We start from the raw sequence: 72,089 nt of genomic DNA, 5'->3' as shown, positions 1-72,089 counted from the left end.
GCTTTACAGATGGGGAAACGTAGGCAGGGGACAAGGGACTTGGTCAGTCATCCATTGACGACCAGTGGTAGATGCAGGAATTAACCCAGGACCCTGGCTGAGTTTTAAAACCCATCCAGGCTGCACAGCCTGGAGACTTCCCCTATGGAACAATTATCTTCTTTTTATTTCAGTCGGCTTTTCATCCAAAACTCAAGAAAACAAACAAACAAACAAACCAAAAAACAAAAAAGGAAACTTTGACTTCTGGAAGAAAAGTCATCATCTTCTTTGTACTGAACCCCCAACTCAGTTCTCCAATGAAAATCTCCAACCCACTAAAAGTGCTTAAGTGTTGATTTTAGAAAGTTGATCGCTGCCTTTTGGAAACAATCACTTTTTCGAGAAAGCTATTTATACGGATAACCGCCATCCTTCTCTCGCTCGAAGCAGCAGCTGTTGTGGGAGACAGCTGAAATGGCAAACACGCTCTCGCTCAATCCATCACCCCGACACAAGGAAAGAAGAGCTACTTAAGTTAAAGGACAATGTTTGCATAAGAGGAGCTCGGTCACAAATCAATTCACACTGGAAGTCAGGAGAAGGTTTTAGTCAGTGGCGAGGTCCTGGAATGATCTTCTGATGGGATGAGGGGATAAGAAATATCACCCTTTTCTAAGATGGAGCTGAAACAGGTGAGTAAGTTTATTCTGACTTTGACATGAGCAAAGCAGAAAGATCTGATTTCATATTTCTGTTTCACGCCAGAGGTCTCTGGGCAGCTAGAGCTCTACCTAATGATCCGTGCTGTACAGAGAAAAGCTTAAAGAACATTTGCTATTGAATTTCCACAGTCTTCCCCATCCTATTTGCATTTACAACTAGCTTTCAGATGCTGTGCGTGGGACAAGACACATTTCTGCTCAATACCCGTCCAATTTTCCCTGTTGTGGATGCAGGCTGGCGGCACCGATTGCTATCGATACAGATGGAGCTGCGTGAGGATCCAGAGCTTCCTGGCCCAGAGAAACCTTACAGGGAAATAGCTGCAGCGGTACCGAATGCGCTGGTTGAGCCAACACATGGCAGGGAGCGTATGGTGTTTCTGATTACTGAGAAACAAAATTATGAGACACTGGGGGGTTGAATATTTTCCCTTTCTTAAATGGGGACCAGAAAAAACAATTTCTGGCCCAACCACTAATAGCTATTCCAAAGAGAATTGATCTCAAGTAGTAAGAAGCATTTTGCTTCAGCTATTTCAAAGTATTATATTTAAACCTTTGCAACCTTGTTATTAAAATGCTTCTATTTTTTAGAAGAAATTGATTTGCATTTTAAAACAGCAGAAAAAGTCACTTTGAATTTAAAAGAAACCAAAACATTTGAAAATGTCAGAGTGGCTGAAGAGGGAAAGCCATTGACAGACAATGCTGAGAAGGCTAAAGCCTCTTTTACTTTAGTCTTTACTAAACAGATCAACTGTGAGTTGGTGTCTGACACAATTAACGCTGAGGAGTAAGATATCAGGCTCGGAAGGGACAGAAGAGTTTCGAGCGTACTTAGCTAAAGCAGTTTCCAAATCGCCTGCACTGTGCCAGCTCCATCCCCGGGTGCAACAAGAACCTCCACACGTGATTTTGGAGCCAACGCAGCGATATTTGAGAAGGTGACGATGCAAAAATGTAGAAAAGGAAAAGGAAAAGAGGTGAATGGGTTTCCCTCTACTTTTCAGAAGTACACTGAGAGCAAACAAAGCCCACACAAGCACCGGGAAGAACACAGGAAAACGAATAACAGCCAACGTGAATTTGTAAAGACCAAATTGGGTCAAACCAATCTAATTTCCTCCTGTGACAGGGTGGCAGGGCTGGTGCTGGGGGAAGATGCCATCTATCTTTACTTCAGGAAGGCTTTTCAAGCTGTCTGCTATGACATTCTCATCAGCACACTGGGAAACTGCTCTATATTGCAATTTGGCTGTATCTAGAGAGGGATTATCAATGGTTCCCTGTCAGAAAAGAGGGACAGATCTAACAGGGGTCTCTTTTGATCTGGTACGATTTGATATTTCAATTAACCTCCCGGATGATGGAAGAGGGGAGATGTTTATTAGATCTGCAGAGGGCTCACCCCAGGAAAGGCTACGGGCACTTCGGAGGACACAAAACCAAATTCAGACCAGGCTTGAGACCCAGTGATGGGAAATCAGAGAACGGGCCTGAGATATCCCATAAAGCTGATGAAATTGAGGGAGGACCAGCGAGCGGCTCACAAACACCAGATGGGCTGCAACGGCCTGGGCAGCAGCCCGGTGGAAAAAGATCCAGGGCTGTATTTGATGAGAAGTGGAACAGACTGTGGCAATAAAAGGCAAAGGGTTGACTGTGTCTGAGAAATGGCTCAGAAAGAGCCTTCTCCGGACAGGGGAGTGAAATACAGAAGCCCTCTGGGGCTTTCTGTCCTCGTTTCTGTTCAGTGGTTTGGGTCCAGCAAAAGCAACTTTGGCTGCCCCCGGGTTTGGTTTAAATACACGGGTATTTCCACTAGGAAGTTTCCAATTCTCTCTCTCCCTTTCGCAGACCGTGATTTCCATTCCATGCTCCGTGCTGCCTCTCTGGCTCTTTTGATCTTTCATGTGGAGCCAGGGATTAATATCGTTTCAACACCGTTTTCAGAAAAATCAGCAAATTGCATTTGCGTCTCACTGGAGGATACAGGCTCCAGCTCAGCCTTCTCCTTCGGGGAGATGTGGAGTGATGGGGCTACTCCAACCGTCTGCGACCAGAAACCTGCCAGGAGAAGGAAGATTCACTGTCTCTCAGATCTCAGTGACGGCTCTATCCTTTAGCAACTCTGCTGTAAACATACGCCCAGCTATAACTGCATGCACCAAAAAAAAGCTGTTGCTAATAGATTGTACTGCTTGTTGCTGCTCTGCTAAGAATGTCCTGCTAATTTTTTGTTTTCACCAAATTTTCCACTTGAAATATGAGAGCGGAAATGAAGCCGTGAGCTGCATCAGTAAAAAGAGGCAGAGCTGCTGCTTTGCCTTCGGCTCTGCGGCATCGGTGGGGACGGGAGCTTGGAACCCGCCAGCATTGCCTGCGTGGGTCCTGCAGGACCTAAAATGATCTTACCCCTGGCCAGCTCCACCTAGAGCCTCATCTCTGGCTGTGACAACCACAAAGAAGGAAACATGGGGCTGAAAATTGTCAGACCAGCCTTCTCAGCCTTGTGGAAAGTCTTGTTCCTGCTGGCTTGCAATTATTAGAGAAAAAAGAAAACAAACACCAACCAAACCAACACAGCCCAAGCTTTAGAAATAAGGAATGATGTTGCCAGTCCTGGGAGACAGGGGCTTCTTTGGAGAGAGAAAGAAAGATGATAACCGAGCAAGCGCTGCCATTTCCAGTGGTGCGGTGGCTGAGCTTCAAGGTCAAACTGACAAAGGTGATTTGTTTCGCTCAAAAGCTGAGCTTTTTCCCAAACACACCTTCCTCCAGCTGTATTGCACACCAAGGCTCTGTCCTCATGTGGTCAGCTGCAAAGCCACACGGTGAGGACCCAGCCAGCAGAGCCACATCAAACTGCTGCCGTTCAGCAGCACCCGGCAAGGAGGTTTAAGGGCTATTGTGGAGAAATCCTTTAAATCCAGCCGTGTAGTGGAGGAACAAGAAAGGCAAATGGGTAACTGGGAAGCATTTTAGCGCTGGGAAGGAATACAAATCAGAAGGGCTGCTGGAGCTTTACTGTACAACTCTTGACGTGTTGTTGCCAAAATCCCTGAACCTTGCCATTTTCAATTGACTGAATTTTGTAGGAAGCAGCAGAAGTGTCAAGGGGATGCTCGTGCTCCCTGCTCGTTCGGCCTCTGCACCTGAAGCACCTTTGCTTGGTGGGGCAGAGCACCCCTTATCCCACAGACACCCCGTCCAGCCCCCCAGCACCACGGGGCTGCACTTTGGGTTGCACTGGGGGCCCTGGTGTTGGCCGGTACCTCCAAAAATAACCCAGCAAGGTCGTGCACAGCAAAACGCAACGGTAACGGAGCAAAGGACACAGGGGGACTGACATCCAGAGCTGTCAGGGCTACATCTGGAGGGTGGCAGACTGCTAATAATGCCCTTTTGGGAATTACGAAAAGTTGCCCCAGCCATGAAGCTGGGAAGGCTGGAGGAGTGTGCAAGGGGGCTGGGCGATTGTGCACAGGGGCTGGTGAGTGTGCACAGGGACCAGGTGAGTGTGCATGGTGGAAGCAGAGAGTGTGCACAGGGGCTGAGTGAGCGTGCACGGGGACTGGGTGAGTGTGCACAGGGACTGGGTGAGTATGCATGGTAGAAGCAGTGAGTGTGCACAGGGACCGGGTGAGTGTGCATGGTAGAAGCAGTGAGTGTGCACAGGGACTGGGTAAGTGTGCACGGGGACTGGGTGAGTGTGCACAGGGACCGGGTGAGCGTGCATGGTAGAAGCAGTAAGTGTGTACAGGGACCGAGTGAGCGTGCACGGGGACTGGGTGAGTGTGCACAGGGACCGGGTGAGTGTGCACGGACACCCGAGTAGGCACAAGCGGTTTCGAATGGAGAAGGAGTAAGTGAGAGGCAGAGCTTGGAAGTGTTTAAACATGCAAACACGCAAACCCTCTTAACAATCAGCACGGATGGAAATATTGATGGTTGCATTAAAAGTAAATATATTTTTAATTAAATCATTTTCCCCTTCCCCATTCAAGGGGTGTGGAAGCACTCATAAAATTAAACTGCAGCTTGAATTTCTCTCTCTCTGACACAGCCAAGACTATGATTTCCCCCTCTGCCTCCATTGCCACCACCACAGGCACCAGCTTTGGGCTCTTTAACCCCTTCCTGACATCCCAGAAAACTCCACGGTTGGAGCTGAACAGCTGATTTTCTCCCCTGCTTCTCTCTCCTCCTTTCGCTCAGCCCCAGCTCAGGCACAGCTCTGAAGGGCTCATTAATCAAAAGGCAATTAATTCGCCATCATGGGGGCAAATAACAGATACAGACATTCAATAGCTGCCTTTTTGCACGCTCGAGTGTTTCTCTGATTCCTGCAAACTAAAATAAAAAGAAACCAAAGCAAAAGAAACACTAAATGATTAAACGCTCCATTAACATCCTGCAAAGGGGGGGAGGCCACGGCTTATTTATCTCTGTCACCAAAGAGACGAAGAGTTCAGAAATGTCAAAAGGGTCACCAAAAGCAGGGTGCAAATCAGGGTGTGGGTGGTGAGGTCCTCATGTTTTGGAAGGTGTTATGAGCACAAAACATCTGCAAATTTGGATTGTTTCTCCCCAAAAGGGGGGGAAATAATCCCTTTTTCCTTCTTTCCTCCCTTGGCCCTCAGGCTTTGAGACGCAGCTCCGTATTTCTCCATCTCACTCCAATATCAGATCCCCCGTTCCCAGCACATGGCCCTGGGTTCTGTGAGGACCATTACACATCCCACCAACAACCCACCACCCTTAAAATATAACTAATCAACAAGTTCGCGATGTGGAAAAGAAGCTATTGCTCCTTTTAATTTTGTTGCTGAGGAGCCAAGAAGGGACTAAGAGTTTTGATACATAAAGCTGCAGGTTCACTCAACCCTTGTGTCTGAATCAATTAGCCTGTGATTGCTGCTTATAGAAAAATTAAGAGTAAACTATTATATTATTTATTTAATCACTGAACTTAACAAAAAACAAGGCACACAATTCAAATGCTCAGTTGGTATCATTAATCATAGTTTGTAAGAGAAAATAATTTTATATTATTAAAGCAATTACCATGTAATCATTTACATTAGCAAAAATTCATTAATCTTTATTCATTATTCAATCAGATCGCATTATTTTAGCCTATTCCATCTAACTTGCCATTTCAAAGTGGTGGGAAAAGAAAGATTAAAAAGTGACAAAAGGAACTTCTTATAATACTAAACTATAAGGCTTGGCCAAAATTACTTCTAAATATAATTAATGTAAAGGTATTATGTCTGTGGGAGGGACGGCACAAGCGTCCTCTCCACAGCACATTATTTGCTATTTCTCGATAGCTCGGGCTGTGACTCCCAAGGGCCCAACGTTCACAACTTGGAGCAGGGATTTTTTAATGGTTTTTTCCCTTCCCTTTTATTTAGTCACCTGAATAAATTGCCAGATCGTGTGTTCAGAAGCCAGCAGTTCTCATCGTGAGCCAGATGAGCTGAGAAACGCGGAAGAGCAGAGTGTGGTGTTACCCTCCCACCCCACTGCTCCACCGTGCCAGCGACCGGCCGCTTCGCTTCCGGTTTGCACCCTCAGGGTTTGGGGTTTGACAGCCAGAATTAAGCCTCCCCCCATGAAAATCAAAGCTGTGGGTGAAGCGGAGCTCTGCCAATCTGGGTCAGGCTCTTATCTGCTGGCAAGCAAAAAGAAATTTAATCTTCTGAGTGAAACTGCAGTGCTCATTACTATCATTATTCTACTTTAATAGTCAAAGAGGTTAACATAGATCTTTTGATTTTATATCCATGAATTTATCTTGATAGGTTTTTTCTCCATGGGAAAAAAGGAGGTAAAAACAAAGAGCAAACTTCTCCCAGGAGATGGCGGTTCCAGGCTCCTTAGCATGCCATTTACAAACCGGGTGGCTAAACCCTACTGTGGTTGGTGAACAGGTTTTCCTCTAGTCTTTCTCTCCAGGGAAACACAAATTTGTCTTCAAAACATCACTGCAAAGTAGGACAGTGATGTTAATGCTGTTTTGCTGCTAAGAAAGCACGAGTAGTTTGCCCAAGGTAGCTGGAGAGGCGTGTAATGTATCCAGGAGGAAGACCTGGGTCTCCAGTATACCCCTTTGCTTGGTCTGCTCTGCAGCCAGGTTTCCCCTAAGACCAGGGACAATTTAATGTCCCCTGGGCCCCAGGGGCCACGTTCAATGCCATGGGGGTTTGGGAACTGGCTGTCCCATGTAGCAGCACCAGGCTGGTGCTCATGTTCTCGTCCTCTGCCTCGGAGCTGCTCCTCCTGCCAGGGGGATGCTGTAGAAGACAGAACGACATCTCTATCAAACTCCTCTTCCAAGTCTTTGTGCCATAATTCTGGCTCGGATCCTACCTTTTTATGGTCAGTGTGAGTTATCCTGAATGTCCTGAATTTCAAGTGAACAGAGCGCTTAGCAAGACCAGCCTGGGGACATTTACATCTTATTTGGGTGCCTTTCAGAGGTGCGCAGGGCAAAGGAGCCAGGTCCTTAGGAGTGCAGAGGGAAAGAGAAGGATAAAGAAAAGCACAGTAATGGCAAAGCGAGGTCATTGCCAGGGCTCCCTGGACGATCTCTGGCCGCTATCCCTTTCCAGTGGTGGGATCTCCATCTCTTTTACTCTTTTTCCCCATGGCTGTAGAACTGCAGCTCCTAATTCCTTGCCATGTTACTCCAGGTTTGCAGCACTGTGATATGAAACTGGAGCAAGAGGAGGGTTACCTGGTCCCAGTGCTTCCATTTTCCCCATTGCTGGTCATGCCCAGCAATGCCATGGGAAGTCAGCCAGTCCTCCCCAGCGTATGTTGGCAGAGCACCGCAGGGTCAATAAAAATTACCAGTTCAGCCCACAGAGGAATTAATTTGCATCACCCCCAAAAGTCATGATTCAGATTTATGAGGCAGAAGCAGCAGCTTGGCTGGATGCGAGAGGCAATTCAGTCTCAAAGTAAATAATAAAAAAAAGAGCAATATTGTTTTCCTTTGAAGCATGTAACAGGTTGTCATGCGGAAGGCGTGTGGGCTTTTTTGCAAAGTGAGCATCGCTGATGACCTTTGGATAGCGTTTGCTCAGAGCCAGCTGCTGCATTCAGCACATCCCTGGGCTTTGTGAATCCGCACCCTCGCGTCTGCGGCTGTTTTTGAGTGAAACAATGCTCAGCCCTGTCCTCCCTCTTGCTTCAAACCCTGACTGTCAGATCTGCATCTCCATGCTTCTTCCAGAGCCAGAAGAAACCTCTAACACGCCGTCCTCAAGAGCTGGGGCTAGTGCTTGGCATTGCACAATGTCACCAAGTCCCTGGGAAAATGTCCCCTTTGGACAAGAAGTCTAATAAGCAGCTGGAATTTGCCCCAAATCAAATCTATAGCAGTCTATAACACAGCTCCTAAACCCACAAGCCGGCATTCCAGCACCCGTACCTGTAACCGCGGCGGGATGCAGCACTTTTCTTGATGGATAAAGCAGAGGATCAACAGCTCGTGTTTCTTTTCTAGTTTTGGCAATGATCCACCCCATGATTTCAGGGCTTTAACTGTTTATTCCTTCAGTTTCTGGGAAAACTCCCGGAGATAAAGGCTGGTTCTTGGAGATATGGAGGTGGGACGTATGGTTTAGAGAGAGCAGCCAAGGGCTGGTCTGCTTGGGGGCACAGGGGACAAGTGACATGAATTAGCAGGAGGTGGCAACTGCATGCAGCCAAACCACAATGTCCAGAAATCCCAGAAACTGAAGCCACCTGGGGCAGGGGGACACAAAACTTTAATGTGCAGGGAGAATGCTCTATTCCCAGCAGTTCTCCTGCATGTCTCTCTGTGGACAAGCAGAAAATTCCTGCACATTGCCTTCGAAACGGAGCCATCTCTGACGTGCTCCTGGGTGTCCTCAGGAACGAACAGGGACTCTGGCAGCCGTGACACGTGGATGTCGCTCAGCACAGCACTGGGTCGGGTTTGGAGGCTGAGGCGGCAGATCTGACTGCAATCGCATCTCCCACCCATTTTGCAGGCTTGGTTTAGTGCATCTGTGGTACGCTCGGGAAGCAGCTTAAAGAGATTTTGATAGCATTGCTGGGAGAAAATGAACCTGTTAATGCTGCTATTTGCTGCAAAAAGGATTCACGCCCAGAACACTTTCTCAAAGCAATGATCATTTTTAGCTGTGAGAATGAATTAGCTTTCCACTGAAAAGCTATTTGCATGGGAAAGAGGTCAGCTAGGAGCAGCAAAGTGATTATTTGGGGGTAAGACCCTGTCCCAGCCTTGAGGAGACGTGGGTTTAATTCTGATTTTTAACTCTCAATTTCCAGCCACCCTCTGCACCCTTGAAATCTCTTTGTCCTCAGCTCTAACGATTAGGCCAGTGCCCAGCGCCAAAGGGCGCAGGGGCATCACAAGAGCTTTAAACCGATCTGCAGACAACCTGCTGCTCCCTTTTACTAATAAAAACTCTGGGTTTATTCTGGCAGGGCTGGTTCCTTTAATCACCTTCAGATTGCTGAGTTTGCTTACAGCAATTTAACAACAAATAGTGAGATCAATGTGACTGATCCGGGCACTTGCTCGTTGGCAGCTCCTCGGCTGATCCCAGGGAACCCTGGCCCAGTCCTGCTCTGCGGGTCCACCCGCCCGCGATCAGACGAGACCACGATCTGGCTCCTCTGATAGGAGTTAATTGCAGGCAACATTTCAATAGGAAAGAGGCCAAAAAGATATTTATCCCCTCTGGCCCTGGTTCTGAGCCTATCAACCAGCCCTCGCCTCAGCAGGTCACTGGGAATGGGGCTCGTTTGATCTCCAGGGCTCTGCCTGAAAGAGCTTTGTCACATTTTGGCCCCACTGATGATCACGCAAATGCTGGTGCTTGTTCCGCTCCTCCAAGCCTTCCACCCCTGGGCTGGGCTCCCACGCATGGGACTTTTCATCCAAGACTGGTTCACCCAAGACAAGGAGACGTTTGTAGGGCTGGTGTTGGCATCTGCTCCTGGTGAGACAGACTCCAGGACAGATATTGTCCCCTCCACTGCCCAAATCATGACCAGGTGCTGGGAGCCGCATCCAAAGCTGGCTCCTTGAGGCTGGGCACGATGAAATGCAGGCCTTCATTGCCCCTTCTGCTGGCTCTGGTGGTCCCCGTTGGGTGGCAAGCAAACTTTTCTCAACCGCACCATTTATTTCCTTCTCCAACTTCCTGTGTTACTAATTATCTGAAAGAGATTGATAAACCCGCCAGTTGCCGCTCTGGTTACAGGTCACTTACCACGGTAATAAGAAGTACAGAAATCAATAGCCATAAATAGCGGTTGGGAATCAAATTCCCTGAACAGTACTTTAAGTGAGGAGAAGGTTTAATTACGCCGTTGTCTGGCTTACTTTGCCCTGGAGGAGCAGGATAGAGCTGAGGGGAGACGAGAGGCAACGCGCTCCGAGAATTCAGCCTGTTCTTTATTTTTGGGCCAAAGCTGGAGAAGCCCATAGGCAAGGAGGGATGTTGAGGACTTTGAGAGTCTTCCCAAGGCAGCACAGCTTCACACCACATGTAGCTGCAGGCAGGATTTTAACACTGCCTGTGCAATCCAGAGTGAAAGCTGTGCGTGATTAAAAACCAGGCTGGTGGCAGCCAAATAGGAACAGGTGGCAAGCATGGAAAGAAGTAAACTGACTTGTTTCTTTTAAAGCAAAGAAGGGTTTAGACTGGAGACTGACTCAGCCACGCACTGAGCTCTGAGATGGTCCACCCGAGGGTGGTGCACAGATTTCGGATACAGGCAGGGAGAGGCTGTTTGCCCTCGCAGGGGGCTGGGGTGATGCAGTTGAAGGCACATGCTCCAGCAGCTCCCGTTGCTCAGATGTGCAGCTCCAGCAGGAGCGGGAATGACTGCTGGGAATGCTGAACAGGGGAAATGGCAGTGTTAGTTTTTATTACTGTTATTGATAAACTACTAATTTGCATGTTTAGCAAATCTTGCATGCTTCTGCAAATTTGCAAAGCGCAAGGCTTTGCGATACCCAAATAACTGATGGCCTTTTTAGAAGAGGCACGTTGTACCTGGCCCTGATGCTAAGGTAAGCGCCTGAAATTTTCCACAGGGTGTATATATATATATATATATATATATATATATATACTTGTCTGGGTATAAAAATCTGTGTCCCCCACCACCTCCAAAGTCCTTTCTCTTCCTGGTGGAATGACGTCTAGAGATGGTGGCTGACTCCAGCTTACATGGGACTTCTTAAGGTGGGAGATGAAGGAAAATCTCCCCAGTTCTCTAAGCCAGGTGTCCCTCTCAGCTGCTGAGGAGCTTCCAGAGGAGCCGAGGGCTGCAGGACCAGAGTGTGTCAGGTCTCCCTCACCCTCTCTGCCCTGGGAAGGCTGGTGGCCCCTACAAGCAGGGCCCAGCTGCCAGGTTGGCACGGGAAACCAGCCAGCCTGTCCCCCACCACTGTCTCCCAACCAGCAGGACACAGCTGGAATGAGGAAGAGTTTCACTGCAGGAAAAAATATTGGAGAAAAAGCCAAGGAAGATTGGCAGCCTTCATGTTTCAGAGATCGGCTTTGCCTCCAACATCTGCTCCCACACCTGGACCCAGCCTGGGGCTTGGGCAGCCCTGCCCCGGTGCCGACGGGAACCGGCTGCTCCCGCTCACTGCATGGGGCTGACGCTGCGGCAAAGCGATGCCGTGGCACCAGGGAGCGCAGGAGGTTTCCTCCACACTGTGCCAGCTCACACACAGGACTTAGGATAGATCCACCACAGCGAAATGCACAGAAACACTGTAAGCAAAGTGGGGAAATGTGCCATAACCACCTCCTGCACCCTTTACCCCAGGGCAGCTCCTGAGCCTCTGCCCTGGCTTGGCAGCTCCTTCTCTCAGGCCAGATCCTCTGCTCTGCTCAGTCTTCCCTTGTTGCTGCCTCCCCCCATCCCCAAACCCCTTTGTTCCCCCCCAAACTGCACCGGCACCGCATCCGTCCGTCTGTCTGCCTGCCTCACAGCACCTGCTCTGCTTGTGGCTGCTACAGAACCGCCCCTGTAGAGCTCTGCTGTACTTCTCCGGGTATAAATATGGTATGAGATAAATACTGTCACGGCACATTACCCCGGTCCTTCCTCACCAATACACACTGCAGACAGAGTTATGCATCTATTTATATGTGTATATATATCTAATTATACTATATAAACTGTATATTTGACTCTCTATTGTGTATGTTTAGTATAAATGCCAGCTAATTGCCCTCAGTAAATACATATGGGGATTAACCTTATTGAAATTAAATTTATTGGTAATCCCCTTGAAAATAAACACACAAAATAAAATAAACACATAAATTAAAAGCATAGGCCATTGCAGTTTTTATGTTTGGTTCCTTTTGCCGTATACAAGATTGGGGCTTTGCTAGTTGAGAGCATTGAGGTCTCCAATACCTTTTCCAAAGATGCCCCTGGCAGCCGTTGGCGTTTATTGATGGTGTTTGCAGCTGCAAGAGCCTGCAGTGCTCCCGGCCACCGGTTTGAGCCCTGTGTGCGGCAGGACGAAGGCTCTGGCCACCCGGCTCTGCCCGCGGTGGCTCGCTAACGTGGCCGACAGCTGGTCCAGCAGATTGGCAATGGGCTGTGGTGCCTTCCAGCCCAAGGAATACGGCCCCGGTCGGCAGTGACGGAGAGTCATTACGGCCAAGCAGATGTTTGATAGCGTGTGTGAAATGGGCTGGAAGGGCTCGGGCCAGCTCTGGCGTGCATGTGGCCATGGCACACAGCAGCGTCCATGTGGACAGACGCCGTTAACCCCATTAACCAAGCAGGTAAGGAGCCGCCTGGCACCATCACATCGAGCCCATGTTGGGGACAAGCAATAGGGTGTCTCCTGGCATCAATAAAATCATCTCCGTAGGAAGGACAGTTCAGCACTCACATCTCTTTTTCCACCCCCAAAAGAGGTACTTCTTGACGGCTCTGTTATTTGGTGGCGTGTCTTGTGCTCAGGCTTCAAAGGGATGTGCAGAATTCAGCACAAGGAACCCTGCTCAGGGCAATGCCAGCACAGGCTGCTCTAGGGACCAGCACAGTTTTGAGCCTCCATTACCAGAGGTTTTAAAGAAAAAGGCAGGCGAGCTTCTGCTGGAATTGCTTTAAGCCAAAATGGTCTCATACAGCAGATTATATAGCTGGTGTAGTGTGCAAGAAGAGTTACACCAGGACCAAATCAGGCACTGACAACTGGGCGATATGGAGAGTTGCCCCATCTGATGCCTCACATCTTCCCCTGCTCTTTTTGGCTTCAGCAGAAAACCCCTGACAATGCTAAAATCTGCTGTTTAACGGTTTTGCAACATTATCTGCCTATGCAGCCCTCCCGGCTGCTGTGCTGCTAATTATTTGGTTGAGATAATTTTTGTCCTGCTCCTTCCTGCTGGCAATTGAATGTGCAGCCGTTCGGGGATGAGAGACCCCATGGAGATTTCAGCCTGGATCCGGAAGGGACTGTGAGCCTCTGACCCCTGCCATCAATTCTCAATTCTTGTGTAGTATTTTATTTATTTTTTTTTACCAGCAAGACGATGGTTTCTATCCACCTTCCTCACATCATTAATTTATTTAATCCCACGCCTCACCAGTTTGCAGGCCGCTGGCTTCCTGGGGGGCTCCGGGGGAAGATGTTGCCCCAAGGCCTGTTCAATGTGCTCTGCAGAGCCGCCCCACCGAAGAGGAGAAGCCACCCAGCCTGTGCTCCCCATCTTTCCTATCACCCTTTTTGCCCTTTCCTCTGCTCTAGACACAAATCACAGGCACCTTGCAGACAGTTGTGTTTCCTTTTTTTCCTCCTCTCCTCACCACTTCTCCCTGCCAGGTGTCTCGTTCTCTTCAAAGCCCTCAGGGAAAGGATGTCTTGACTATTTTGAGCCCATATGTTAACTTAATGTTCTTGCTGCTCTCCTGGATTCCGGGTTAATTGGCAGGAGCAGAAGGCAGAGGGAAGAGGCACTTCCCCGAACACACACGCACATGTGGGTGCACACGTGGTCCATGCATGCAGGAGGACAGACGGCTCCTGGGTATCTCCACTTGACTTGGAGATCTGTCTTTGGGAGGGACAGAGAAGCAAGGAGGCAGAAACGATGACTCGGAGGTGTCGCCTGGTCCAGGTGTCTGGAGAGGCTGGGTCTAATGCTCTCTTTGAAAACACCTTGGTCGCCCACTCAGTTCCCACAGTACCATCTCTCCTGGATGCCTGTGCCTGCCCTATGATGGACCTACACTCATTCTCCTTTGGCAACTGAAGCAGTTGATTTGGGGCTATTTTCCCCCATTTGACAACCTCTCTCCAAAGGGCAGGTGTCCCAGAATGCTCCCAGCCCCATGTCTTGTCCATGCACATCTGGTTTCCAGCTGTGGGAATGGACTGGTGCTGCTGTCCTCCTTATCTTTAATGTCCTCCTTATCCTCCATGTCCTTGCATGGCCTCTATGAACCAACCTTCACAAAAACATTCATACCCAGAAGAAAACCATGTGTGGGGGTAACCTGCCTCCTCTCAGCCTCCAAAGTGAGCTGAAGGAAAATGCATCCACCATTCACAGACGCTTCCTCTCCCTTCGGACCAGAGCAACTTGTTTGGCAATGAAAAAAACAAACCAACGCCACCTCTTGGATCTCTTAATTTGACAGGGCTGGGAGCTAGCAGATGAATATCTTAAATAACTAATGGTGACTCAGAGGAGCGTTAAACAAAGATAACATTGTCACTTCTTCTCTGTTACTCTTTTGTTTCTCACTCTTCAGCTTTCTTGCTGGTTTATTATCTCTTCAGTTTTCCTTCTGATGATCTTGTTACTATGACAGGATGTGTATTATCTCTGGCAGCCTCCTCCCAACGTATGACCTGGTGTATCAATGCATGGCAGGAATAAACAAGACAAATGCATTCAGAGGAACAAAAGCACCTTACGAAATGATGTGTCTGCAAGAAGAGGGCTCTGTTTGTCAGCTCGGGGGTTTTAGCGGGTTAGTTTTGTGGGTTCCCAGCACTTGGTGCGTGTGAGATAAGCTCCAGGTGGGAGGGATTCTTTCTCCACATCTCCAGTTTGGGGAGATTTTGAATCTGAATTTTCAGCAGTCCAGCTTCTGGGCTGCCCATTTCATAAATCTGCTGTGCATTGCTAAATGCATCCTACAGCTCTGTCCCACAGTAGCTGCGTTTTACAGGGACTGGGGCGATTTGTGTTCTGTACCGCATGAGATCAGCAGCTAACAGTGGCCTTCAGCAACCCTGGGATGAACCGATAACACCAGCAAGCACCCCTGGCACCCCCAGCAGTGCTCCCATTCAGAACATCACCAGCTCATTTATTACAAGGATGTGCTGATTGCAAAGCTGCCATTTCAACACTGTTATTAGGGTATTCCAGGGCCTGCCAGGCACAGCCAGAGGTCTGCAGTCACCACCATCCAAGTGTTGCACAAAGCCAAAACTCAGCAGCACCACCCAAGCCTCCCCTTGTGATAAAATACAGGCAACAGTGCAGGAATGAACCATCTCCCTCAGATCCAGGCTCACGGGGCCCAAGGACCAGAACTATTCAGTTCTGACCTGTTAGAGAAAGATCTGTGATTGGCAATGCTCGGGATTGCAGAAACTTCTTCAAAGATGAGAAATGTCGGGATAAAAGCCTCTGGTCTGATCTGTCTTTTTGTATACATCAGTAGAAGACCTTAGGGTAGTAGGAAATCTCATTAGGAATTAACTTGGGATCAAATATGACCTCCCAGGTGATTTCGAAAGGCCAGGTCAGTCTAAGGGAAAACTGCTTGATGAACAGAGCCATTTCAGACTTCTTTGAAGAAAAGTACCACATGAAACTTTGATATTACTAAGTATTTAATAGATCTAATTTACAAAGCAGTGTTGCTCCCAATTCCCAGAGTGCGAAAAATCCTGCAACCTATTTCTTTACAAGAATGACTTCAATTCATTCATGGGTTTTAATGCAGCAAGCTGTTTAACAGCTGCAAAAAATGTTTTAGGACAGGAAGCCTGAGCCCTCCAGAAGCACAGCAGGCTCTGCTCCACCTCCAGCAAGCCTGCAGAGTTATGTAGCTCTGATATGACATGAGGTACCAGATTTTTTTCACTCCGCCTGGTAGCAGCGTTACCACAACACGTGAAGCCTTCATAGAGATCTTCACTCACTCGAGAGCTATCAACGGAACAGGCAACCGCTGCTCAGGGGGACTTAAAACCCTGAAAGTCCCTGAAACTATCACAACTTAGGTATGAGCAGGACTACATCCATCCCGTGACCACAATGGTGTCCTCCAACATCTGACAAGTGCTCTCCAAGGGACCTGCAACTCCCATGCCTTAATTAGAAGCCAGTGACACCTCCACTTAGGTGTTGGGAAGTCATACAAAATATATGGTCCACAGACCCTTCGCATTCTGGTTGTGCACAACATCTCACCAGAGATGAAGGCACGTTGCTTTTGCACTGGTGCGGCATAAGGTCAGAGCTTCGTCTCACGTTACCTGGAGACCAGAATTCTGCCTGGTGTGACAACAGAACATCACAATGGCAACACACAACCTCTGCCAGAATCCCCCACAGCCAGAGTGGATGGCAATCCCCTCCTAGAAATGTTTTGAAGACGTTGATCGCCAGGCAAGGTGAAAGAGGAAAGTATCCAGGATTTCGGTGAGTCTTCCAAGAACATTAGGTTTTTTAATAGACATTTGAGCAGCATGCTGGGCCCAGGGAGACCAATGCCAAGCGTGGAGAGGTCTCCATAAAACCATATGGCCTCAGTACTATTGCAAGTCAGCTATTAATATAATCCACCCATCTCAGCTTCCCTACACACAGACTCCATGTCGAGAGCTTCCCAGGTTGCTACTTGCTCAGAACCACTCTCACTGCAGCTTATCTTCCAGTATTTTGGGTTTAAAACATCCTGGGTTTGTGTCCATGCTGGTGAGCCCTGGAAATAACTGAGATGAAGCCCTGCACTCCTCTCCTGCGTAAAACTGCTGTTCAACAGGGCGGCCAGAAGCCTCCCTGCAGCCTTCCACGAGCCTCACGCCCTGTTTTCTACCTGGAAATTTGTTTAAAAGCCGGATGTTTTCTCAGGGAGCTCAACTGGAAATCACTTGCCTTTTACCCTGACTAATCTCTTATCTGCGAAGGCTGCGAGCACCTGCGAAGAGTTTACACAAGTGCCTTGATCAGTCAAAGACATGCAGTTTCAGAAGCTTTATCAAACCAGAGTCTCTAAATGTATTATGTGATAGAGCCAGTTAAAAGAAGGTAATAAGTAGGTTTAACAAAAAATAATACCAAAAAAACCCTCAAACCCCCAAAAAACAAGGACTTTTCCTTTCATACCAAATACTTATGACGAATTTCAAAAATAATGTCTGTGCATGCTGGAACACTAACAAGAAGATAAAAGAGAAAACCCTGTTCTTCCCAGTTGGATTCATTTTGACCAAAGAACAACCTCTTTTCTCACGATTAATTCTCCTTATTCCCTCTGTCACCATAAGCTGAGGAAAAAAAAACTATAGAAGAACAAGGAAGAAAAAAATGACTGCCTGTTTGACTTTGATGGCTGTATTGGGCTTGCATTTCTTTTGGAGGTGGAAGCAAACACCATATGCAGTGTAACAAGGGGATGGGGATGGGGAGAAAACAGTAAGGAAGTCAGGAGACTTTCCCTGTGATTTTCTGCTTCCCTACTTGCAAGGTTGAAGATGCGGAGGCACAACCTGCAGGAATTTCATCTTTCTTACCCCAAAAGGAGGTGCAGGAGCAGGTACGAAGCACCTCTGTCCCTAAAGCTACTGCTATGGGTTCCCACCTGAACTGGACAGGCTGTTGATCATCTTCAGGGTGGTGAAAAAAACTTCTGGGAGCAAGTTCTGATCCTCTATAGGAGGCAAGACCAAAAGCACGCCAAACCAGGCTGGCTGGAATGGTCCCTGCCTCTGTGATGAAAGAGATGCATAAATATTCAATGTTTCTTGGCAGCTGGGAGTGCTTCAGTTGTTCCAAGTATCTCAAGGGGGATGGGAAAGGCAGAATGAGCCTTAGTATTTCTGACACCCCGCAGAGACAATGAACCAGGGAAGGAGAGTGCTCATCTTCTTGCAGAGAAGCGTTTCACGTAGGGTGATTTTAATAATTCAGCCTTTAACTGGTTGGTTTAAATGTTTGATGCCTGTGAGTTGAGCTTTAAGCTCTGGCCTCCTACAAATCCAAGGAGCTGGACTCCAGTTGGGTGCCGTCTGCCTTCCTCGTCGATGGTTTAACATGTTACCACGATATGGCCCAAGCTTAAACAAGAGCACAGATTTCTTCCTTCACTCCAGGAAATTTTGGTGCTCTCACACCACGGGAAAAATATCAACCATCCTATTCTGGTTTGGCTTTGGAAGAGAAAGAGAAGTAGCAATAATGAATAAGGATAAAAATGCCTAATTATATTCTGCTCATATTAGAGATACCAACCAATGCTGTAGCAAAATGGATGGAAACCAGGCAACAATCGTGAGCACAGAAAGGACGACGGGGCCCTTGGGTCAGTCTCCACCAGCTGCAATCAAACCACATTGCACTGAGGGTGCTGGGCTGGGGGGTCAGAAGGCACGTCGGGGTCTGTGAGCGGGTCCCACCAGTGCAATGGTCTCACGGAGTGACTGCTGCCTTGTGCACTGGTCCCGAACCCCCGCTAAGGTAATGTCCCAGCTACTCTTGTAATCTGCTGGGAGATGGTCCAGTCACCTTGGAAGTGTCATCTCTCCGCTAGGACTGGGCATTTGGACGGTGCTTTTTCTGGATTTCTGGACAAGTCCCAGGATATTAGACCTCCTGCTTCCACACAGTGGAGCTGGGATGCTCGCATCTCTCTTGACTGATTTAATTTTGGCCATTCGCAGAGACAGGGGACTGTGCCAAACATATTTATTTTTTGGCCAGGTTGGGAGATACCAGCATTCAAGGAACTGCGCCATTTTCTGCTCTCCCGGCCATTGGCAAGTTGCCACATTCAGAAACTTTCTGTCCCACAGCTAGAGTCTCCCATCCGCTTTGTTCACGAGAGACCCTTCACTTCCATGTGCGATCCTGATCCTGTAAGCCCTTATCCTAAATTATCCATGAAATGTGTGGGCATGAGTTATGCATGAGATGAATTATCCATGAACTGGGTTGGTCGCCTTCCCTCTCTGTCAACTCTGTAGGTTTCTGCCAGGTATCAAAGCACAGAGTAGGCCTCATCGGTTGTGGGGTTTTTTTCCCAAAGAATCTACATTTTACACAGCAATGTACAAAACCTGGGAGAGAGCTTAAATATTCAGTGGATCATGATGGAAGAACACAGAAGGCTGCTTGAGAATGCACACGGTCAGCCTTTCCCCGAAGATGCAGTTTCAGATCCTAAATCCATTCAGTGGTTATTCACTCCTGTAAAGGGGAATAGCTCTAAGAATGATGGAGACAACTTGTCCGTCTCTGACAACACACTCCCACAGCCAGGCTGGTGGTAATTGTCGTCATCCACAAACGAGAGCTTGAGATTCAAGCCTCTTCTCTATGACAAACACAGCAAAGTCTCAATTTCTGGTGGATATCTACTTCTGGTTTTGACATGAAAGTCTATGCTGGAGTTAGGTTACTGTTCTTGAGATAAATTTTGTCAACGCTCATCTATTTGGAGAAGGGAAGGGGGAAGATGATTCAGGAAACTGAGATTTTTCTAGGGTAAAAAAAGGTGGTTTAGAGAATCCCTGACCAGCTCCACCACCGTGTTAATCGTGTGGTTTGTCCCTAGGTGAGGCCAGCAACGATGTCGGGACCAGCTCCCCAGTACACAGCTCGGAGCCTTTCCTCCCCGTCCAAGCGCACGCTCTCCTGCACCTCCAGGACCATCAGATACGTGTTCCTTGACGGCTGCAAGAACATCACCGCGTCTCACATCACGGATGGTGAAGGCAGTGCCCACAAGGTCTACAAAGGATCTGTCTCCTCCCAACCCAAGGCAAAACACCCCCCCAACACAGCTGCAGAGCGCTGCCCACCCCTTCCCAAGCACCTCCCTACCTTTTTCACCTTCCCCATGCACCTGGAGAAGCAAGCCATGGGTTCGGGACACGTCCTTGCAGCCAAGAAAAGGCTGCCAGTGTTTCGGCAGCTGTGTGGGGAGGCCGTGCCCACCACAGCCCCTGGGGACGTGCACCTTCAGAACTCAAGCCAAGAGCTGGAGGAGCTGCCTGATGCCAAAGCACCGAGGGAGGACACGAAAGGCTGGAGGATGGGGCAGAAGGTGGGGTGCTCTCCTTGTAAAAAGGCATGAACTGACTCTGAGATAGCTTCCCAATAAAATGTAAGATTCTTGGTGTCCTTACGCTACCAGGAAGTCAGTGGAGAGATGGTGTGAGCTCAGATTCCCTGACAGCTGAGGCTGGTAAAATGGGAGGAAGGAAAGGTAAGATATTGTCTGCCCGAGATATCCCTTCCTTGCTCTGGGTGCCATGGCAGACTGACAGTCAGACAGGCAGTTTGTACAATGGTCATCCAACTCTGTCCCTTTCATTCAATCCCCCCAGCATGCTAGAAATAAAGCAAAACTTCCTTCTGCACACCCTGAAACCCAGCAACATCTCCTGTGCTGACACCCACCCCCCAGCGAGCATCTTCTCCAGCTGCTGCTCTCTAGAAATATGCATTAAATAAAGCGTTGAGTACAGGCTGTGGCAGAGCAGGTACTAAACTTTATGTGGGAAAACACACACAGGAAAAAAAAAAAAACAACAAAACAAAGAAAACACCCCCACAAAACAGCAACCAAAAAACACACAAAAAACCCAAACCCACGCACAAAACAAACAAACAAACATCAAAACCAAACCAAACAAAAAAAAGCCCAAACAAACAAAAGGGAGAAGAAAGCAAACAAGAAACCTCATGTGAGAGTGTCTAGGAGGGAATCTGGGAGATTTTGACTGTTTAGAGATGGGAAAAGCGGTGACAATTAGAAGAAATGCCTCCCAAAGAAAATGGTAATAACCATCACAGGATTCAGGGGTTCTGGCACATGTGTCACCCTCAGACGTGTTCCTGAAAGAAACTCTTTATATCTGGAAGATCCCAGCCCCAGACCAACCACGTCAGAGGTTGTTCTTGCAGTTCAAGCACACTCGGAGGATGAAGTCCAACTTGGTGGCAAGTGTTGATGCCATGAGAAAGGTTTGAGGATGCTGAGCTATTCATAGGAGAAGAATTATTTCCAGAGAGTAAATTCCCCCCGGTTAGGTTTGGGTGTTGCATTCTGAGATTAACACTGACAAATCTCAGAAGAGCACTGTAAGAAACAGAGGGACCCCAAGAGAGAACAGGAGAATCACACAATCCCCATTCCCACCTCCACAGCGTAGGGAGTGGAATCAGACTAGCAAGGATAGACCAGAGGACATGGGTTAGGCTGGTGAAGATAAAAGTTGTTTGGGGAAGGGCTCTGCCACGAGTTTGTGGGTCGTGCTAGAGACTGAGTTTAGATCTCCCCAGTCAGACTGGGACTGAGTCATCACGGAGGCTTTAATTTTTGAGGCACAGATTGCAGAGCAAATGTTGCTTATTGCAGGCACCACTTATTCCTGAGCACAATAATAAACAGATTTGTCTCCAAATGGTTACTGATCCAGGAAGACACGAGGCTATTTTAGTAGTATTTCAGCGAATGTGAAGATGTTACAGAAGAGGCTGACCTAGAAAATAAACACAGGTCCAGTGATCAGAAGTTGATACTATTTAAATTAAACGGAAGGAGATATTAAAACAGGTCAGTAGCTGAGGCTATTTGCACTGAATTCGCATATGAAATTACCAACATGGCAACAAGGAATTTTACTGCATGTAACAAAATGGGAGCGGAACCATATGCCTGGAGTTTACCAAACACAGCACCCACGCTTAAGGAAATGGGGCAAGAGTAATCGTGACAGCTAACGAGCCTTTATTCTGACCTCAATAGCGTGCTTCGGTTTCTAGCCAATTTTGAAGGTGAGCAGAGAACAGGGTCCAATGTCACAAGCTTTTAAGGATGTACAAACCCAGAACCCAATGGCCACAACCCACACCCAACGTTGCACTCCACAAACAGGATCCCAAGAACAAGCCAAAAATCAGATAGGGCCTGAATCAACAGCCAAAATTGCCCCCACTGAGCAGCCCAGGAGCAAAACTGACCTTCACAGAAGTGCTGCCCTTGGTGGACAGGCACCGGGATGAAAATGAGATTCCTTCAGCAGACCTTGAACTGGCCCATGAGGACATCAGTCCAAATCTAGTGGCTTGGCACTAACTGGCTCCCTTTTTTGAAAAGGAGACCAATTTTTTTAGGCATGAAAAGCCTGGTACATCCAACCCATGTGGGCATCAGCACTGGCTCTGCAGTGCAGGAGCTGGATTCAATGAGTACAAGTGAAGCTCCTCAAACAATGGCCAAGGGACTCATCTCTGTGGCATTTCCATTGATGGATTTGGCACAGAGAGACATATTGGATTTAGAAAGATTGCTGATTCCCCAAAGCTGAAAGGAATCTATTCCTCCTGTGGGAAAAGTTAGGTGACCTTGAGGAACAGCAATTGCACAAAATCTCCTGTAAAAGGAGCTTCTGCTTTAAGCCAGGAGCTCATCCATTGGAAACACGTGTAGGGGAGAAAGGCAGAGACGAACGTGCCAATCCTGGGCTGATGATAAATCTCTAATGTAATGCAGCTCTGAAAAAAGGCAAATATGACAGTAGAGGGTATCAGGGGAGATATTCCCTTTGGAGAAAGGAGACGGCTTCTGTAATTGCACAAAGCCCTGAGGAGTCCTCGTTTGGAGTCCCGTTATAATTCCAATCGTCCATGTTCAACAGAGATTAAAAGCAGAAGGGGATGGAGAACGTGTGGGATGAAGATCCTTCCTTGTGGACCTGAAGGGGTTTGGAAAAAGGCAGATTGCAAAGGGAGGGGATGCAGCTGCCATCTGATCAAACACCTGAGAGAGGAACGTTTTGGGGGACAGGGAGGAGAGTTATTTGAGGTTGGCAACATAAAGATGGAGCTAAAGAGCCCAAAGACACACTTCAGTTGTAATCAGACGATCCTTCACCATGAAAAGAGCAAACCTGTGGGACATCCTCCAGTTCAGAGGAGTACGGGGTGAGCAAGCAGCTAGATCTGTTTAAGAAGGGTGAGCAAGCAGCTAGATCTGTTCAGGAAGGGGAGGTGTAGCTGTTAACTCTCCCTGAGGGGAATTTCACATTGATGACCAGGAGATCTGATCAGCACACAATCTCTCTACCCTGAAAGAGCCAGTTGCAAAATGCCTTGCATACTGGAGGAGCAAAGGCATCTCTTTCTCTCCCAAGATCAAAACCAGAGAGCTGTTACTGTACCAGCCGGCGAGCCTCGCACTGCCTCTCGTGTGAAGTGAATAAATGAAAGACAGAGACCTGCTCACACTTTACAGCTTCATTTAGGGGACAAGAGCTGCCCTCTGGATCTGCCAACGTTTCTCCATCGGGTGTAGAAGGAGCACAGGGGGATGATCCCCCCACCCCGCATTTAGGCAGTGCAGATACCCACCGCACGGCTTTGTGTGGCCTGGTACCAACTGACTGCACTGTCCTTGTGTTTCCAGTTATCATCTGATCCGTGAAAGAGGAGACAAAGAGTGTTTCTGCTCCTGTTCTCTGCTGGGCACGTTGTGTGTGTCTGGGTGTGCAAATTCCCTCCCTGCAAACCTCCCGCCTGCACTGAGTTTGCTCCTCTGCTCTCTATGAAGGAACTGAAATTCCAGGTTTCCTCATCTGCAAAGAAATATCCTTTTTTAATTGTTTGCTGCCCAAATTCTTCAGAACCTTGCCCAGAGAGTTTTGTCCTCCTGGTCACAGGTTTTTAGGCTCTGCTCTTCTCATGCAGGTATTTCTCTTTTCTCCTGCTTTTCCTCCCTTCGCAGTCATCAGCATGCAAAACCCTCTGCCTCCTGCTGTTCCCCAAACACTTCCACTCCCAAGGTCTCCACGAGCGCCTTATTGCATGTGTGTGAAGAGCAATCAGTGCCTCACCTCCAATAATTGGAGTTGAGCCTCCAGAGCTGAGAGATGAATTTGATCTCTGCTGTTCTGCATGAGAGGGATGAGCTGGGGCTGAACTCTGCTGAATGCAACGTGCTTTGGTGTTTTGAAGGCTTTATAGCATGGAAATCAGGACATCCTACCAGGGACCAGAGTAGGACACAGGCACACACCTCTCCCTGCCTTGGTGTCTGCACCTTGTGCTCTTCTCCTGCCCCTCAAGGGGGAATGTCTGTCCAGCTCCACGTAAATGATCCCCTGACTTCTCTAAAGCCATTTTATTCCTCCAGCCTTTCTCACTGACAGGAAAGCCAGCGATGTATCAGTGTGCAGCACAGGGCTGCTCTTTGCAGTGCAGTTTAACCATTTCATCGATGCACCAGTGCAGACACACGATTATGAACAGAGAAGTCCTCTGCACCGTTGTAATAAAGCACAAAGTTTCAAGAATGAACGTGGCAAGGGGGCACTTGTGCAAACCTCTGCCGGCTTTTATAGACACATCAGGCTGTGGTTTTGCCTCTAAATGGCCCTGAAAAGGTGGTCTCACCTGTAAACATGTGAGAGAAGCATCTGGGTGTGAATACCTGAAGGTGTTTTATCAGGAGGCCCAAGCAGCCAGTGCTCCCAGGGGAAGGCAAATCACCTTCTCCCCATCCAAGCGCATCCCCTGTCAGCAGCTGGATCCTGAACACGGCTGGGATCTGCACGGGGAGGGGAGACCCATTCCCCACAGGTGCCATCACATTTAGACAGGCGATGGTGTGTGCAAAAACACCTTCATCTGTGAATACCAGAGCGAATTACTGTCTGGTGATTATTTATATGAAGATCTGTTTGTGGATGAATTACCAACCAGCCTGGAGCAAAGAAACGGAGCAGTGACTCCACCTAACGTGTCATGAGGCAAACCAACAACCCACTTGGGATAGTCATTAACAAATTAACTGATCACCCGGGTCTCTCCCTCCCCATGAGGGCACTGTGTGCCTTGAAACCCAAAGCAGCAGATATGCATTTGCAACAGAGGTTGATGGGGATGACAACATTGGTGCATCGACAATGGGCTGGGGCTGAGTGCCCAGAAGTCAGTGCTGGGCAGGGCCAGGCCAAATCACACTTGCCAAGTACAGTCTGTAGATGAGAACAGACCAGAAGAAAGACCAAGAACCAAAGAAAGGCAGCGAGAAGGCTCCTGGAGAGGCAGAGGGAGGGAGTGTGAGATGAAATGAGGAAGTGGAGAAAAAATTAACAGCTTACTTTATTCCTTTTCATTTATAGACAATATTACGCTTCTGCACAGAAGGACTAATTTAGCCCTCCGCACAGCCCCAGTGACCCTTCCTAATAGAAACCATTTAAATCTTTAAACAATTTACATGAAAATGTAACTTTGCTGCGAATATATTTCTTCCCCCTCCTGCTCCCATCATGAGTGCAATCCTTCAAATTTCTGACAGCTTCCATTATCTCTTAATGAAGTGAGTGCATCTTTCTTAGGAGACGCGCCGGCCCTGAGGTTAATCGCTGAAACGAGGTTCACAAATAAAAATCAGAGGAGGGAAAAGAGAAGGAAAAGCAAACACTTGAAAGAGCTCAAGGGACTGGTTCCACCACGTGGAAACTTAAGATCCAGGAAGGCAGTGATCAAATCCTCGAGAGCCCATGTGGGCTGACAGCTGACTCCATCCCTCCATCCCAGATAACTCCATCCCTCTGTCCCAGCTGACTCCATCCTTCCATCGTTCCTGCTGTTGGCTCTTGGTGGGTGGATCCTTCCTTGTGCCCCATCTCATGTCTGTGCCAAGGCCATGGTGAGGGTGATGACAGGCAGAACCTCACCCAGAGGTCCAACGTGCTGCTGGGAGCTGCAGGAGGCACCATCACTGCGGATGCAGGGGTAGGTGGGCTCTGAGGGTGGCAGGAGCCCTGGGAGGTGTGAAGGCCACCAAGGCCAGGCCAGAGAAAGCAGAGCCCTGAAGCTGCGGGGAGAGGGGCAGGAGAGAGAATTGCCCAGAGAAGCCTGTTTAAACATCATCCCGGGATGTGCAGGGCTGTGTGGGAACAGGGCTGTGTGGGAACAGGGCTGCCAGCACGTTCCCACACAACGAGGAGAGCTCCACGTGCGGCAATGACCCAGTTCTCCCAGCACAGGCACCAGACGACCTCCAGTTCCCCCAGCAACAGCCTTCACCCTCAGACACACCAGGGCTATATCCGAACGGCACACGGAGGGCGGCTTCAGGGTCACCTTCGGAACCAGGCTCCACAGCTACAAGGACAGCAAGCCTAAAAACAGGGGCTCAAGAGTATCTCCCAAAGCACATGAGGCTCTGCACACCCCTGTGACAACTCACCACATGGATCAGCAGAACCATCTGCAGCTCACTGACAGTGACAGCCTGGGACACGGTGACACAGAAACACCCTGCATGCTCTTTAGATTTTGCAGGAGCTACACACATTTCCAGCCCAAGCATCACCTACAAACTTTTACGTATATTTGCTCACTGGAAAGCACACGAGCCCCTGGGGCTTGTGCAGGGCTGCAGGACGACGCGGGATCCTCTTACAGGGACATCTGGAGAAAGCTGGAGAGGCAGAGCAGAGGCTGTTGCTCTGGGCTTTGCCGTCCATCAGATGCTCCCTGCTCTTCTCCAGGCTGGGCGGCTGCTTTGCAGAAGGCTTTATGGTGATGCTGGGGAGGCTTAAGAGAGAGGACGTAATAAAAAATAAATTTAAAGGGCTGGAAATGAGGAGAGAAAGGATGAAAAACTATTGAGCTGAGAGAAGACAGTATGGAAAAGGGGATAAAAAATCAGGAAGGTCTCAGGGGAAAACATTCACAAGAAGGGGGACTACTGAGTTGAACAGAAGAGAGATGAAAGCAGAAAGCAACAGCAGAGGAAAATAAATAGCTATTTCCAGAAAAACAATAAAGTTTGAAATATTCTGGGCCAGAAGGAAGAAAAGGAAAAAAAAACACACCAAGAGTTAACAATTCAGGCTGTTGAAGCTGCTTGAGTAAAGAAAACAAAGAAGGAAAAGGAAAGTACAAAGCAGAAAAATAAGAAGATGAGTGATGCAAAGAGCTTTTCTTTCAGCAAGGGTTTGCTCCCTACAGTGTGCTCCACCGGGCTGGCGTGGCTGCGGTGGCATCAAACCACGGCTCTGTGTCCCTCTGAACCAAGCAGCCTTCCCAGACTCAGTACATGAACTGAAACTGTGTGGCCTCAGCATCCTCCCCATCAGATTGCCTCCAGGCAACAGGACTGATGAGCCCTTGGCTGTAACTACAGAGCATTTAAGTCCTGTCTAAACTTAATACAACTTCACTGCTGCCAAATAAACCCAAATTTGAAAATACTTGCATGGAAGTCTCTGAAGGGAAAGAGCAAAAGGTTCCTCCCACTTTCCCCTGTTTTCTTCCCCTCCATGCTCTGACCTGGCAGGCAGAAAGGCAGGCAGGGATGTGCACTCCTGGCCGGTCAATGTGTCGCATCAGCCAGGATAAAAGCAATCCCTGTTAACCTGGAGAAAGAGCACCAGGAAAAGGTACCACTCACCTGCAGACGGGGCCGGGCCAGGGGCAGGTAGGTGTGAAGGCAGCCCTGGCCGACCCCGCAGCCCCAGCACCACATCGCATCAGCTGGAGCCACGGCTGAGTGTGCCCGTCTTAAATCAAATCCACCAGCTGCGAAACCTGCAGCCCTTGGGCAGGGGGTGACAGATCTCCCTGCTGATAACCACACAAGACAGCTATCAATCAAGCCTAAGTGAAGGCAAATCAGGCCTTATCTGTGCAGGGTAAGCCTTGTTTGCTGTCTGATGTCAAATAAGGTGGGAGTCCTGCTTTGCATCTCTGGGATTATCAGTGCCTGAGAGCTCAGCCTGGTGCTTACGACATCCCCCAGGCTGGAGCTGAGCCTGGGCTTTGGAAGGCACACGCTGAGCCTGAACCACCAGCCCAGGCTTTGCTACTGCATGCAACTGAAGAGAGGGAGACCACAGCTGGGACTGGAGGTTGGAACCACTCGGTGTGTGTCCAGGGCTCAGCCTTGGGGCTGCTCTGACCCTTCCTCTCCCAGTCCCACGCGGGGTGACATCAGCAGTGTCCCTTCCTGAACGGGACAGGTCTGCCCTTCCTCCATCCCACTCTGGGACTCTGAGGGGACAACTCCTCTCCCAGAGGCAGATAATCCAGTGGGAGGGGCTGGCAGGGACCCTGTGCAGGGGGGATGAACTGGTGGGACCCGACCCCACCGTTCAGGGGGAGAGGAGGAGCGGGGAGGGGGAAATCAGCCTCTGCTGCTGCTGCTACCCCGACTTCTCACAAAGCTCTCTTCCTCCCAGCATGGAGAGGCACAAACAGCTCTCATTAGGTGAAGAGGGTTCTGGAGGGCGAGTGGGATGGTGGATAACAGCAGCGTGTCAGGCCTGAGTGCCTACAGCCCAGCAGTCAGCTCAAAACAGGGCTTTTAGCTGGTTCCCTTCCTCCCACCTTCCCCTCTCCCTGCCTTGGCATGGTGAACGGGAGCGAGTTAACCCTGTAACCTTTAATCAAAGGCTTGTGTACACCGAGAAGGATTGATGGAGCTTGTCTCCCTCACGGCCTCACACCACAGCTCCGATTACACCATTAACTCCCCAAGCTGAGTGCCTGGACCGGTATTGGCAGCCAAGAAATAATGGCCCTGGAAAGTGCATTACAGAGCGATCGCTGGGAAGCAGCGGGGCTGCAGAAATGGGCATTTCCACCCTGAGGTGCGCTGGGGAAACCAGGGACCTGCCGATGGGAGGAGGAGATGGAAGGGCCATTGCTCTCCCACACGCAGGGGCAGAGGGCTGGGTACAAGCACCACTTCCCTGCATGACTTTGGGCAAGTCACATCCTGTCCATGTCTCATGAAGAAAATGCATCCTAGGGAGAGTATGGGGTAAATCCCACCATCCATGACCAGGTGAGTCAATAAACCAAACAGGCTGCAGAACCTGTGCCCAGCCATTTGGCCAGGAGCAGGCAGGCGTCCCATGTCAGCATCATTTCCAAGACCTTGGACATTTTCCCCTACATTTTGAGAACTAAGGGGTCTTCAGAAATTTTGTGCACCCAGAAGAGACAGCTCTCATCACTGGACAGCCCGGTGGATGCAGGTGGGGTGTGAGATTCCTGGGGAGACAAGGAAAGCATGAACAAGTGTATCTTATCTTGCTGGCGAAGTTAGACCAACAGGCTCTGGAGACTTTCTGTTCCTTCTGTTTCGGGCCAGAAATGTCATGCCACAGGTGATACAGTGACAGTGCAGGGACAGGTTGAGAGCAGAGCCAGGGCTGGGTGGCCCCTGGAGCTGCAGGAGGAAGAGAGGTGGTAGGAAAAAAAGTCCATGTTCTGGGCCTGCCTGTGAAAAACCAGCCACCTTGGCCAAAGCAGACAGTACTTGACGAGGAGCAGGGTCTGCACAGGGCATCCTGCTACACAGGGTATATTGCTGCAGCTACTCGTAGCTCCACAGGGTGGGAAAACCTGACCAACAACCAGCAATTCCAGTGGGTTAGGGTTAGGGTCCTGGCCTCTCCTGAGTGGGTGTGCGGCAGGACCTGCTCTCCGGAGCGGCTGTTCGGGCAGAGCTCTGCTCTCCATGGAGGAATGTTCGTTCTCCTGCTTCCAGTCCACACGTGGCTGGGAAGTGGGATGCTGCTGACACCCAGTGGCTCTGTGCATCTTGCAGATGGAGACTGACTCTTTCACTGGTGGAGGAGACGTGTCCAGGCTCTCCCCATGGCCTTTTGGGGGGACCTGTGTCTTTGGGGACTCACCTGTGAGGGAGGGGTTGGAGCCCCTGGGTCACCATGCACTCGTGGCACGGTCGGCAGGGAGATCCTGGCAACGTGATTTTGCAGGGTGGCAAATGGGACATGGGGGACATGCAGTTGCACCCTGAGGGGTTGTGGCCCCATGTTTAGTTCAGCAGTACCTGGGGAGATGCTGTGCAGCCTCCTCACCCACATCACGGCCACATCCACCTCTGCAAATGCCTACATCACTCCACTCCAAAAGCTTGTCTATGCTAGATAAATAAATGCCCTAAACTGCCACAGAAATGCTGGAGGGTGGGAGAAGGAGAGAAGTTGGGGTTAGTTTCCCCTGAGTTATTTTGTCTGCTGTTCCCCAGCCCCCCCTGCCAGCTCTGGGTGCTCAGCTCCTACCTCTGCAGACCATAAATACCCCAGGGATGGACACTGGGATTTCAGGATGCCGGCTGTCCAAGTGAGCTGTCCTGTGAGACCTCCCTTCACAAACACTTTGACTCCAGGCAAAGAAGCAGGTTAGAAATGGAAGTGGATTAAGCTAAATGAGGAAACCTTATTTGCATTCCAGAAAAAAGGCTGTCTACACAGGGAGTTGTTTAAAAGCAGCAACACAGCTTTTCAATCCATTCTGCCTGTCATTTCACCCCAAAATCAAGCAAGCGAGCAAACACCACGGAAAAATAACAACAAACTGCCTGCATTTGGCACCCCACAGTGCAGAACCAGAGAACAAACAGCCTCTGACCTGAAGGACAGCAACAGATAAGATGGGCACAGAAGGGAATAAAAAAGGGTTCAGGAGCAACACTTCACAGCTGAGAAAAACACGTTTTCTTACAGCCCTTCACACTGACAAGCTCTTGGTTTAGCTGGGGAGAGCACCCAGCGGTTGTTGAAACAGAAATGCATTTTTAATTATTTGTTATTATCAATTGCTTTGCAGACAGAAGCTGCTGATAATAGAAACCCATTGCACTGAGTGCAGCAGAGAGACAGCGCTTTGGCCAGGCAACGTGTGAGCAAACACCCACTGCAGAAAGGCAGGGACGTACCTAAGGAACATTATCTCAGAGGCTCACAGTGGACCAGCCATTGTCCCTGCGGGATCAGAGGAAGAAGGGCTGCTTCCCCTGCAAGTGTATAAATCAAATTGTGGGTGGAGAAAAAGAAACAGAAGCAGTAAATGAAAATCCTTGTGGCCACAGCACATGGTGCACAGATTTTGTGCACAGCACACAGATTTTGTTTGTATTCCTCCAGAGAGGGATGGTGGCTCTCTACTTACAGGATCAGGAAACGCTGGTTGAAGATAAGGCACCAAATCTGGGCTACAAATAGGGACAGAAGGCAGAGTCTGGAAGTTCATATCTGCATCCCATTTCCAGGCCTTCATTGCCTCTCCCTGTCGTGCAAACCAGGGACACAGGAAGGCTTTGTGTGCCGCGATCTGGGGGACGATTCTGGGGTGTCCAAGGAGTGCAAGGGAATGCACCGACTAAATTAATGCACCATTTCCATCTGTAACTTCTCAGCCCAAATGAGCCTTGCTGGCATACACTCACACGCACGCACGTCCAGCTCTGGAAACAAACAGACTGATTAGCATCGACTCTATTATCATTATTATGGACAGAGACGGCTGATCGATGTTGACTCAATAAGGCAAGCTCAGGTGTCAGTCACTCCAGTGATGTCTCCTTTCCCCTCTGCTGGGACCCACGCGTTGCTCCCAGACCCAATGACGAAGGAAAGAAGTGTGGCTGCACTTTCATCCCCAAAAATGTGATGACTGCTTCTGTGTCAGAAACAAGGACCTGCCCAGAGCAGTCTTCTTCATGCGGGACTTCAGCTGTCCCTTGGCAGAAGGTGAACTTCTTCAGGGCCCAAGAAGGACACGTCTCACCCTCAGCAATGCCTGAGCACCCTGACTGTACCAGTGATGAGAGGAAAACTCTCTACTCCCCAGCTGCCATCACATCCCATGCACGCTTCCCTACCCTCGCTCCATAAACATCTTGCACCTAAGGGATTAAAATATAAAGGTCCTGAACTGACCTTTCAGCTGCAACCTCCAGTTCCGTGCATTAACAAATAGCTCTGCCCCATCTTCCCACTCTTCCCTACCTGACACTTTTTCAATAGCCTTATTTTCTTCAGTTTGTTTTGTTCCCTGCAAGTGTACCAAAGCTCCTTGCTCCTGTTTCTTCTGCACAAATTGGTTTTCTCTTACACATTGCCTGGAGAGCTGTGAAGAAGGAGCAGAAGAATCGCAGCCCCTTTCTCATCTCAAATCATCCACTTTCCCTCTCTCCAAGTGCACATTCAGAGCTGTGAACACAACCAGCAGTGGCTGCTTCATGGCATGGCTGAGGATCATTCTGAGGCTGCTGCGTGGAACGAGTGTCCTGCTTCAGAGGTGAAACGTCCTGTGGAGCCAAGGGAGCAGCAGCAATGAATGTGGTGCTGGAGAGGTGGAGTGCTCAGTCCCTGCTCTCTGCTCCCACTTCTCTGCCTGCTGGCAGTGATGAGTGTCCAGCTGCAAAGCGAGGAGGCTCACGAACAAGCCACGGCAGCGAGGTGGGAGGTGAAGAAGGTTCTGGAGGTACCTGGCTGTGTGCAGTGGCTCCGGGATGGTGCTCTCCCTACGAGACCTATGAACAGAGGTAAAAGGCCTTATGCATCCACACATGGGTCATAGACTCTCATTATGGGAAAACTCCAAGATCAGCTTCAAACCCCAGTGTGGAAACAATCAAAATCTGTGCTGCTCTAAACTGCTATGGAGTCTTTATCTTCTTTTCTCGGCCTGGCTCATGTCCAGCGCAGGGACTGTGCCCTGTCCTGTGCAGATTTCAACAGCTGAAGGGCAGGAGCGGCCGTTGGGCTCAGTGCCAACGCGCAGCGTGGGGCTGCACTGGGGACACCGCATTGCTGCAGTCTGGCCAAGGGTGATGAAGTCATGAGTAACTTCAGCCAGGTCGCTATCTGCCAGGATGAGGTAGAATCTCCTTGCCAGTTAGGGATGACAGAAAACATCATTCATGGCTGTTCCCATGTGAGAGGAATCCAGCAGTACAGAAAAAAACAGGTCACCATTTGTAGATGTGAACTTCTAAACAAGAAGAGGCTTTCTCGGGGGAAGCCGCAAATTCTCCAAAATGCTTTATTTTCGCTGTGTTGTACAGATCCAGCCTCCCTGCTGCCCTGCTCAGCTCCAGCCAGCTGTTATCCGTCCGGGAGGTGTCTCTAGCTATGGGGAGCTGTGCCACCTTCGCATCCTGCTAACCCCACAGGTGGGCACAAAAGGCTGAGGCTGGGGGCTGCAAGGGAGGGCCCCCGCCACCAAGGTGTGATCCTGAACACATGTGTCACCACTGGCCTTGTCCAGCAGGTTGCTCTGGCCTGGTGCCACCGCTCCCAGGTGAGGCACCACCATCCTGCCCAATCCAGAGTGATACACAGGGATGCACACAAGTACCTGTCACCTCCTGACCGTGGGAGAGGATCCGTCGGTGGCACTCGGACCACTGCAGCTCAAGTGCTGGTCTGGATCCAGCTGCTGAGAGCGCTGGGATGTTGGCTCCAGTCAGATGAGCTTGTAGCTAGTCTTCGAATAACATTTGAGATGCCAGTTTTCAGGCATCTGTGCAATTCATTACTGTCCAAATAAACACAATATGCATCACGCCCTGGGGCAATCTGCACACCAGTAAATCCCAATCCCTCACTGCCAGAAAGCTGTAAAAACCAGTAAGGTGCCAGTATCCACTACTGGGCTTGGATTGCCCTGAGCTGATGGCGAGCACTGTGCTGGCAGCACAGCCGGGGATGTGGGACCTGTCTGTGCTGGGAGAGGTGATGCAGGAGGGATGTGGTGGCTGGTGGGACCACTGAGCATCATGTATCTCAGGCTAGGACAGGTGTGCTCAGAAACCCAGTGCTGAAAGTGCATGGAAACCTGGTGTTTTCTGGTGATCAGAGATGGGCTGTGCTGGTGCACGGTGCCTGCCCTGCACCCCCAAACAGGGTGCAGGGGGACGCGGCCAGTTCCGAGCCCGGGCAGCTGGCACCGCTCCTCGCACCAACTCAAGTCACTTTGACAGGGTGAACACTTTGCAGCTCTCTTGTTCAAAAAGCTCTGGGAAAGCTCTTGCTATGTCGGCACAACAAGAAGAGTCTCCCTTGAAGAGGGAATAACCCTCAGGCACGAGCAGTCAGCAAACAACATGGTCTCTCTCTGAGCCTGAAAACAGGAAGGGAAAAGGTAGAAGCTGCTACAGACATCACAGGAGCCAAAAATCTGAGATACCACGTGCAGATGTGTAGCAAAACCTCTGTGTAAACTTATCTTTGATTTAGGCAAAATTCTGCCTTGGGGTTCCTGGGCCAGGAGCATCTCCTGGCTGAGCTTCCCCTGCGCTTCATCCCATGGCAGGGCTGGGTGTCCCCACAGGGCTGACGGGCTCCTCACCACGCTGGCAGCCTCCCCCTGTGAAGCAGCAGCCACCCCTGATCCGGCAACGCCACTTCATCCGACATGGCAAGTGCATTTAATGAATGAATTAATTTTGTTCTCAACTGGGTGTGACGCATTCAAAAGCCAGAAAATAAATGTTTCCCTTTCCTAATATATCGTGTCCCTTTTGATTTGTCATAGGCACAACCACATGTGTACGGTCTCTCTGTATCTCCCCCACCAACTGGGTCCTGGATTTTCCATCACCGCAGAGATAAACAATCCCCACAGCAGAAGCAAATATCGCTGTACTGTGTGCTTCCTTCCACCCATATCCGCTGTCTCTGGCACCGTATGGTACCACATGTTGCTCAGGAGACCAGAACTGATATTGCATCTCTCTTGTGGGTCATCATGGACAAAGACAACCACCTCCTTCCTCTCTCAGTAGAATCTTTTAAAAAGTTCCATCTGAGATGTATTTATGCCCATTCTCCCCCACACCAATTTTCTATTTAAGCATCTGTATCCTTCTCCCTCCATGGTGCTATTCAGTCTGATACACACAGAGGGAGAGATCCTGTTCCCACTCAACTTCTGTTTTGCTAAGCTTAATAAGCCAAGAGTCTCCACTGCAAAACCTGCTTCTCACTCCTCTGGCCAGCCTTTTTTTTTTCTGTTCCAGTTTTTGGATGAATGCCACAAAAATAGCGATCATGTTGGGGAAACCTGTAATAAACTACTCTTTGGTGACTGCATCACAACCAAGCCTTTTCTCTTTATAGGAGTGTACATGAGGCTGTAACTACACCCAAAATTTGGATGTAAATTGGGTACGGTGGTTTCTTCTGGTGTTCTCCTGAGGCTTGGGGAACACTTGAGCCAGATCTGAGATCTCAGCTGCAGTCTTGCTATGTATGTGGATAAAGCCCCAGTGCTGTGTAGCCTGGAAGCCAATTAGCGCCATTAAGAGTGTTGCCACTGTTTCAAAACTCATTTGCAATTACGGATTATTTTCTGTCATGATCTCGTTAGAAAGTAGAGCAGCAGTTAAGTGGTTAAGTGGAAGAAATTGTCTCCTTGCACAGCAGAGCTTCCCAGGATGGGGCACAGAGTTTCAGAGCAAGACTTAGCACTTGCAATCCCTCTGGTAATGAGAGGCCACGGGCACTCTGCCGGAACAATCCCCCACTAAACTGTCCCAAACACAAAGCTGCTCTGAAAAGCAAGAAGCTCTTTAGGAAGAAGTAATTGTTAAGATTTGCAAAATCCATTTTTTTTTTTTCCATTGGCTCTGCAAATCCATTTTAGAATTTGTAAATTTGTTCTAGGATTAGATTAATAGGTTTCATGATTTATAAACCTTTTCTTCTCTTTCACCCTCCCCTTGACTTTAAGAAGCAACCACAGATGTCAGCTCAGTCAAGGTTTTAGAAATAATTTCTCAGCCCCAGTTGTTGAGATGCCATGGTAACTTTAGTACATTAGAGGGAGAGATTTTGCACCCAGAACATCAAGACTTTCCAGCACCAAACCCTCCTTACAAACGAGATGTTTGATGGAGAGATGTATTAGCCCCAGGCTGGTGTATGCTAAGAAGAACCATCCAGACCATGTGTGCCATCTCCAGTGAGCAAAACCCACCAAAAGAAGTCAAGGCTTTGCTTTGAATCACCTGAAAACAGAGCACCACCAGCACTGGGAGAGATGAGCTGTCTCCAAAGTTGGCTGCCTGGGAAAAACAGCAGAAAAGTGTGAACATGTTGAGGTATTACCCAGAATATCTCAGAAATTCCAACAGTCTGCAGCTCGGGGACTTCCTAAGTCAGTGATGGTGAGTTTTAATTCATGAGTCCTTGAGGGATTTGTCCTCTGTGCCCATGGTCCAGCGGCGTCCTCACGCACACAGCTACGCTTAGTGCCGACAGCCCGGCTGTCTGAGCATCCCTCACTGCTGAGCATCCCTCGCCACCCTCAGATATCCCAGCGGCATCACACAAGACAGCAGGACACGAGCCCCACAGCAAATCTTGACTCCGGGACCTGCACCTTGCAGACCTGCGGAAGCAAGTAATTTATCAGACTCCAAAAAAAGGTCCCACTGAGTAGCCTCAAAGACACTGCCTCAGCTCCACTCTGCTCAGTGTCCGCATCATTCCCAGCTTGAGCTGATGTGTTCTTAATTAGCATCTTAATGTGAGGAGCATATGCAATGAAGCATGAAAAGAAAATCCCCATCATTTAAATTCATTAACAGTCATCGAAAGTCTTCAATGCAGAGGTGGAATTATCTCTGAACTCCTTCCGAGAGACCAGCTGTGCTCACTAAACTGTGGTGGATGTCTCTGCACTGGTTTATTTATTTACCTGCCTCCAGGGGGTTTGACCCCCTAGATTATTACAGATTGCACCCACCAGATCTCCTGGGTGTCCATACCAGGGTGCAGGTATCAATGTAACCACAGCTGTCACCCCAAGTCCAGCTACAGAAGCACCATTGAAAGGTTGGTCATGGAAACCCTGCCAGAGCATCCCTGCTGAGGATGTTTACCGGTCGTGTTTACCACGTGGATTACTCTGCCTCCAGTATTTGTTCTTCTCCTTATCCTTGCAACAGGGAATACCTCCAGCAGGTACTGTGCTCAATCTCTCCCCCCACAGCTGTCACGGTTTTAAGGCAATAGATGCAGACGGAGCAGGAATGAAGAGCCCGGTCCGTGTCCTGGCAGAGCTCCGACTTCAGGCTGGCAGGAGAGAGGGAGAGTGCGATGTAGCTGTCCAGATGTGCCTGTGCCCAGATGTGTGTGTGGGAGCAGAGCTGGGTTCACACCTGCTGCGGTGGGATGCGTTTGATACCCCGAGCGAGGGCTGGAACACTCCTGAGGACCCCAGGGGACTGCCTCGCTGGTGGTCAGGACCCTGCCAACCACTCCCAGTACATAAGGCTTCCAACAGAATCACAGAATCACAGACTGGCGGGGGTTGAAGGGACCTCTGGAGATCATCCAGTCCAACCCACCTGCTAAAGCAAGTTCACCTAGAGTAGATCAGACAAGAATGTGTCCAGGTGGGTTTGAATGTCTCCAGAGAAGGAGACTCCACACCTGTTCTGGGCAGCCTGGTCCACGGCTCTGGCACCTCAAAGTAAAGATGTTTCTCCTTATATTCAGATGGAAGCTCCTGTGTTTCAGTCTGTGCCCATTGCCCCTCATCCTGTTGTTAGGCACCACTGAAAAGAGTCTGGTCCATCCTCTTGACATCCACCCTTTTTTCCACCTACCGTAACCAGAAAACACTCATCTTTCAACCCCACTATCTCAGCCTTCTGTCCTTCACCCATTTGCCATCACCCCAACAAGGGCTGGCGGTTGCAGATGCTCAACTGACCAGGCTCCCAGACACCCTGCACCGCTCAGAGAACCGACCCTCAAAACCAGGGACACGGGTCTCATAACTCACCAGAGTAGATACTGGGCTGGGTTCAATCTTTCCACGTATGGTCCCCCTGACTTAGATGAGGAGCTGGTCAGATATAAAATGGGAGTAGAAGAGGAAAAGCTTTGTCAGTGAGACTTGTCCTGCTGAGCATCCCCTGCCTTCCTCCACGGTTTGTCTGTCCTGAGTGTTTTGCTGGAGGCAAATTACCAGAACCAAAGAGGCAAAGAAATCAGAATAAGCTGCTCCAGAGTAATTAGAGTGTAGGTCTCATTTACAGAGAAAACCTGATTTAATGCAAAATGGGCTTATAACCTGGTGTGAATTAGTCTGGTTTAGGGTATTTGAAGCTTCTTGAATTTCTTTTGCTCAATTAGAGATCGGTTTTATAAGCTGAATCAAAAAGGAATAAAACATCCTCACAGAAGTTTGAGCAAGTGCAAATAAACCGGATCCAGATCCTATTTGCATTCAGTCTGCGCCACTTTTCGAGTTCCTGAGGTGGAACTATCTGTGGAAGGAGACAGCAACCAACCCAATAAATCCAGAAAGCCCATGGAAATGTCAAATTGTCCACACGTATATATTCTTGGAGGTCAGTCTTCATATGCGGGTTACAATCATATCATCTTTCTAGTGACAGGGCTGCAGGAGGAATGACAGGAGTGTCTGAGGAATGTGGTGATCTCAGATTCTTTCAGCCACCTTTAATAAATGATAGAAAGGGCTTTTTTTCCCCTCTATGCCAGAAGATTTTTCACATTAGGTTTCAAAAAGATATTGTATTCCCAGAACAGGAAAATAAAAGCATTTCCACTCAAAACACTACTCTAAGATTACATCTGCCTCAACTTAATTTTTAAAATACTTTCAAAAGTGATGAAAATGAGTGTAAAACAAAAGGAACATAAATCTGTTTTATTTTGGATTATATGGACTCCTCCATTTAATCTCAAAGGCATCAGGAAGGTGGAGAGGACTCCTGTGCATGAGCTCCTTTGCAGCAAGAAAAAAGCTGAAAAACTTTCTATTTTGGGCCGCTCCAAAAAAGAAACCTCATTTTGCATTTTTTTCTGGATAGACAGTAAAATGAAAAAAGAGATTATTCATGCAGCTCTCATTAACCATTCATTTACAAGCTGTTTATAAGTGATTCGTCAATCCTAGGCGCCTGTCCTAGACAGGAGCAGCATGTGTTTATTAAAGCCGTCACGGAGGTGTTGAAGGCAGTTATAAGCTGTGACTGAGAAGAATCAGCTCAACCCTTTAGCTATCGATTAGCGATTTAGCCAGCCCGTATCCATTACAATATCTCTTCGTGCTGTACTAATGAGCACTTACGAATAGACCTGTAATCTAAAGCTGAGTTCTTAAATGGCAAACTCAGGTCTAGCTCTGAACTACTGATACCTTTTAGCTTGACCTCGCCTGGATCCCATGCCAGGGGTGCTCCTGGAGATGGGGCCATTTTTCACTAAGTCTCCTTGGAAAAAGCTGTAGAATATTTTTTATCCTGGACCGTATCCAATTGACTTCCCGGGGATGGAGCCATCAGGCTATTTCCCATTGAGGTGGCTTTGGTAAAATTACCCGGCAGCCCTCGGTACTGATTGCACGGCCCTGACCTGAGAGCAGGTGGATGAAAGGACCAGATTCAGATTCTGCTCCATAAAAATGGGAGGATTTACTCCAGCAAACAATTCAGCCCAGTAATTGTATTCTTCTCTCTCACACTCGCTTGCCCTCCTTCTTTCCTAATAAAATAACTAAATGACAAGGACTGAATTCTGCAGCAGGAAATTTTTCAACCTAGGCCTTCTCCCAGGTTAATCCATTATCTTCACAAATTACTGCAGACAGTTCTTTATTGTTTAAAACCTTTTATCCAAATAAATGCATAAACCTTTAAGAAGGGAAAGGGGGTGGAGGAGATGAAGGGAACCAGCACTTTAAATGAAAATCCTTCCCTCATTGACTATTGTATGCTAAAAAAAAAATGAAAATAAGATTTTAAAAAAGAAAATGACTGAAAGGAGAGGAAAGGAATAAGCCTAGGGGAACAGAAATTGGTGATCTGCAATGGATTCCATTAAATTCTTCCCTCATTAAATATTACAAGTGTTTGTTCTCTGCAGCCTGATAAATATCTCACTGTGTTGAGATTGAAAATTGATAAGCCATGCAACATCAATCTCTTTCAGATTCGCAGCCTCCCTGCAAACTCATCACTTTGGGACGGGCACCAGTTTAATTAGCTGTTGGGGTAATGCCATGTTGGGCAGCTACCTAACAGCCTGAAAGCATTTCCAGGGTTCTGCTACATTAGGCCCCTTCGGGCAGATATTTCACATACACCCAAACACAAACAGGAATGCGAGAGGCCAAATGAATGAGCAGCCTCCTCTCTCTTCCCCGCCTGACGCACTTTATTATCCTCGTTTCAGTATTAACTCACTGGTGGCGGGTAGGAGGTGGCTGGGAGACGGCGAGGGCAGAAGGATGCTCAGAGAGGATGTTTAAGAAGAGGAAGGGTGCGGGTTGGGGAATTTGTCTCAATCTGGGGGCAGGCACCTGCACAAGCAGAATCGTGGCACACAGCATTTTTTTTGCAACACCCAACCCTTGTTTCCTCTGTTTGGTTCCTCCAAGGGCACAGCGAGGAGCTTGGCGGCTCCCATCACATCCAACTGTCCCATCCCCCCAGCTCAGACAAGCACATGTGCGTTTATAGGCTCAGTACAGACCCAGCTGCTCCTTTTTGGGGACCCGGCTAAAGGGACCTCTTCAAAGCCACCCATTGGGAACTGAACTCCAGATGCCCCATTAGACACTGTCCTGGCGATGTTCGTTGAAAAGGAACCTGAGGGCTGATGACAAACCACCACCAAGCCCTTGACTTCACTGATGGAGCCTCTTGCATCACCTCTTCCCAGCACACTGAGGACCAACTCTGCCCAATAAGGGCATCCCAGCTATCGCTATGGCAACTCAGGGCTCCCTCAGGCTTGCTGGGCATCTCACCCAATTTCTCCTTTTCTTCTTCTCCTTCCTCTTCCTCCTGCCACAGCAAGCCAGAGGAATGGGGCCATCACTATTTCACCCAGTGTTAGGGAGGGAAACGCGGCTCCTGAGCGGGAGGAAAGGACTCGGAGACGCACACAATGAAGATGCTGCCCCAGAGAGCAACTCCTCTTGTCGGGCCTGGGTGACTCTTTATCAGGGAAGCCTCGTTCACTCTGACAAAGCACAGCTAATGTTCCGTTTATTACCTTCGATGCTGCATTTGGACTGTCAGGAGATGAAGAAATATCCCCAGAATTAACAGCAACATAACAGAGGGAAAAGAGCCAGGGGAGAGGTTAAGGCAAGTGCTGTTATCTAAGAAATAGGCTCATAAACCCTCTTCACTGAAAATGGCTTGTGCTTAGATGGCAGCACCCCTTGCGGTATCCAAGAGGGGAACTGTGGCTTCTCCTCCACTGCAGCACCGAACGCAGAGCTGGATGGGTCAAGGCACTCCCCTGGTCACCTTTGCCTTCACGGATACTAATGCTCAGACCATAAAAATATGTCTGGTCCCATGAAAAGCGTTCCCAGAGAGAGTTACCTTCAAGTCCTTGAAGGCTGGAGTAGTCTCTGTGTACGTACAGTGCCTGATATGCCAAGCTGTGCTCCAGGTTAGTGATTTCAGGTGGCTCAGTCACAGGGAGAAGAGGAAATTCATTAGCATCCAGTGCCGGATTGTAAACTCTCAGTGAGAGAGATTAAAGACGGGGGTGATTTATGGGCTGGACAGGAGGGAGCCCATCAGACCAAAAGCCCCGCAAGGACGGGGGACTGAAGCCCCGCTACTGTGTTAAAAGCAGGCACCTGAATCCTTTAACACTTAGCAGCTCCTGATCCCTCTGCCTAGTTGAATTCACCCAGAATAGGAGAAGGCTTGAAATCTGGAAATTCTAGGAACACAAGGGTTATTGTGTGGGGATGTGACTCATCTATCCTCTACTCTTCACGTTAACTGCTATTGCTTTGCATTGACATCACTGCTGGCGGAGAAGCAGCCACAGAATCTGCTCTGCCGTGTCCCCTGTGGAGAGGAGGACCCAGCATGGAGCCAAGAGCTGGGGCTGACCCACCAAAATCCAGTGGGACACGAGTGGCTGAGCCCGTCTGCTGCAGCGGAATCTCATCATTTGCAGGAGGGTCTGTTGGGTCGCTGCAGACGCTGAGACAGCATCTCCTGGCCTGGCACGTCCGTGTGGGTTGGGCCCACATGGAAGGATGCGGCCAGGAACGGTTGGTGTCAGGATGAAAGGTTCTCCAAACGCCACCTCGCTGGGAGGGTGAGCTGCGCTGTCAGAACAACGCAATTAGCCTCTTAATTCTTATTGTTAATTAACTTTGCTTGCTCCAGCACCTTTGTCAAGGTATCGCCCTGCTCTCTGGGGTGCTCTTGGGAAAGCAATTATATGCTACTTACTTTGCAATTAATTACAGCTTTAAGAAGGCCGTGGGAGGGCACCTCTTCCTGTTTGATCTTGTAAATGCTTCATTAAAGGCCCAACAAGGAATAGAATATTTTTGTAGTTTTTCTCATCTGGTAACCCTGTCTTTGTCCCCTTTGAAGAGGCAGTGGTCATATGTATTTATACTTTGTTTTAGAAAAGAAGAAAGAAAGACCAAAACAAATGGAATTAATTTGGTATGGACACCGCACAACACCTCTGTTGCTTTCCCCTGACTACGCCGGCTGCTAAAATTAACACCGAGAGTTTCTAGTATTAATGGGGAAGGATGGGTGACACTTTCCTAATGAAACAGTCTTTCAGTAGGAAGGCTGCAAACAAAACCAAACTGCTCATAGTGTCTGCAAACCTGGCAAATGTTGCCTTGTGGTCCAAAACCTGAAGAACATTTTGATGGAGGTGTCTGGGGTCAAACACTGACCACATTCAGTCACCCGAGAAAAGCTTTTAAGCCAAGAAGTGGAAACTTGAGGGTTTACCACTGGTAAGTATTTAATGAAAGATGCTAAGGTTTTGATTTTTTTAATTAGGCTGTTGGAAAAAATATTCCTGTTAGAATTTTCTCAGAGAAAGTGTCATTTTTAAAGCCTGTTCTACTAAAGAGATGCAGTTCAATTCTACAATAGCTCCTTTGTTTGCTGCATTCTCACCCAGTTTCGCAGTGAACTGAGCAACCACCAGCAAAGAATGTGTTACATGAATAATTGACACAGCTGTGTTTTCTGCAGCAAGGAGCAGAATGCGACCTCTTGTATATGGTGCACCCTCTGAGCGCAGCACCACGATGAAAATATCCGTGGTGGATGCGAAGAGGAGCTGCTGGGTGCAGAAATCCCTGATTTGAATCTGTACCCCAATGGGCTGGTGACCCTTCCCTAAAGCCATCTGCTGGCAGGTTGTCCTGTTGTCATCACGTCCTTGACTCCAACTGTGCCGCATCATTTGAAGAGTGGGCCAATTTGGCCAACAACCTGGGCTCCCTTGCCAAGACGGCCTTCATCCCGTCCTCACCAGCCCTTGCACGGCCACCTTCTCCTGCTCCTTCGCCCGAGCGCCGGTGCAGGGAGCGTTTGTGCCATACGGTGGGTTTCTGCTCTCCAGCTGGCACTCTCGCTCAGAGGAGCTCTGCCTTTTCATGAGCATCCTCTCGAGGAGGGGGGAGCACAGCAGCTTCTTGCTTGGATTATTTTGGACACTGCCAGCAGCTGGAGTGTGTCAGAGGTGCTATGAAGCCTGGCGATGAGGTGAGGGAGGGAAAGCAGAAAGAACAGATGAGGAGAGGAATAAAAGACTCTATTTACTCAGGGCCGCCTTTGCTCTTTCTGCGTCTCGGCTTATCTACGGGATGCTGAAAAATTTAGTCTTTGTTATGCTAATATTGCTCTTGTCAGCACAAACAGCACGGTTGTTCCCACGCCTTCTCACACGAGTGGAAGCACCAAGTCAGCAGAACGCATGGGGCCATCCCTACCCACACAGCCTGCGACTGCAGGGACTCACTGTCTGCTACTGCAGCTTCCTGCTTTCTTCTCCTCCCTTTGAACCGATGCAGGGAAAAATGAAAGGAGGAGTTGAGAGGAGGGTACACACATGTTAGGGGAGGCTGGGAGGGAGCTTGGGTGCTGCAGGTTTGCCTGGTCCCTACAGGAAGCGCTGACTGATCTGCCCTGGTGGGTTGGAAGAGAGGATGCTCGCCCCATGGTTCATCCAACAGGGTGCAGGCCTGCTTGGGCTGTCAGCTCCACAGGGTTGTGTGAGGTTGTACAAGGATGAAATCCCCCCACCGGCACAGAAATGCTGCACATGAACACAGCAAACCCTCCACGCCAACCCGCAGCCCGGCACTGCCTGGAAAGGGACATGTCTGTGTGGCTCTGCCCACCACACTCTTGCACTGACAGGGACACGTTTCGGGCTGCTCCTCCAAAACCCCGCAGTATTTAGCTGCTGGAGAAGCTAGATGGATCTCATAGGGGGAACATAACCTTCATTAGCAGCCTTGTTAATTTGCCCAGCTTCTCCCCTCTGCCATGGTGCCACAGATCCATTCGAGCTGGTTGCTGACTGCAAGAGACAGCTCTAAAGCTGTGTTGGATAATTCAGCCTGATATCAAGCAAACACAAGGAACCAGACGGTGCCTGGGCTGACTGAGAGGGTTACCACCGCCTCCTTGTCCCCCTGTCCCCTCCCAATGCTCCTTGTCAGGGCTGCTTGTGCTGGGGAACCCTGCACACCCGATGTCTGCGTGGCAAGGATAAATGGGAGCCGTCAGTCACCAGAGCTATCAATCTGCCAAGCTGCATCAAATCTGCCATAAAAATTGTTTAAAAAGAAAATTGACATTTTGTTTTATAGCGCTGCAGTTTAATGGAGGGGGAACGAGGGCTGGAGGACCCGTGCTGCCTCACACGGCTGCTCTGATGAGCTGTGTGGGAGTTGTCCTGTTCCCAGCCCCAAGTGACGTCCTCCCACTTTGGAGACCAGTGTCCAGCAGGACTCCAGGGATGAAGGTCACGCTTTGGGCATGAAGATTATCCCCAGCACGGGCTGAGCAGCAGCTCAAGGCTTTGCAGCAGCGTTAGGCAGAGCCTAACCCATCGTTCTGCTGAGGAACAGCAACTCTGGGTCTGCCCCACTAACCGAAACCTGTGTGTTGCCCTGAGGCCAAGCTCATCACATCCTACAGTAACTCATTTGATGACACTGCTGGAGCTGATTTTCCCACTGCCAGGCCCCGGCAAGGCAGAGATGCTGACTGAGCCTTTTCCACCACTTAGGGCAACCCAATGTCTTGCTCTCGAGTAGGTTCTTCAGTGTCTGCTAAGGGCTGAGCGTGCCCGCCACCTCTCACTCAGCAGCACTAACATGGCTTCTCGCTCCCTCCTCCACCTACTGCCACAAATTGTGCAGAACCTGAACACGCTGGTGACCTGCCGAGGTGCTCAGCACTGTGCACGAGGGGGCTGCAGGCAAACAGATGTCACTTAGAAAAGTAAGAAGCTTTTTCTTTCCTCCTCTCTTGACTCCATGCTCCTCGTCCTGACCAAGGACAGCCCATCTTCTTGGGCCGACCCCAGTGCTTCACACCATTTTGATGGAGGGGGAGTCCCTAAGTGTCATGTTCCCATAAATAATACGCCATAAAATCTGGGATTTATGGAATGCCTTTCACTGAGACGCTGCCGTGGACTTTATAGCCACTGATGAAGGAAGCCATGCGGCGTCCTGCCAAATACAGCAGTCTCGGTCTGTTGTGGAGGAAGCTGAGGCACAGAGGAAGGCAGCAGTTGCAGGAAAGACGCATGGCCAGCCAGGAGCAGGGCTGGCATGGGGACCCACCTGCTGCTCTGAGCTCCTGCATTGAGCTGCAACCTCAACTGCCATTTGTGACACATGGGACAACGCATTTTACAAGCCTAATGTGCACCTGCTTTTCCCTGCCTGGCCAGCCGGTGGTACAGTGTGCCCCCCAGCAGTCCCACACTGCTGCCCCACCGCAGACATTGACTCCAGGAGATGCTTCCACATCTCGTTTCAAGCCTTAGCTTCTATTCCTAGCCTTCAGCTGTTAATTCCTCTCTCCTTTTCCTATTAATTAATTCTACAAAGCACTTTGAGACACATTTATTATGAGTGACACAGTAGCAAATAATCTCTCCAGTTTTATTACTGTGTGACTCCAGCACATCGCCCGCTGATTGATGGCTACTTATCTGAGCGGGAGAGTGACCAGCAGCCAACATGCATTAACCTCTCGCTTACGAGGATGTAGGTCACGTCAAGGGGTCACAGCAGTTTAATGGAAATCTGGGTACCGTCCAAGAGGACCTGAATGGTGTGTCCTCAGCAATTTGCCTCTTTTCAGGACCTGGTGTATCCTGGGAACGGGTCTCATAGATTTGTTGCAAAAAGGGTCATTGGGCATGCAGGGCACTGCCTCCTTAACCCACTGGGCACTGGGTTTCGTGCCTCTGGTGCTGGGCACTCCACATGCACCTTTTGGAAATGCAAAAGCTGAACCATGAGTGTTTCTCCTGGCTTGGAGCAGTGGATGCTGTTGGGTGCGTGAAGGTGTTTGCAGAAACGAAATCAAACACGGGACAAGCAGGAGCAGAAGGAGGAGGGTGAGAGGGGCAACTCTGTTTGGGATTAAAATAGAAGAAATGAGAAAGGTGCACACTCTCCTGTGGTTCCAGTTCCCTCACCCACCATAAATGCCCATCGTCCATGGAGACTGGCACCAAACCATCCAAAAGCTGCTGGAGATGCAGAGGTTCAGGCACATCTCAGAGCTGCAAAGTCCTGCTGGGGCTGAAACCACCTTTGGTGAGCTCAGAAGCAGGAACGTTGGTACCTGGGAAACTTTAATGCTGAAAACTAGATTTTAGGTAGCTCCAGGGTTAAGCAATAATTGAGGGGGGTTTATAGGCTTTAAATTTTGAACGTTGCCATATAAAATGGAAACCAAGTGCCTCTGTCCTCCAGCACATCTAATTCATAGTCTCCTGTACCTCAGTTCTCCATCTATTAAATGAAAAAAACATCACAGATGTGCCAAGAGGGCAGATGCTAAAGAAGCCGAGGGGCTCGGATGCAAATTTTGCAAGCCCAGTAATTACCTCATGGGGCTGACGACACCACATTCTTGCCTTGATCATGAGAGACCAAGATGAGAAGCAAGGAAGGCCCCAAGATTCAAATCAAAAGTTCCATCAGCACAGAAAAAAATGAAGCCAAATGTTAATCATCTTGAGGGTAAATCTAATTAGACTTGTTGCTGATAGTTTTCTTTTATTTCCTCCAGCACTTTTTCAGGCAGAAGGACAGATGTCAAGACCAGCCTCTTAAATATCATTACCAAAGCAAGCATGGATATCGGGGAGCAAAAACTGTTTATGTTCTTGCTATTTAATGGCATAAAACAATACTCTTTACAGCAACTATTAGCTGGCTAATGGCATCCCATCATTCCTCATATCAGTTAAGTGACAGATGGAGCTGACGGCGTAATTAAGCCAGTAAGAGTCTCATAAATTACAAAACTACCACTGAAGCACCAACCACGCCGAAGGAACCATTGCAATATCATATATGAGGGGCGCGAGCAAACAGTCCTCACTGAAAGAAAATCATCACGGGGTTTGGTCGCGCTGGGAAAAAACCTTGAAGTCAGTCACACGGCATCACCAACGAGCCACGTTTTGCTGGGAACCAGTCGTGTCTCACTGAGGAACACAATTTATTTAAATTCAATTTATTGACACTGGAGGTAAGGAAAAAATGGCACCACTGGAGCGATACCCGCAAACGGGGCCTGGGTAAGGGGGGAGTGGCAAAAATGAGTCTTTTCTCCACAATCTGCTCATCAAAAGGAGGTGGCGCTTCTGGGTCTCTCAGGTTTACTAAATTGTCCAGTGCTAAGGATGGGAGAGTCCAGAAACTCTTCACGGAAGCTGGAGCAGATTTCTGCACCTGCTGCTTTCATGTTTCTAGAACCGCAGTAATTGCGGCTGCCTGTGTATCACTAGCTGAACAGATTTTGTGGGAGTGGAGCCGTTTTTGACAGTGGTAAAATTTCTAGCTCATTACAAACTTAAGTGAAATTTTCACTTCATTCTGATATATAACAGGAAAATGAAATATTGAAGAAATTTATCTTGGATAATTCTGACAGAAGTTTTTTTGCTTTCTTCAAGATGTGAGAAAATTTGAAATAACAACTTTTCATCCTCCTTCCAGAAAAATTCAAGTTCTGCACTCCTGTATTGTGGTGTATTGAGGAGCAGATCCCTGCCATGACAATGGGATGTGGATCATTTGTCTTTCCTCATGGCTTTGCCTCCGCTCAGGACCACGGTGGTCAAAGGAAACAGGGACCAAGGGAACAGTGGGACTCACTGAGCTCCCCAAACCACCACACTAAAGAGCAAAGTTATGGCCGTGGGGAAAGGGGGCGTCAAACAATGCTGTGTTGGATTTTAAAAGTCCACTTAGACAATCTTTTGGATGCTACAGGCCCAGGATATGTGAACATCTCCCTCTGGTTATATAGAAAACGGTCACCTCTCATTTGTAACCCCTCAGATGGCTCTACCCCCCGCATTGTTGGTTTCTGGGAGAAACAGCCTTGTAGATGATAAGTTATAAACAGCTTTTATTTTACAGTTCAACACCATGACCTGCAATGATACAGCAGATCATTTTAGCAGAATATTAGCCCTTTGAATTTTAAATGAATTTAATTTACAAGACTAAGGATAGAGGAAGAGAACTATCCATGGAGATATTATTTCATCAGAAAAAAAATCACACAGAGAAATCTGTAGCTCAGACAAATAGAGGCACATTAAGGCTGACAGTGAATGATGTGAATTTACCAGGGAATTATATAGAGAGGGTAAGGGAAGTGGCAGAATTTACATTTGGTGACTGTGTTTATTGCTTACAGCTGAGCATTATAAATAATGAACTGGGTTCTTACTATCTATGCTATAAAGCTGTATTTTTCCCCTTACTCCGACTCTTCAGATCTTGTAGATTTTGTGCCATGCGCAAAGCACCTTGGGGAAGGAGCTGATGGAAATGATTTGCTGGACAGCAGGAACAAAGTGGGGGTCAGGGATAGAAGAGAGTCACAGACTAGGCAGGACAGAAAGACAGAAAAGATTTTTCCAAAGCAGAAGTTGCCATGAGGATTGTCCTATTGAGTGGTGACCCCCAGGGACCTGGTTTTCAGGAAATGTTTCTGAAAAGTGTGTCTTTTCAAAGCTTCTGGCACCCCAACAGCACCTCGTAAAAGAGATCAGTGAATCTGTCATTGAGACAGGAACGCTGAGGCTGAGGTGTGGAGGGACAGAGCGGCAGGACACCTGCCCAGACACACGACCCAGCCGGTTCCACGCACCAGAGCAAAGTGTGACCTGGGGACACAGCTGGGACCGGGGCACTCACTGAACACCAGGACCTCTCACAGTTGCACTCGTACCTGCCATGCAAAAACTCCCTGATTCGCAGCTGCCCAGCAAAAGACAGAATCATAGAACCAGTCTGGTTGGAAGAGATCCTCAAGATCATTGAGTCGAACCGTTACCCCACCCCTGGCACTAACCCGTGTCCCTGAGAACCTCATCTCCGAGGCTGTTCAGCCCCTCCAGGGGTGGTGACTCCAGCCCTGCCCTGACCAGCCTGTTCCAGTGCTTCACAACCCTTTCTGTGAATAAATTTTTCCTAATAGCCAATCTGAACCTTCCCTGGTGCAACCTGAGGCCATTTGCTCTGTTTCCCGATGTGTAAAGGGAGCAAAGGGCACCAGCCTCCTTTCTAAACGAGTTGAGATCTAACCAGGAAAACAGCCGTGCAAGATTTCAGGGTCATGAAACAGCCTTGCTGCTGAACTTCGTTACCATCCTCTGGTCTCTTTTCTTTTCCAGCCTTGTCTCCTCCCTTGGCTCTGCTGTGGCCCTAACGCTGTTTTTTCATCTCATCCCCTAATAGTCACGGTCTGTACTTTGTGGCTCTGCCCATCGCAGCACGCTGCAACACCGAGCCCTCCACAGAGCTCCCACAGCTGCTAATGGCACGTTATTTTCCTTCTTCCCTGTGGCAAGAAAGAAAAAGGAAATTTGATACCAATTTATTTCCAGTTATTGTTTGCTTCTCCAACAGTGGCTCATTTGGAAAGTTTAATCACTAGGTAGCTTGTTCTGCTTTCTTGCAGAACATCTTTTGTACTGCAAGGCACGTTGCGCATTGTGTTCTTTCCCTAACGCGGTTTTCATAGAGTGAGCTTTGAAAATCATTTTCCTTGGCCACTTTTCTTCTTGAATGTTTGAAGCACCTTCTCTTTTGTGAATCCCTGGCTCTCCTCCCTCACAGCTCTGCTTTTTGTGATCTGCCTTGACCCTGCATAGTCCTATGTAAAATTCAATGAAATCAGCTGACAGATCTTTTAGTGGCAGCAAGTTTTGGGTCAAACCCCCCAGAGAAGTCAGAACCTGAGACCAGCCCAAACCACGGCACACAGACAGAAACTGGCAGAGACTGCTTCGTCCATCAAGCTGCTGACTGCGCTGTCCCGCCTATTCTAAATTACTTGCAATCCAGAATGGATTAGCAAAGGAAAAGAAATCAGGCAAAATAAGAAACCACAGTGCTTTGGTATGTAATCATCACTACAGAGAGAAACTACTCCAAAACTAGCAAAGGCAAATCTCACTATGGTGCTGCACAAGTGCTTCATGCAGGTAAAGTTTGGCCTACCTGAAACACGTCCCAGCAATTGTGTCCATGTGGAGTGGATCTTGTCATTCCTGGAAGTACCAGGTTCATGGCATGAGTGGTGTGTGATGTGCTGACACGTTTCTCCTGGGGACGTCCCAGCGAGGGCAGCGCTGCCTCGGGCTCTCGCTAGTGCTGGCTGGAGCAGGTTTCCAGGACTGTCCATCTCTCATCCTTCTAGATGTCAGGGTCTGGACTTGGCACACTGTCCACACATGTGTATGTGCGTGCAACAATCTGTTCAGACAGTCTGTACCCAGTTATGTCTTCTGTACATTGGTGATACTCCTAAGGTCTTGGAGATCATTTAATTACTCACACTGTACCATTTCATATACATTAATTTCAGGAGTCCCAGCTATGAAAATACCATTCTCTTTTTCACCAAGACAGGAAAAAAGGTGCCCATGTAAGAAGTCATTTTTAGAAGGCTTCCTTTTAATTTATCTTTTTTTTGCTTCAGCAGTGTTGAGAGCATGCAATGAGGTTCAGTTCAGGTAAGAAACAAGAGGAGCTGCGCAAAGACCAGGTCTGGAAATGACGGCTAACGCGGTGCTGTCGGGGGAGCGGACACCAACACAAGAGTGTGCACAGCCTCCCTATCCGGGTAATAACACCTGTGGTCAGGGGCCTGTGATGCCATCCTTTGAGCTGGGTGACAGAAGCAGCTAGGCTGAGTTCAAAAAATATCAGGTTTATCTGCATTGGCAATATTCAGTTGAAAAAGCCAAAGCAGAAAGCAATATTCCCTTCCACTCCAAGTCTGAACTACTTTAGTGTGACATTTTTCAGAGGGACCACTCTAATTTCTCAGCACACAGGGCTCATTCTCTTTCCACATGGACTCCTGTTATACACAACCATACTCAAAAGGGTAGAACTATCCCACTTTTCATCTGGGGTTGAACAAAGCATTTCCTTTAGTCCCAGATGAAATCATGGCCAATTTCTCCATCCACTAAAAATTCAAAACTACAAAAGAAAACTACCCACCCTGGCTTGGTCCGAAATGAATTCATTTCCCGGCTTGTTTGGGAACGGCAGGTGTTAGAGCCAGATTGCAATGCAGGTAGTAAATGAGCTCATCAAACTTTAGTTGGCAAAAATTCCTCCCTGGACTAAATGAATCCAACCTTGATGCCTTTTATAGTCAGCTGAGAGCAGGGGCAACCAGGAGAACAAGAGCTCTGCGCAGGGAGCCTTGGCTGCGAGCCGCAAGACTTGAACCTGGGATTTCTGGTTGCACCAGAGACTCCCAATGGCAGGAGAATTCCTCCCCCCCTCCAAGATTTTTGAGGACAGGGCTCAATTCACAGGAATGCCAACCCCCCCCCAATAAAGCATGTGTGTGCCAGACTTCAGCTCAGATCCTGGGCTCATTACTGAGAAACACAAGTGGCACCTCTTAACTGCTGCGTGTCCTAAATGGCTCCGCTTTTCTTTATTAGCACTTTCTGCAAGAAGAGGGAGGAATACACACAAGGTACAGTTCACAGATATGCCTGACTGACCTTGATATTCAACACGATCTCAGCTTGTCTGTCTAATGAGTCAAATGCATAATTAGGGCTATCTCAGGGAGATGCTAGTAAGCCCCAGGTATGTGAAGTGTCACCAGCCCGTGGAAGGTCCCTGCCACAGGAGGGGAGAGGTTGCGCTTGCTTTGGAGGGTGAAGGATGCACCTGGGAAGGAAGGAGAAGGATGAGGTAGGAGGCAGAAAACTGAATTTTGGCTGTCTCTGCTCTGTGCCATGCACCCATTTCCTTTGGGCTCAGAGACTGATGTTTAAGGATGGATCCACCTCCCCATCCAAAGCCCCCACACCCAGGCTCCCTCTGCAGCTAAAGCAGAGACGCTTGCAGCGGACATTCGCTGTACACGGAGGGGGTGACAAAACCCCTGGAGAAGGTGCTTCTGCCTCTCCACTGCCTGCAGAGGAAAACCAGGGGGCTACCTGAGATTGGACAGTCGGATGGTTAAAGAAAAGGCACTTCCAGCTAAGCCCTTCCATACAGCAGCCTTGAGTAGGAAAATCTCTTAAGAACAGGTCTCTGTGTCCCCCAGCCCCCGTCCTCCCCTCTGTATTGTGTGGCACTGGGATGAACACATAGAAATTCTGCCACAGGAAAAGGCCAAATAACCAAAAAGCAAACGGAAGCAGTAAGAAGGTTTTGCGGTGCTATGGGACATCCCAAAACAATCCTGCCCTATATGGGGTCACTGTTCTCCCACTGCGGCCACATACAAACCCTGGATTCAGGACGCGTTGGCTCTGCCCTCCCAAGCAGGAGCTGCCGTCCCACCAGACGTGTGCGGGGAAACGTGTGTGTTTGTGGCTGTGCTGCTGCAAGGACGGGAATGCTGCAAACCCCGCGAGATCGGAGTGTTACCACAGTACCACCAGCAATGCCTGCCCCTTGCGGCTTTGTTCTTCCTGATGAAAGGACTCTGGAATTTGTGCATTATGCGATTTATTTGCCTTTTTTGCAAATACACACCCCTTTCCTCCTCCCTCACTCGCTCCTTCCCTGAGATAATATTGACACCGATACCCATAAAGGAGAATATTAAAATAACCTTTTCCATTACATCCTAATTTAACTACTTTTCTGTGTTGCACGACACACCTGGCTGTCTTTGTCTGTTTGTAATGTGCTCCTTCATTCCTTCCTTGAGAGTCCCTCTATTCCATCAAATTCCTCCTCCTTGCACACTAAGCTGCAGATTACTTTTTCATAAGATGCAATTTCACCCAGATCTCATTACTTACTCTCTTAATGTATTTCCTGTATTTGTTTCATCTACAATTTCTCTTGTGCTCTGTTCTGATAAAACAGTCAGTTGAGGTGTTGTGGAAAGTACATTGCTGGAGTGCATTAACTAAAACTCTTCTTATTCTCGATTCGATATGCATTCTCTGTGCCTTCGGCCTGCTGGGCAGAATTAGACCCAGTACGTGTACAGTGCAGAAACGACACTAGAACGTAGCCCTCTTGATTTATTAGCATCTGTCTGATAGTGGCATTTAAGGTGGCCAGGAACCAGGAGCAACAGGAGGGTGGGCAAAGAAACTCACTGAAAATATTGGGTTTTCAAGCCGACCTCAAGATGCTGAAGTTCCATGAGGATTCTATAATGCTGCGCGAGAGGTGGAGTTCACTGTGGACACCCTCTCTCGGGGTACAGTCTCCCCCCAGGAGAAGCCATTCTGACAATGTTCAGAAAACGAGCTATTTTCTAGAAAAAAAGTCACCAAAAGTTTTTGATGAAGGATTCTAATCAATCAGGAACTGCAGAGGAGCAACGTCTGCATTGGCCAGAGTTATAGCAATGGACCAAATCCATCATTCCACCCTCACCCTGATACAAACCTCTCCCCAGATGGCCCCACTGGGGTGAGAACTGAACAACAGAGTAAAAAGGCAGAAGAAAAAAGGCGTCTGTGACACCAGGGAGACAGATAAGATGGGAAAGTCCTTTTGAAGTCCAAGTGGGAGCCAGGGGCAGGACAAGGACCAATGTCTACATGTGTGAATCCCTCAAACATCATCCTGATGGACTTGGATAATTCAAACCTTGTTGGGTTTGCGTGGGAGTCGCTGTCCAGCTCCTGTTCCCAGAGTGTATCCAAACCCAGTGCTGGTTTGTCCCCTTCCCTCCATCTTCCCAGCGGTGCTGGTGACAGTGGAGGGGACACGGCACCTCTGTCACGAGATGTTGAGCTGACGGGACCGTAACAGCGCAGCCTGTTCTCAGAAAAGAGCTATTTGCCTTAAGAGGCTTAAAGTGCAAGTTTGGGGTCTGAACTCAAGCCAAAAGTTAAAAAAAAAAAAAGAAAACCCTGTAATTACTGGCAATATTTTCCCTCCGCAGAAGATTAACAGGTCAGGAGAAGAATTTAAGTCTCCTTCTTTCCCGAATTCCAATTTAATAGCAAATAATCCTGCTCCTGAATGCAAAGAAAATATATTACCCTGGAGAATTCTGGTGAAGTTCAAAGGAGGTCAGACAACAAAAAGGTCAAAAATTAAACAGATGGCATTCTCTGATGGCGTATACAAAAAAAAAAGCGATCTGCCTTCCTTTTCCGTACCTACACTCCTTCCCTGCCATTAAATACCACACATATACCCCTTCTTGTTTGTTCTGTGGCTAAAATAAGAGTCTGAAGCTGCTAACACTCCCCATCCTGCAGTGATGCTCAGGCGAGCGCACCATTTTTAATGTGTCTGGAGGGAGGAATTTATTAAAGAGGCACTGCATTAAAAATATGCAAATGTTCCCAGTAACTACACAGGCCCATGAGGAAGCCAGATGAAATGTCATCCCTCCCTTCTCCCTTCCCCATTTTTATGCACTGAGATGGTTTATGGTTCCTCCTGTTTTATACTGTAACTGGGAGCATGGCAGATATTTAATCTGTTTGGAAATAATTACAGCAATAATGATTATTTTATTGGGTTTAACTACGTTCTAAAAAAAAGGAGACGCTGCATCAATGACACGCCAAGAAAGGGAGAAGGAGAAAAGATGCTCTGGGTGTGTGCGCGAGGTTTTATACCCACTATTTGCACACATGCAGGTGGGGAATGCCTGCGTGATGCACGTGGACAGGACGGAGCACGTGAAAGCACATCTGGGCGAGTGTGTAACACACAGTGTGTGCCCCAACACTCTAAACCAGATTGTATCTCTAAAATTAATTGCTTATCCTGAGTTTTTAAGAAGTTATCTCTTTCAGAGTGTAACAGGACAGGCGAGGCACAGGGAGAGGAAATACCATTAATTTTCTGTTTCTCCAGATTTCCTCTTTGAAGCTGCTGTTACACAGCCTGGAGGCAGCTAAAAGCCACAGTGCGATGGACTCTGTGGTCTTAATCCCACAGAAAACACATCTCTCAAGTTCTTTTTATATCTTCCCAACCTTCCCAAATCCTGCCTAATACCAGGCTTCGAAGAGCTTTCTTTTTCACGTTTCTCCTGATTTCCACATCCTCCCTGTTACCCCCTCCCTCTTGGCTCCTGCAGCAGAAGGAGAAGTGAACACCAGCACAGCCAAGCAGCATTATCAACATGGTGCAAATAAAACATCGGGAAGAAAAATTACATGATAATTCAATCCAAACAGTTCCTCCCAGGGAGGAGAATCTCTCTCTGTCCCCAAATCCAGAGCACGGTGTGACACAACATCTATGAATAAGACATCAGAGGTTTTCTGTGACCACTGCAAACACTGCAACACTTGCCTGGGCTTCGCCAACACGCATTAACCAGAATTTGTTGCTCAATGTCATCTCCTTTCATCTCAATTAACTTCTCTTTTTTTTTTTTTCTCCCTCCTGACTACTCAATTAAAAGTGTGACCAAAAGTTAATTACTCTAATTCAATTTAGCTACAATTCCTGTGGGGGAATGGAGAAGAGAGGGGGGGTGAGGGGCTGGAGAAGGGAGCAAAGGCAGAAAAGCTGTGGTGGAGTCTCCTGAAGAATCAGGTCTTGTGAGCTTAGCTCTGCTCACACGTGTGATCCCAAACCGGGCTCCCATGGGAGCAGCAGGAAGGTCTAAGAACAAGAGATGGCGAGCAGGACAATGATGATGGATGGACGGACGGACGGACAGGCAGCTCTGCAGACAGGCTGTGCATGGGGATGGAGAAACAGAGAAATTTGGAGTAAGAGGTGAAGCGCAAGACTGACTTTCCTGGCGAGCTGTCCAAATGGATTCCGTTAATTAACTTCTTTCTCACAACATCCTGGCAGGGTTGCAGACTAATTAGAAACCCCCTCTCTTTTGCTGGGAAGCTATCCTGACGTGGGCACTCGCGGCCGCAGCCCTCGGATAGGGGCCATATGGCAGCTGCAGGTGCCAGACGAAGCAGCGTGGCACGTCGGCGAAAGTCGTCAGCTGGGAAGGAGCAGCGCGGCTCAGTCGCGAGCCCTCACCAGGCTGCTTCCCTCATCACCTGCACATAAAAGACTTGAGTGCAAAGGAGAGGCCCTTATAGGCAGCAGAGCTGGGCCAGGTTAAGGCAGGGTGGAAATCAGGACACCAGACTCCCAGCTCTGTTAAAAGTTACTCCCCACTCCCTTTAAGTCTTGAAAATAAATAGAAAAATGTATAATCAGCAAACTTCCCTACCTCTAGTCAGCGCTGGCCACAACCATTAGTAAATAGACTGAGCAATAGTCCCATCTAACGCTGACCTGCAAGAACCCCTTGACAATCACAATTTCCCCTGCTGAGAATTGCCCATTTCTTTCTACTCTCTCCAACAGCATTAATCTATCACAGGGATTTTAACTTGCACCCCCTGGTCACCATCATGCCTTGATAGCTCTCTGTCAGGGTCTTTATCAAAAAAGGCTTTTGAAATTCAAAAGGAGGAGTGTGTGTATATATACTCTCTCATTCCCTTTTATCCACTGGTCTCTTAACTCATCCAAAAGATTTAAGCAGGTTGGAGAAACACAATTTTCTTCTGCAGAAACCATGCTGTCTGTCCCTTATCCTATAGAAAAGCCTAAATATAGACTCTGAAAGTCCCTGCAGCTGGGAATCTGAATGCAGCCATCCTGCTTTGAAGCTGCCTGAGACTCGTGCAGTTCCCAGATGAAGGGCTAGCTGGCTCTGTCAAAGGAAAGACACAGGTCTTTCAAAGATGCTTGGAAATACCAGGAAAGATGTCAGTGGTCCACAGATTCTCTTTTTCCTCCTACTTTTCTTAGATTTACTTTAGCCTCTTCAGCTCCTTGTCTCTGGCAGCTTGTGCTGAGTAGCAGTGAGGCAGTTCTACCGACTACACCCACCTGGGAAGGAAAAGAGCCTGATGTCAAATGGGAAATAACTAAAATATAATGGAAGTGGGGGTCCTCAGCCAGTCAGTGCCAGGCCTGGGGACACAGCCCAAGAGCAGGAGGCTGCACTGTCACCCGTAGGTCCCAAGCCCACGTTTTTGCCCAGTTGAGGCCACATTTCAACCTGCAGAGAGAAGGAAGCACCAGCATCAGCCACCCTCCCTGCACGGACCGATGCTGCGCAGCACCCACGTGTCTGGCAGCTCCCCGGCAGCCCTCCTGAAGGAGTCTGGCCAACTCAGTTCCCCGCAGACTGACTCTGCTCCCTCCCAGGATCGCTCTGAGCCGCTGCCACACATGACGCCCGCCTGAGCAGCCCAGCGGGTCAGCGCATGGGCTCCTTTCTTGCTGCCCACTCACTGTTTCAGCCTCCCCGCACTTTGCTTTCCTCTCTGATAAAGGCAGGTTATCAGGATCTGCCTTGCTGCCGGGGAATGGCTAACAACGATAGTTATTATTGGACCCTCTGATCAGTCAGAGACACATTTGCCAGAACAGCGTACCTGAATTAAACCTCCTTCTCCACCCAGAGCTCTGATGTCTCCAGGATCTGCGATCCATTTTCTTAATGCAACCGCCTGACAGTTAAATCCATGCCTGTGTCTATTAGGGAAATGCATGTGTTATGAGCACCATGAATTCAGGCAGCCCTGTTAAATCTATTTGATATATTCACTTCGACCCTAACCCCTCCTTCCCCCAAAAGTTACCTATCGGGCAGGCGCTACAGCTGTCAGGTCGTGAAGGATAACAACATTACGGGACTAACGGAGAGCGAACCATCGGGGAGAGCGGTTGGCTTCACGCTGCCTGCATTAGGCACAGGGCAGCTCTGGGAAAACAGCATTTCTGCATCAAGTGCGGGGGAAGCTTTTGAGACATCAGGCTCCACATGCTGATCTGGAAGCACTTTGGAGACGTTCGCTAATGGACATTATTGCCCTGAGGGGAAATGGGAAGGCAAGGGAGGTAACGGCGTACATTTGCTGCTGATTTTAAGGCACTGGAGAGAGTCCCATGTTGGTTTTGACTGAGCGAGACCCGAAGCGGAGTCACCGCATTGGCAGAGCTGAAGAGCCTGTCCAGGGCACAGGGGACCTCAGTCCACAACAGGAGATGTCATCTGCACTATGGATATGCTGCAGGGAACTTCAGGTCTTTCAGCACAGTCTCTGTGTCCCAGGTCCTCACTTGATCTCAGGCTGCAGATGGACCATGGAAAGGTTCCAACACACACAGGCCAGTCTCAGCTTTGAACTGCTCTCCAGTGAAACCTCTCATGCTGTCTGATGGCTGCGAGGAGACAGACTTCAGCGGTTTGCCATTTATTGTCGAAGAGCAAGGTGAGACGGTGCAAACAGCACTGCCCAGAGCACCCGTGCATGTCCAGATAAGTGGGTGGAGGAGACAGGGAGGTCTATACAGAGGGGGATGTCCTTGATTGGGGAGCATCCACATAATGCCTACAGGAGGGAGCATGGTCTTCTAGGAACCATCTACAGACTCTCTGGGCTCTGCTGACAACTGCTTCTCCTGTTTTAGGACCTAAATGAATGTTCCAGATCTTTGCCACATAATATAATGACTCAGAGATGGGTGAAATTCCCTCAGGCCCTGGCTGGAATGGACCAAGATGCAGCAATTTCCACACAAGTCACGCAGCCTCGTCTTGAGCGTGTGGGCTTCCCTCCCACTCCCAACTGCTACTAGGGCTGGGATTTTTGTTGTTTATTTTTTTTTCTTCTTCTTCTAACCTTTCTTTGAGCTCTCGCTTGCCTCCTCAGCACCTAGTGTAATTGCTTGCAGTCTCTGAGGATCCTGGTGAGGATTTATGTAACACACCAGGCAGCAATTTGAAAGGTTGCTCTCAGATATAAGAACTTAATGCTACACCAGCCTTGGGGAAGATGAGCTGAAATCCTTGGGAGGGCTGTGTGGTGTTTGCTGCATGCTGTGAAAGCGAAAGGCTCTGGGGCAGCGCAGGCACCTCTGAACCTCCCTGCTCGGCATACGGTGAAAGGAGAGGAGAGAAGAGGTGTCTTTAGGCGAGGGGTTTGCTTCTTCCATGTCTCATTATGCTGTGGTTTTATCTGGAGGGGGAGTCAGAGGCAGCCAGCAAACACTCTCGGCACGGCGGAGCAGTTTGGGGAGGGGGTTAGAAACAGGGAGCATGGTTATTTTTCCAGCAGTGTGGTTGTCCTGGGGTTTCCTTCTCTCCTCTGCATGTCTGGTTGTATCCGGGCCAGTCTCTGGAGGTACTTCTGTTGTGTTCAAGATCACCAGTTGAGAAGGGCATCAGGGCTTTGGTGCTACTGATTATGTAGGGCAGAGATTCAGGCCAGTATGGGAGAGGGAGTACTCTTAGGAGGATGAGGACAGAAACGATGCTTTCGTAAGGCTCTCGAGCCCCATGGCCCTGCAGCAGCACTCGAGTGCCCTGGTTTGAGGGACACATTGCCCTGGTTTGACAGCACAGGCCGTGCTGGCAGGCGATGAAAGCCCAGCTCTGTGCACCAGCACCCAGAAGAAACCACCCCAGTTTACAGGGGTTTTTTTCCCCTTGAAAAATCATATTTGCCTTAATTTATTTTCTAGTCAGGTTGCTGATGGAAATAACGCTGGAGCAATCAAACTCTTTCAGCGTGCGAGTCTGTCCATCTGTCAGTCTGTCTGCTCTCCCTCCCTCCAAGCTTTTGAGCTGATTTCAAGTGCATTCAACACAGAATTGGAGACCTTAAAGCTCGGAGGCGCCAATGAGCGAGGAGATGCAGCTGAGCAGAGTGTGTCTTCTCTGATCGAGTCATTAGGGAACCGGCATGGGATAGAGATGCAGGAAACTGGATACATCATTCAAAGGAACAATTTGTTCACTTACAACTTGATGGCTTTGTAAGCTTCTTTTTTCCCATAATGAAAAGGAAGCAAAAAGCCTTTAAAAAGTTATGCAACCTGCAAACTAATATTAAGACTAGCACAAGATCTGCCTCCCTTGGGCTTGTCTCCCTGGCTCTGCCTTGCTGGTCCTGCAAGCAAGATGAGCTGCCCCTCAGCTTTACAGTGCTGCTTCCCACATCCCAACATTTATATGAGTTACAGCAACACCAAACCCTCCTGAACTGTCCTGCTCCTGCTCCCCACAAGCCCTGTCACACCTTGCTATTGCCATAGCTCCAGGACTCGCTTTTCTTCATCGGAGCCTTTAAACTCCCACCTCCCCACCAGCAGCACCAACAGACACAGCCTGCCTGGGAATTACCAGCACTAATTTATCATTTGCAGCCTCAAATAAGCATGCTGACACTTTCCTTTCTCGTTCATCTTGTATCTATTAAAGAAACGGGGTGGGGAACAACTAACAACAACAACTGAAAAACCTCGAGTAAATTAACATTACAGCTGCGGTTTTACACGCACGAAAGTCAGGAAGTTCAAAGTTATGGTTCCCCCTCCAGCTGTAATTCTGGCACACTGCACATATATATTAAGACATTAAAGTTAGCCCCATAAACAGTAATACAAAATACTACACGCACACAAGGGGGCCAATCTACGATGGCCAGGGGAGCCATAATTCTCGCTACCCTGACTCCTGTGCGTGCGTTTCTCCCTCAAAAAAGGAATAAGTCAGCTCTCATTCACTTGTAATTCAAAGCTCAGGATGCTGATAGGGAGGAGAAAAGAGAGATTGTTCTGTCTGCTTCTTCCTCCTCTTTTTCTTTTTTATTTTTTGGTGCACGGGCTGTTGTCTAGCTGCCTGCGATCAATGCGCTCCCTCTGTCTGACTTTGATATATCGGGAGAGATCTCAGATTTCTATTCCCGTCCTCTCTCACTTTGTAACCGATCCAGCTCCCCAGCAAGGCACACACGTGCAATAGATAAGGGATAGCCTTTGATTGAATTTACTTAATTTATACGGATGATGGGACACAAGAGGAATATTAAAATACAAATTAGCAGCTTCATACTTCACATGCATTGAAATCTCCTCAGCAGATAAGGAGCTGCTGGTAAGTTATCTGCTGAAGGTCTCTCCCCAGCCACACCTATTCCCTTTTCCCCCTGAGATCCTCAAATAAACGCTAAGAAAGTTGATAACCGGAGAGTCACAGTTTAAGTCCTTAAAGGGACAATAACTCAGGCCAACATTTTTAAACAACTCAGCTGCTGCGGGGAAGCTGTACTGAGAAGGCACAAAGGGTTTTTCAGCTCCATGCAGAGCAGGATGCAGAGACGTCTCCATCACCAGTTTCATGGGAAATAGGCAAACTTGTATCAGCACCTGGGATCTCTGCCCCTCTGGCCGGAGATGAGCCAAGAAGCTCTGTTTGTGACCTGTATGAGACTCTGGGCACCTCAGGGCACAGCAGCAACACCTCCCTGGGCACAGGCATGGGCCCCAGGTGTGTTCCTGCCGCCAGCTTTGACGTCAGGGCAGAGGATCCCACTTGCAAGTTCAGGGATTCTGCCGGGATGACTCCACTGGGGTACCCGTTTACCTGTTTACGATCCAGCCTGCAACCACACAGCGTCTGCTATTGTCAGCAATTTGGCAATACTAACATGACACATCCCTTCTCATTCTCACAGAACCACGTCAGTAGAGCCACGTTTTTGATCAGCCGTGAGAACCTCACCCTGTGCCCAAGTCATCCATAGGAGCATCCTCCAGCAGACCCAAGTGACCCAGAGGCCTTCCTTTGACTGGATTAGATAAGATCCCCAGTTTGGGTGGAGTATTCCATTCTGCCACACCTGGGCTGATCACAAGTTAGATGTAAGAAATCAGATAACCATCTGATTTGTAACCTGTAATGCTCTGCTCATCCTTGGAAGTTGCAGATGAAGGGATGGGGAGGAGGCAGAACAAAAAGACCAGTCATGGGGCACTGGAGGAGGGATGGGATGCGTCTCCACGTACATGTTTTCCTCTTGCTTGCCCCATGGAGCAAAAAGATGCACAGGGCAACCCTGAAGAAGCTCCTGCAATGTTAAATTGTTCTTCCAATGGGGATCAGTATCTGGATTTGAACAAGAAATCTGCCAATAGACCTAACTTTGAAGTGGTTGGTAGGAAATGCCTACAGGTAAATTAAACCAACAAATAAAGTCAACCTGGAGGTCAAACTGACACTGTATGCCTGAACTAAGTTCAAAAGAGCCCTGTTGCTTCTCAGTCCAGGGTCTTTAAGTCTGGTAGTAGCCAAAGTAAGATAGAAATAAAAGAATATTCTCTGGTGGGATTCTCAGGAAGGAAGGTATATCTGCAAGTTACGCCAATGAGTATTTGAATTCTGTAGCCTAAGCCCAAGCAGCCGTTCCTCCTCGGGAGGCTCCTGAAGTGATTATCTTCACTCAGCTGAAGGCATCAGTAACACAAGAACCTGATCTGCCTCACAGGAGATTAGATACAACCTGAGCCTTGCTTGAGGTGGTGACGTGAAAGGTAGATGATATTCCCCATAAGCGACAGATGCCTGCGAGCAGGGAATATCCCTCACCACCCAGCTCCGCAGCTCACGGGCCAGACCAGGGAAAAGGAGTCAGAGTGCAGACACATTCCCGTATCGGTGGGCATTTGTGGGCAAGGGGGCTGCTCTGAACGTTCCCTCCACACACAGGCTGGTGAAGCTGGCTGGAAAATGTGGAGCAGCACAGAGATCACATTGACAGAGAAGGATGAGATGCAGCCATCGGCGATGCTGCCGTACCCTCTTCTCTGTGCCGTCCCAGGGAGATCCTCCAGCACTCAAACGGGTCAGACCCTTTCTCTGATGAGAAGAACTAAGGGACATTTCTGCAACAGTATTCTGCTTTCCTTGATTTCCCACTGGAGAGCTGAAAAGCTTGGACACAACAGAGAAAAAGACTTCCCTCGCCTTCCAGGCAGGCACTTACCTACCTCCCACTGCCACCAAGTACATTTGGGATGTTTCAATGCAGACTCTATGTAGTTTCAGAGGGCACTGACACTTTTAATGCTGTTTTGGAGCAGAAGGATCCAAAAAAGAGCTTTACTCCAGTCTGCTTGGCACTAGTGGGGAACAAATAACCCATGACTTTCAACCAGCCTCCCAACTTTCATGAGTAACTGCTTTGCAGTGTCACAAAATAGCTGGATAACCGGGATGCTCTTTCTCCATTAAAGAACAGTCTGATCCTCTGGCTTTTCTTCCCATTAGAAAGTAAAATGACCCAGAGTGACAAAATTATGCTGTCAAAAACAAGACAGTGATTTTGGAAATCGATAATACCCCAAGGTGTTATTGTGAGTTAACAGCTCTCTCAGGCCCAAAGCGCAAAGCTGGTATTAATGCTGTTCTTGCCACCTTTCCCACCAACATCCCCACTGCTGCCATTACTCGAGAAAATCTCTGACATGGAATTCTACTTAAAGCAGTGAAAAGGATGGATTTTTCAGTTCAGTGACTAAACCAAAAATAATCGAGAGAGACGATAAAAAAGAAAGAAAAGAAATGGGCAAAACAAAATACCAGCTTCTTTGTTTGGGGTGATTTGTTGCTGACTCCCATTCCTTTATTTGTATTTGTTTGTTAAAAGCAGCATTGGAGGAAAATTGTTATTTCAGAACGAAATATCAGCTCTGCCTCACTTTCCCATGCCTCTCTGCTCCTCAGCCAAAACTATTGCACTTGCTGAACTCAACCCAAATCAGGTCTGTCTGGGCCACAGCTGTGAAACTGCACTTTCCACCCCATTTTAAAAGAAAGCCCAAAAGTCATCAACTCCCAGCATATGGGTGGTTTAAAGAGAGACAAAACACCTGGTATGTTCATGCATGGAACAGGTACAAGCTGCTCTGAATACCCCTTGCTTTTCTAGACTGCTGAGGGGGAGCTCAAAAATCAATATATACAGCTGGCACCACTGTGCCAGGGGACCGCAGGTAATTCAAGAGGTGACGTTCAGCACTGGGAACCTATTAACCCCCACTTCTGGGAATGGGCATTTAGCTGCTGGGAAAAGCAACGGGGTTTCTTTTCCCAAGAACTGAATATGGATGGACAGGGCAGAACTGGCGCGGGGGCTCCTGGGGGACTATTTTTCATGTGCAACATAAAAACAAGGTCCCGAGCAGCTGTTGTCAGTAAAGCTCCTGCTGCATTTTTACAGCAGTCAAACTGTCAGATCTGCCATCCTGTCCAAATTCTGTGTTGGGGTGATTAGCTGCTGCCGAAATCCTGCTTCAGAGCCTGACATCTCATTTACAGCCTGCTGCCGTCTCCTAAGGAGGAGAGCAGGGGAGGCTGAGGACGTGTAAGGAGTTGCCCCCACACTACCCCTGCACTCCAGGTAGGGAAAATGGCCAAGATAAAAGATGGGGAAAATGCAGAGGATATTTCCTCGATCACAGCAGGTCAGCCGGGCAGGCAAACCCTTGATATAACATTCCCTGCAGGAACGTCCAGGTGAAATTATGTATTAGTCTCATTTCCATCGCTGTCTTGAATAAAAAAATATGTCCAAAAGGGCCTTTTCTCCTCCTCCTGTGACCAAGGCAACAATCGGAGAATATCTCCTGCCTTGGACTCCTTATTAGTTTAATTAGATGATTTTCTGCATGATTTATCCTGAACGCTGCAATTGCACAATCAAATCACAGATCAGTTGACAACTTCATTTAAAAAATTAGTGTTTAGCAGCTTTGCGGGCTCTAAAAGCTCTGAGGACATCTGTCAGCAGTGACCCCTTCTGATAATGACAAACAGTCCCAGCCTGTGTCCCCACCTCCCGTCCTGCCTGCGAGCTGGCACGCTGAAGAATCCCTGGAGACTGAAAATACCACCCCGGAGCCTCAGGGCATTCCCAGTTTGCATCTGCCTACGCTGCCTGCTGCTCGGCCTCCCTTCTCACATGTCAGTCCACAAATGTCAGCGAGTGTCGCAGGCCTGTCACAGAGAAAATAGATCCGCTGCTCGGAGGGGGCTCGGTGTTTCAGAGGCACTTGCGTCAGGCCCCTTTTTTTTGCTAAATTCTGTGGGAGCTGACGCCCGATGCGAAGCTGCCCCCCCGTGCTACCCAGCATCAGCCAGGGCCGGGGCCCCTGGGCTCCCCTTTGAGCTCTGCTCATCCTGCTGGGGCGCGTGGTGATGCAGGGATGGGTGCTGCTCCCGGCTTGAGCAGAGAGCTGAAGAACCCAAAGCTGAGCACAGAAGCTGTCAGCAGTGGATTTCCCAATTCACAGGAAGGCGTTGATCCTGCAGCTGGCTTTGGATCAGCTCAGCACAGCAAGTCTTGAGTTTTCTTGTGCATAGCAGGCTGGCAGGAACCAGTTCCAGTAAGGGGGAGGGCAGCGGTACCCACATAACCATGGTCCTTGCAGGCTTGGCTTCAGGAACAACAGAGAGCAGGTCCTGCAGGGACTGCTGGGAGAAGACAAGTAATTTAGCAATCCCTTCCAGGAGGTTCAGGGAGGAGACATGATGTACCTTCTGGGGCAGGGAATGCACAAACTGTGTCTCTCTTCTAAAGAAACAGAAGCCAAAACTGGCCTCACCTCCTGGTTTTATTTTGTCTGTCAGTCCAAAGAGCCCTGGTCCATGTGGCGGAGGATCTGCAATGGGCAGACAGCTGATCCTTGTGCTGTCTCAAAACCAAAGGGCTTCCTCTGGATCCTGCGTGTTCCGTGCTCACGGCCGGGCTGGATCAAGGGTGTCCCTCCTGAGGACCCTGCCTGTCCAAGGGACACTGTCTGAGCACAGTGACACCGTGATGGCAACAGAGCACCCCATGTCCCCAGGGATCTCCAGAAACCGCGCCAACACCACCTGAATTCAGATCTTTTTAAGAAGCTCAGGAATCAGCCTCCATTCCAGATCTTCGGCAGCCGGAGCCACTGATTATAATGAGCTCTGCTAATTAGATTGTTTTAATTCAAAGGCCAGCAGGCCAAAAGAGATGCGAATCAGGGGAACTTTTGTGAGGCATCTGCTGGGATTTCAAGGCAGTGTAATTCCTCCAAGCTGCCCACTGATGAGTCCTTTAGCAAATCTCTTCTCTCCCACCTCTCCCCCAGAATGAGACTTTGGACAGAAAGGTCTCCAACCTGCCAGACAGAGCTCCCATTGCCTCCGTTCTCCAGCAGATGCCTCTGAGGGATGAAATTACAGCTGTTTCCAATCAAATGAACCTCCTTCTCTTGTTCCTTCTTTGTAAGTTTGCTTCAACTGTTATGCATGGTTGAAAAAAACAACTCAGGGAAGGAGCTAATTAGAGGAACACAACAGAAGCAGATTAACTGAGGTGGAACTGGGATAGGAAGTGGTGGATGATATAGGAGGGAATGGAAATCAGCCTTGAAAGGAGCAGCAAATACATGGAGATGGTCCATACATGACCGGATGGTGGATGATGAGGAGAGGAGAGCAGAGTGTATGGCTGGTGGCTGAGTCAAGCTGGTCAGCGTTGTTGGGAAGTTAAGAAATAGAGGATCACAAACTTCAATGGGAAATGTCACTTCCTTTGGAGAACTGATTTAAAAAGAATACCAAAGAACCAGGATGGCATTTAAAAAATAAAAAAGGGGAAAAAAGCTATTTTGAATTTTTTCAGCTAATGCCCCAGACAGCTGGATTTCTTCAGCAGGGGACAGGACCATGTCAGAGAGCTGGAGTGTAGCATCAGGGTTTAAAAAAGCCACGATACTGAGCAATGCCTTGGAGTGCAGGTTAGTGACACGTGGCTTGTGTTCAGGAATGATCAGCCATGAACTTCAAACCATCTTGAGATGTGCAGACAAAAGAGATTCCAGAAGAACAAGTCTCCTTGCAACGTTCCTATTTGGGACCTTGGACCGGTGTGCAGGGGAACAGGCAGCTGGGAGAAGAACAAGAAGTCTGAGATCTTTTGGGTGACTTTTTGGCCACACCGTAGTGCCCACAGTCCATGGGAACCACGGAGACTGAATTCTGCCAAAACCTGGCTCTGTATCTGGCACATCTAGAAATCCACCCCCCCCGGCGTGGCTGGCTGGGAACGGGCAGGCAATGGCCTGTCACGCCAGCTCCCTCCTTTTCATGGCAACGTCTTCGTCTGTCTCCCGTGCTTCTCTTTATTACCAAAATCCCCCGAAGACACCATTGATGATGGAGAGCCATTGGAGAGGCAATTAGAAAGAAGTTAGAGTGAATTACATATGCAGGGTTTATTTTCTGTTTTCTGCTATAGCTGCTGCCAATTATTGTGCAATTAGGCTGCCTTCATTAGCAAATGAGATTAAAATTAACATTGTTAATTACTCGTTCTGTTAAACAGAGGAAAGCAGGCATTTAAAGGGAAGATGCAGGGAAGGTTGTTCCTGGAGCAGATGCAGTAACGTTCTGTTTTGCAGCACTGTTACTCCAAGGGCTGCATCGTGCTCTGGCCACACCACCCAAGTCGCAGAATGCAAAGGCAGCAACTTAGAGAATGGAGAACCAAACACTGCAGGAGAAGATCAGGTTTGAGACTAAGGAACCTGAAAGTGCACAAGTCCACGGAACCTGATGAGATGCATCTGCAGGTCCTGAAGGAACTGCGGGATGAAATTGTTAAGCCACTATCATTCATATTTGAGAAGTTGTGGTAGTCTGGTCCACTCACTGGAAAAGGGGAAACATAATCCCCAGTTTCTGTTTGTCATTTTTCACAGCGACTTGACATCTCTGACTCTCATTCACGCAGTGATCAAAAATGAGTCCCAGTCTTTTCAGTAGGATTGCCGCCCAGTCAGCTCTGTATTTCTGCATCCTGCATGTGAACAGTTCATTATTCCTGCCTAGATGTAGAATCCAATACTTATCTCTATTAAATTGCATCTTATTTCTTCCAAACCATTTCTCCAATTTGTCAAAATAATTTTGAGAGAAACAGACAGATTGCTAAGGTGCCTCAGAAAACATGGAGTGTAGTAAGACAGCCTGAATTTCAGCTTGAACCTTGCCAGGTTGAATTTCTCCCTTGGATCTATGCCTATCTCAGCTTGCTCTGCAACACCTAGTAGCAAATTGTGGCCCCTGTGAGAGACATTTTCACAAGGTGAGATACTGGCTGCCTCTTCATAGCATGCAGATGTGCCAACAATGTACAGAACCCTGGGAAACATACTGCTGTGGTTGCAGAACCACTGCTCAGGCTGCTCTCTCTGCATGCAAACCTCAGTCCATACTGCAGTCCTTGCACAGTGTTGCAACGTCCCTCTCCAGCTTGCCCAAAGTACCAAGAACACTGCAAGCAAAAGGAAAGACTCCAAAACTAAAGCAAAGACTTAGGAAACAGCTGCTCCAATGGACTTCTGCTCCAATGGGATCTGTTGCGTGGGTTATCTGCCAGCCTGACTGCTCATGGGTTCATTTCTTGGTGTACAACAGATAGCAGCAGCACAGCTGTGGCTGAGAGCCTCTGTGGATGTGGGTAAGACAAAGTGTCTTTTACTAGATCTGCTTTGGGGTACATAAATGTTTGCATTGGGAACAGGAATATCAGACTCCAGGTGAACAAAAGCTAAGGTCACTTCTTGTCTGTCCCCTTGCTCTAAAAATCCCAAGCACCCCTCTGCTGCACTGCTGGTTCATAACACACATTTAAAAAGGAGCAGCCTGTCTGGAACAGACCCCACCATCTCCAAGCTCTGACTAAGCACTCAAATGCTTACTTGTTGTATTTGGATCTGCTGGCTGATCTAACAGAAGCTGTTTCCTCCTCTCTGAGTTTTCTCACGTGCACGTAAGAAGAGGCACCAGCTGTGAGCAGCATCGCCAGCGGCAGTGACCGTACAGCCCGAGCTGAGCACATATGGGCTGTGCACCTTGCTGGCCGCATCTGAATGCACCACATTTTTTGTTTTCCTGGCACCCCTGTGAAGGTGGGAAGAGAAATTCTCCCATCTCTCAAGCTGGAAAACTTGGGCAGAAAGAGATTCACCAATCCACCCATGGTAAGTCAGAAGCAGGAGGCCACTTGGGGAACTAATACTGTCTCTTAGTCAGGGGAGATTTTCAGTGTTGATGATCTGTGAAATGTTTGCCTTGAATTTCCTTTGGACCCGGCACAGAGCAGTATCTTATTCAAAAGCTGTATTTAAGAATGGCAATGAACTTTATTAGGTGTGTGCCGACAGCTTCACGGACACCTTAAATAAGAAAAGCAATTGGATTCTGAGCAATACGATACCTTGTGCATAGCAACAAGCCAGCTGGCTCTGAAAACCATTTTCTCATGCAGACTTCATCAAAAAATGAAATGAGAAAATAAGTAGACAGGACTAGGCAGGGAATTCTCCTGCCCTTGTGCCCCAAGGGGAGTATATCCAAATTAATAGGCCTTTTCCACTGCTAATGACTTAGTGAAGACGTGGGAGACACAGGCCACATCATCAGCTGGTCTAAATCAGTGTGGACCTGGAGATACTGCAGGAACAACATTCGATTACATTCACTGTAGCATACAGCCCGTTTTAACGGGGAGCCCACCTGCCCTTAGCACCGGGTTAAGCCAAAACCATCTCAGGGGCCCCCGGGCCCTGCCAGGCTCTGTGCTGGGATCTGTGCGTACAGACGGGGATGCTGGTCAAAGCCTCCAGTTCCAAAGCTGCACAGTGCTGTGTTGCTACTGGTAAAATCCCGAGCAGTGCCAAAACATCCAGTGTTGGGACTTCCTTGCTCCTCTCTTGGGTTCAGCAGCTTCTTGAAGAAAAGCTGAACACAGACTGGCAGAGAAGGTGCAAAAGAGTGAGAGATGCACAGGGAAAAACAAGTGGTGTGATGGGATCAGTGGGCTGCAAGGGACTGAGAAAAGGTGCAAAGAGACCCCAAGGTGTGCACATGGGAAAAAATACAGATTATGAGAGCAGGAGAGAAATATGAGAGAGAAACAAGTGATAGGAAGTTCTCACGTCAGACTCCTCTATGAGGGCAGATAGATCTACCTTCTTTCTCTAGAAAATTCATCAGGCATTTGTGCCTCCCTCTTCTCCCTGGCAACATGCTCAAGCTTTGTCCAGGAGCGAAAGAGTAATTCATGTGTTCTCCTCTCCCAGTAACCATGAAACAACACGGCATCCTCCCAGCCTGGCTCTGCTCTTTGTCTGGGGCTTCTGCAAGGGGCCGACAGGGAGCAGTGTCCTGAGAATCTGCAGATATTCCTTGAGGAATTTGCAGGACAAATAGCAGAAACTCTGTGGTCATACCTCAGGTTGGTGTGAGATCTGACCCGTGGGTGAGCAGCATAAATGCCACGCTGGGAACACGAGGGAAGAGGCTGCAGGAGCAGGGCATGCTCTCTGGTTAGCTTGGATAATTGACCAATAACTCAATCTAAAGGAAATTGAAATGGCCTGTTCCAACACTGCTTAATTTGACGGCGAACTGGCTATGGACAGAGATAAGAAATAAGGTCTGAAATCTTCAAAGAAGCCATTAGGAAAATACAGACGTGAAGACCAGGCGAAATAAAGCCAAATGCATGTTTGTGAGCTGATAAGATTGTGAACAGTTCATTCAGCAGCTGATAGCCAGAGGTATCAACAAGGTAGACAGATTAAATTCCTACGGGCATTAATTAAAAGAAGTCTGATGAGGAGAGAAATTAAGGCCCAAACACTGAGCAGAAATAACTGTTATTTTTCCTCTTCAGAGAATGTTTAGCTCCAAACAACTGCTGTGGGTGGGAAAAAAAAGCTTGTGGATGTAAGGTGTGAGATGCAGATGGGAGATGTGGAAACACATCATGAAAGGATAAGGGCCACAAACCAGCTGAAACAAAAATAATATTGGGATAAAGCTGCAGGTGGTAAAACAGTAATGAAGAAAGGTGAGAAGAAACTGACCACTGCAGAGAGCCTACAAAAATGTGAGTGTAGAAATGCAGTGAAACCCCAAAGAGTTCAGTGGCCAGGGTATAAGATTCCCAAGACAAAAGAGAGTTCAGCAAAGCGTCTCCTGGTGCTCAGCTCCTCTGTGGGAAGCACTGGAGGAAGGGAACAAGCACAGTGTGATTACAGCTGAAACTGAAGAACAGGAATCTGCTGAGATGGGTCACACAGCTCAGGAGAAAGGAGAAAAATCTCTCTTTAAGAATTCTCACCTGCCTATAGAATTGTCTGTAGAGAGCCAGGGTGTGCTCTGTGCAGAGCTGGACAGGCGGTGATGTCTGGGGCAGATGTCCCATGGACCTGATGACATCTCTAGGTAGTGCTACCCCATGACTACACAGAGAGACCTGAGAGGAGGAATAACTCTGAGAGAGTTAGAATATGAACATATTAGGAGGAATAACCCCTGAGTTTGGGGATCAGCACATCCTGAGTAAACTCTTGGTTCTCCCACAGATGCCAGGTAGAAGGAAGGATTTGGGTTAAATCATTTGCCCTTCTCCTACCCTCCGTCCTATTCATTTTCTTTCATACCAAATATTCTTAGTTGGTACATGCGCAGAGTCAGGAGGTCTCTGGACCCTGTGCTGAACTAAACAGGGTTCACTGCACCTGAATGATTTGTGGCTGCCAAATTCTTGTTCCGCCTGCTGCAATGGCACGGGACGGCAGTGATTTTGTCTCTGCTCCCCTGTAACATTAATGTGGGTGAGCGCTTTTCCAACAGAGCACCAAGCTGCTGCGGTAGCGTGTTGATTCACATTTAGCTGCAATCCCGTTTCCCCTGGAAGACACATCAGCTGAAGCCAGACCGATTCCACCCACCACGACGCGACACAGCTGACGTCTTGTGGCAGTCCCTTGAGGACACGTCTCCAGAAAAAGAATAACGCAGCTGCTCATCTCAGCTCCCAAACTTTGCTTTGCTTTATTTACATCATTTCTCCCCCAACACACTGACAGAACAGCGAATGCTTCGTGGCAGGGAGGGGTGGTACGGCAAAAGACT

The sequence above is a fragment of the Streptopelia decaocto genome (genome assembly GCF_964273445.1).
Source record: "Streptopelia decaocto genome assembly, chromosome: 18".
Classification (NCBI taxonomy): Eukaryota; Metazoa; Chordata; class Aves; order Columbiformes; family Columbidae; genus Streptopelia; species Streptopelia decaocto.
The sequence above is the reverse complement of the archived record's forward strand: the minus strand, read 5'-3'. Positions refer to the sequence as shown.